At 49.5% G+C, this 68,428-nt stretch overlaps 7 protein-coding genes, 1 long non-coding RNA gene and 1 pseudogene across 27 annotated transcripts; 4 read left to right on the forward strand and 5 right to left on the reverse strand.

Annotated features, from left to right (window-relative positions):
- Positions 1 to 5,183: 5,183 nt before the first annotated feature.
- LOC120677433 lies at positions 5,184 to 6,587 on the forward strand. 2 transcript variants are annotated; one of them, XR_005676327.1, is made up of 3 exons: positions 5,187 to 5,534; positions 5,900 to 6,012; positions 6,321 to 6,587. It is a non-coding gene; the product is annotated as an uncharacterized LOC120677433 (long non-coding RNA). The 2 variants fall into 2 exon arrangements; XR_005676326.1 differs by having other exon boundaries at positions 5,184 to 5,534; positions 5,900 to 6,587.
- Positions 6,588 to 17,957: 11,370 nt separating this feature from the next.
- LOC120677432 lies at positions 17,958 to 19,688 on the forward strand. The gene is made up of 4 exons (XM_039958589.1): positions 17,958 to 18,062; positions 18,363 to 18,447; positions 18,545 to 18,634; positions 18,727 to 19,688. The coding sequence occupies exon 4, from the start codon at positions 18,907 to 18,909 to the stop codon at positions 19,480 to 19,482; it is 576 nt and encodes a 191-aa protein (XP_039814523.1). The 5' UTR covers positions 17,958 to 18,062; positions 18,363 to 18,447; positions 18,545 to 18,634; positions 18,727 to 18,906; the 3' UTR covers positions 19,483 to 19,688.
- Positions 19,689 to 19,914: 226 nt separating this feature from the next.
- LOC120677431 lies at positions 19,915 to 22,693 on the reverse strand (annotated as a pseudogene).
- Positions 22,694 to 25,670: 2,977 nt separating this feature from the next.
- LOC120678276 (CBS domain-containing protein CBSX6-like) lies at positions 25,671 to 27,232 on the forward strand. Its single transcript, XM_039959412.1, has 3 exons — positions 25,671 to 25,808; positions 25,859 to 26,061; positions 26,377 to 27,232. Exons 1-3 carry the CDS (start codon positions 25,671 to 25,673, stop codon positions 27,230 to 27,232), a joined length of 1,197 nt encoding a protein of 398 aa, XP_039815346.1.
- A 343-nt stretch (positions 27,233 to 27,575) lies between these two features.
- On the reverse strand, positions 27,576 to 30,179 carry LOC120680007 (proteasome subunit beta type-1-like). The gene is made up of 6 exons (XM_039961658.1): positions 29,827 to 30,179; positions 28,912 to 28,993; positions 28,413 to 28,542; positions 28,182 to 28,324; positions 27,916 to 28,002; positions 27,576 to 27,819 (listed from the first exon to the last, which is right to left on the reverse strand). Exons 1-6 carry the CDS (start codon positions 29,967 to 29,969, stop codon positions 27,745 to 27,747), a joined length of 660 nt encoding a protein of 219 aa, XP_039817592.1. The 5' UTR covers positions 29,970 to 30,179; the 3' UTR covers positions 27,576 to 27,744.
- An 8,455-nt stretch (positions 30,180 to 38,634) lies between these two features.
- On the reverse strand, positions 38,635 to 45,979 carry LOC120678650. 13 transcript variants are annotated; one of them, XR_005676673.1, is made up of 6 exons: positions 45,653 to 45,974; positions 45,442 to 45,554; positions 44,870 to 45,180; positions 44,178 to 44,309; positions 39,241 to 39,343; positions 38,635 to 39,149 (listed from the first exon to the last, which is right to left on the reverse strand). XR_005676673.1 is itself a non-coding variant. In XM_039959905.1 (5 exons), the coding sequence occupies exons 1-4, from the start codon at positions 45,780 to 45,782 to the stop codon at positions 44,192 to 44,194; spliced, it is 672 nt and encodes a 223-aa protein (XP_039815839.1). In that variant the 5' UTR covers positions 45,783 to 45,974; the 3' UTR covers positions 38,635 to 39,343; positions 44,178 to 44,191. The 13 variants fall into 13 exon arrangements, 4 of the variants coding, with proteins under 4 accessions (XP_039815839.1, XP_039815838.1, XP_039815842.1 ...); XR_005676681.1 differs by lacking the exon at positions 39,241 to 39,343 and adding an exon at positions 39,866 to 40,029 and having other exon boundaries at positions 44,178 to 44,266; positions 45,653 to 45,971; XR_005676679.1 differs by lacking the exon at positions 39,241 to 39,343 and adding an exon at positions 39,866 to 40,029 and having other exon boundaries at positions 44,178 to 45,180; positions 45,653 to 45,979.
- Positions 45,980 to 46,084: 105 nt separating this feature from the next.
- Positions 46,085 to 49,166, forward strand: LOC120678648. 7 transcript variants are annotated; one of them, XM_039959900.1, is made up of 7 exons: positions 46,089 to 46,953; positions 47,159 to 47,343; positions 47,480 to 47,543; positions 47,998 to 48,148; positions 48,221 to 48,439; positions 48,724 to 48,770; positions 48,919 to 49,166. In XM_039959900.1, exons 1-4 carry the CDS (start codon positions 46,344 to 46,346, stop codon positions 48,126 to 48,128), a joined length of 990 nt encoding a protein of 329 aa, XP_039815834.1. In that variant the 5' UTR covers positions 46,089 to 46,343; the 3' UTR covers positions 48,129 to 48,148; positions 48,221 to 48,439; positions 48,724 to 48,770; positions 48,919 to 49,166. The 7 variants fall into 7 exon arrangements, 5 of the variants coding, with proteins under 5 accessions (XP_039815837.1, XP_039815834.1, XP_039815833.1 ...); XM_039959902.1 differs by having other exon boundaries at positions 46,091 to 46,953; positions 47,998 to 48,050; XM_039959903.1 differs by lacking the exon at positions 47,998 to 48,148 and having other exon boundaries at positions 46,085 to 46,953.
- A 2,755-nt stretch (positions 49,167 to 51,921) lies between these two features.
- LOC120678277 lies at positions 51,922 to 52,921 on the reverse strand. The gene is made up of 2 exons (XM_039959413.1): positions 52,294 to 52,921; positions 51,922 to 52,220 (listed from the first exon to the last, which is right to left on the reverse strand). The coding sequence occupies exons 1-2, from the start codon at positions 52,544 to 52,546 to the stop codon at positions 51,922 to 51,924; spliced, it is 552 nt and encodes a 183-aa protein (XP_039815347.1). The 5' UTR covers positions 52,547 to 52,921.
- A 2,440-nt stretch (positions 52,922 to 55,361) lies between these two features.
- On the reverse strand, positions 55,362 to 56,033 carry LOC120678278 (translation initiation factor IF-2-like). Its single transcript, XM_039959414.1, has one exon. The coding sequence runs from the start codon at positions 56,031 to 56,033 to the stop codon at positions 55,362 to 55,364; it is 672 nt and encodes a 223-aa protein (XP_039815348.1).
- Positions 56,034 to 68,428: the final 12,395 nt, after the last annotated feature.

The raw sequence follows: 68,428 nt of genomic DNA on the forward strand, positions 1-68,428 counted from the left end.
TCCAACCCATCTGGTTCCAAAACCTTTGTGTCGTAGAATTTGGAGTATTGCTGGATGCTCTATCATGTCGAAGGCCTTCTCAAAGTCAAGTTTGAGGATGATCAATTTCTTCTTGGAAGTTTTACAGATGTGCAAATATTCAAAGGCCCAGACAAGACAGTCTTGAATAGTTCTAGTTTTAATAAAGCCATATTGGTTTCTATGTACTAATCTCATGATGACCTTCTGCAATCTTTCTGCCAGAACTTTGGTGATCAGTTTAATGGAGGAGTTCAAAAGTGAGATGGGTCTGAATTCTCCTACTAAGATTGGGCAGTCTTTTTTGGGAATCAAAGTGATGTATGATCCATTAATGCTTTGGAGACATATTTCTCTGTCAAAGAAGCCAGCACACAATTCATAAAAATCTTCTGAGATCAGTGACCAGCATTTTTTCATAAATTCCCCATTGAATCCGTCAGGTCCAGGAGATTTGTTGTTGGGTAGGTTAGCAATGATTGAATCAATTTCTTCTTTAGTGAAAGGGCTTTCAAGCCAATCTAGTTCTGAGGAGGCAGAGAGCAAAGCATTCAAATCTAGATACATATGGCTGAAGTGCAATGTGCCCAGTCTTTCTTTAAAGAATTCCCAAAGCAAGTTGGCCTTATCTTCCTGTTCCAACATCTCCTGCCCATTTGTGTTTCTGAGTAAAGCACGTTATCCCAGTGGCATGATAGAAGATTTATTTAGATCAAAACAGTGGATGTTTGATGAGCAGTTGCTGAGTTGTTCCTGAATTTATTTGATCCTGAGGCCATCCAGTTGTTTTCAGTATACATAATCGGATTGAAGACTGTTGCATATATTGGTCTGTCCTGTAAAGGAAAAAGATCAACATAATTACAAAAAACAATGTACTGATCAACATTATAAATGGCATAATTTATACCTTCGTTACTGCAGTAGTGCATATGAACATGACAGTTAAATGTATATTCGGGTGTTTGATATGTAAATTATATTAATTTTAGGATTAAACTTGCTAAAATTTGTTAGCTATGTACTACAATCAGTACATATTGGGGCTGTTGTCAGTAAGGATGATACGACTGCATTAATTGTGGCAATTAAAAATTCTGCTTAAAAATCTATTAATTTCAGAGCTATTGCTATCAATTCGACCTCTCATGGATTGAGACAGCTATGGTCAATTTCTGTTGCCATGTTCAATTATAGTAACAAAGGGATGGTTATTTGATGATTACCACAACAACATTGCGGAGGTACTCTTGGGAGTTGGGACCCGTTGCGGACGCTGGATGGGGTGCGGCCCTTCGACACTGGAATCATGTCGCAGCCGAGGGAGAGGGGCTCAAGTGGCCAGAGCTGTCCATGTAAACAGCATCCTAATTGCAAAATATATTAACTTAGTGAAGCATAATCTGGTGTTGGTTAACAATGTATGAGAAATTTGAGGCAACTTACAAGATTAAGAATTAATCAGGCATAATGTTCCCTTCAATTTCTGTGATAGGGAATGCCTTTGTTCTCTTCTCTTGCTATCAGTATCACTAACACCTTCTAGCTGGAAGGTAAGGCTTTGATCAATGGACTTAACAATTCTTGTGGAGCTATATGAACATGATCTGGCATAAGCTTCATTGTTGACTTACACTTGGAACAAGTTGCATAAACATACATTAGATGAATTACAAAGAAGAATAGAATAAATACCTGACTATGGCTCACCCCAACAAGCACGAAGCTGTTTTCCTGCTGCCTATTGTTTACCCGTACAAGCACAGAGCTGTTGATTGCTAGTCTGGTGCAGTGCGCTTGCGCATGCTGCTTCTGCTATGCGGTGGCCTTCTCCTCCCGATCAGGTGATGCGCTGCTCGCGCAGGTGCTCTCGCCGCCGCACAATTATGCTCCCGAGGAGACCAGCACAAACGATGAGTCTCTAGCAAAATATGCAAGCCATCTGCTCTATTGCCACTTTGCCACTTTGCCAGATTGGAAATCCTTTATCTAAAAAATCTGCTCTATTGCCACTTTGCCAGAGAGAAGGTCACCGCAGGCAAAAAGGGCGCGTGCAGTATGAAGGACGCGGGGCCATTGCGCTGCAGCGGGAGTTTGCGTGGGGTCGATATGCTTGTAGCGGAGGCAGCCCGCATCGACTCATCCTACAGCTAGGACGTCGTTAGCGGGGATTAGATTTCATTACGAGGAGATTTTGTATTCCAGTCTTTTGAATATTGTCACTATTTTATATTTTTTTATTCTATTTGACCCTTGGTTTCCTTTTTATCTTCATCGTCCCTTGTCTAGATCTAATCATCCGTCGGGTTGGGTCGGGTTCGGATCAGGTCACTTCGAGTTTTAGGTCAAAAAAATGTTGATCCACGCTCGACCCATGACATGGTCGGGTCAGGTCGGGTTCGGGTGGGGTCGGATTGGCCCGTATTTTTTTGTGTATTTTTTGGGTTGGATCGAATATTTTTTTAATTTTAGTACAAATATTTCGGCGGGTACCTGACTCGTCACTTAGCAGGGTCGGTTTTATTTCGGTTTGATTGGATCGGATTTATGGGGTCGGGTGGCTCGTGATCAGGTAAGCTCCCCCTGGCCGCAATGAGATCCTCAGCAGTCGGTCTCCGTGACTGCTCTCGGCAGTCGCCGTTCACTGCCATCCAATGGAGCATAGCGTCATAGCCCAGGCACTCTATCTCGTTCACATGCTGTGCGGCCCAACAACACGGCTTGCTAAGCGCCGCCGCCGTCTTCTGCTCAAGCGCCACGCCGTCACCAACTCACCATCTTACGCTCGAGCGCCGCGGATGAAGAGCCACGCCGTTGCCTTCCCCTCGCCCAGAGCCCCCATCGCCATCCGCTCGCCCAAAGCCACCCCGCTGCTGTCCCTTTGCTACGAGCTGCATCGTCGCCGCTCCCATGCCGAGCATCTCGCCGTCGCCGTCCCTTCGCTGCGGGCTGCATCGTCGCGTATGAAAAGGCCGTGCTGGTGTTAGGATTAGTGCTCCAGCTAGTACTCTTGGGCTAATGGCGGCGACTTTCAGTTGGTGACACGCATCGTGGAGGCCTCCACGCCATGTAAGCACACATCCAAGCATAGTGCGGCAACGACAAGGTAAGGGAAGCAGAAGAACCAGAACGAGATTGGGTCGCCCATGGATTGGATTGGAGTTGAGCTGCAATTCGAGGACACCGCTGAACTTAACTGAACTGAACGAATGAATAATCTGACTTATGAATCATTATTAACACAAATTTCACAAATGGAGGTTTTGGTCTTATTTCTGAATGCATTGTGCTCTGTTTTCGCATTGAGATGGACAAAGGAAGAGGAACTCTAGCTACCTATGCGAGCTGGTCGGGGATTTCTGCTCGGTCGGGTCACCCGGCGTCGCTGCCGGTGCTGCTGAACCCGATGTCGTGGCCGCGCCGTAGGCATGAACAGCGGGTCCGCCTCGCCGCTCAGCATCTGCGCAACTACGTGCGTCCCGAGCAGCAGCGCCGGCATGCAGCCCGCTCTGGGGGGGGCTCTGGGCGAGGGGATGGCGACGGCGTCGCTCTCTATCCGCGTCACTCGAGCATCAGTTGGTGACGGCGCGGTGCTTGAGCAGAAGACGGTGGCGGCGCTTAGCAGGCCGTGTTGTTGGGCCGCACAGCGTGCGAACGAGGTAGAGTGCCTGGACTCAACTGCTCCGTTGGATGACAGTGAACGGTAGCGATGCAGCGACTGCCGAGAGCAGTCACGGAGACCGACTGCAGAGGATCTCGTTCCTGGCCCCATGGCCTCGTATTATTAGACATAGGTGCATTCTCGTGTGATTTTATTTTTATTCTTCGCCATTACATCATATTACTTTTCTGGTTGAAAATTGTATCTGTATCACTCTGTTTTTCTTTTATTTTTTCTTTTTTTTGAGATTACATAGTACAATTTAGACACTCACAACGCACGCCCACTCACCTCTATAACACACGCGTAAGCAAATTTTAACATCGCCTACCATTTAATGCACAAATATCGTTAAATCCTAGAATATTCGCTCCCACATGAAGTCGAACCCAGAACTTGAGGTTAGAGCTGGGACTTGGGTCATGCCCTGCCGGCCGAGTCCAGCTCTGTCGTGCCTCATGTCGTGTCAGCTTTAGATTTTTAGGCACGGTCGGCACATCGTGCCGTGTTGTCCTGGCACGACAAGTCTTTTACCAAGGCCAAACACGGCCCATGGCACACTGCCACGTCTTCGTACCGCGCCGGTCCAAGTACAGCCCTCCAGATGCTTGCAATTGGATTTTGTCTGCATCATCGATGGAGGAATGTTATTATTGCAGTTAGGAAATAAATAAACTATGATGATAGGAAAAATATGTAATTTTTTTGAATGAATATTTTCTTCCATGATTACTATCTCTTTTCTTTTCAATCTCTACCAGTATCTCTATCTCTTATACTACTAATAAAAAGAAGTAAGGGTTACTTTTCTTTGGTTCGTCTACACGTGGTGCGACGAGAGACGCCTCCCCCGTCGTTCGTCCTCTGGAAAATCTCGAGCGTCCGTTGTTTGATCTCTGTGCGATGTGCGATCTGAGCCTGACACTCACACCTAATGATGAAAACGGACAGAAAAAAATCCCGTTCCGCCCCGCTCGTATTTCTATATTTATCCCGACTATTTTCATATTTACGGAAAAATATGGAAATGGGACGGGAAGCGGGAGAGGGTGTATCCTGTCCGTATTTGCAGGATCCCGTTTTTAACCGGGATAATCTCGTATTTTTCCATATTTATAAAATCCGGAAAAAAATAAATTGACACACCATATATCCTCTCAAGTTTCTCAACATCAATACATATTTCTCAACATCAATATATATATTTTACCGTTTAATAGTAGGAAACAATAAATATTGATCATATTTTTGAAAAATAGCTTGTGTAAAGAAGTGTCTAGTGTTATATAAATACAAAACGAGTGGTGATTAAATAATAATACATTCCGGTAGATTTTTTGGTTCCCGTCCATTTTCGTGTCCGTTATATCCGTTTCCGCTCTCGTATCCGGCTATTCCGCTCCGCTCCTGTTTTTCAATATAAAAAACAGAAACAAAAATGATTGAGGGATTTTCCCGTCTTCCGTCCGTTTTCATCTACTCACACCCGCTCCCCACATCCCGCACGGAGACCTGCGACCAGCCGACCAGCCCCCTCGTCGTCTCCCTCGCTGCACAGCCCCCGCCACCAGCCCCCTCGTCCCTCGATCCCCCTCGCGCAACTGCAACCTGCGAGCCGGTCCGCCACCGCCAGATCCTCCCAAACTCGACCCCCGGTGTGCACAGGCTCCTCCGACCTCCCCCACTCCTCGCCGTCCCCGTCCCCGATGCGCCGCTCCCGCGCTCCACGCCGTCCCCATCCACGACGCGCCACTCCCCTGCTCCGGATCATCGGTCGCCCTCCCCCGCCGTCGTCGCCCTCCCCCGCTGCCTTCTCCTCGACCGGGGTGCCCCTCTCCGCGCGCCACCGCTTCAGGTTCGTTTGCCCCTTCCCCACTCCGTCCCCTCCTCGGTCTACTCCGTCCCCACCCACGTTCTGTTGTAAGCTACATCTAGGGATTTGGTCGACTCTTCGAGATGCAGCCGTGTAGGCAGTGAGCTATTCTCCAATGGTGCGGGGTTTGTTCGCCGCAGGTTAATTGGCGTCTCTTTCCTGATCGAGGGAGGAGGAGGAAGTAGAAAGATTAGACTTTATTTGATTAGTGCGAAAGTAACTCAGTAAAAAAATTGCTACACAATCTTGAAGATATCAAGGCGTTTAGGTTTTCTTATAGTCTTCTTTGTCTACTTGCATTCGATATTTTTTGTCCTAGCACTGATTAATTTGCATTCTTGCTTCAGCTTTCCTAGGTTTAATGTTGCTCATTGCGATGCTGGTGCAACTGCTGAATGGAACGAATGCTCCTGAACTTATTAATGACCTGCATACCAATATCCTTGACTCCATCAAACAAGTAAGAACAGAGGAGAAAAAAGGACCAGAGAATTAATATGAGTCTAGCTAGGACCTAAGAACGATTCCTGTATATTCAAGAAAGATAGTCCTACAACTGAGAACGAATTATTCTCCATTTTGACTTGCACCTATTCTGCCCACATGTATTTGATTAAAAATTAACCTTATTCTCAAAACGTCTAGAAAGAGTCATTTGACAAGGAAACAGATAATGATCATGCCTAGGAACCCCTTCATGAAGCAAGTTTTTTAGGTGGTAACTGCGCTTGCTGACCTTAATTGTCTCATTCCTTTTCATTGTTTCAGGTGCACACAAATAATCTGGAAAGAGTGTGTTAAGTATCGATGCCATCTGCTATGCGTGATTTGTGGCATAGCTTGGGCCTGACCAAAGGATGACACTTCTCCTGAAACATCTTTGCAACCTTAATATGAAACTTATAATCATAATCAGTGCTATATAAATTATTTTCTTGTTCAAAGGTTTACAGCAAAATAAACAGAGAGATATGGGGAAATCACTTTTGTGAACCATAATTATTAACTTATAAATATAATCTCAATTTGTCTACACGTGCAAAGTAGTTTCAGGCTAATAGCATTTATGTTTCATTGCTGTGTACATTAAGGATATGTACAAGGATGCGACGACGTTTGTCCGCACATGTGATGGCAACACCACTGACTTTCTTATTAACATAGGCCTACACCAGGGGGTCAGCATTGAGCCCTTATTTATTTGTTTTAGTGATGGATGAGGTCACAAGGGATATACAAGGTGAGATCCCTTGGTGTATGCTCTTTGCTGATGATGTGGTGCTAGTTGACGAGAGTAGGGCAGGGGTTAATAGGAAGTTAGAGCTGTGGAGACGCACGTTAGAGTCGAAAGGGTTCAGACTTAGTAGGACCAAGACCGAGTACATGATGTGCGATTTCAGCGCGACTAGGCATGAGGAGGGAGACGTTAGTCTAGATGGGCAAGTGGTGATCCAGAAGGATACTTTTCGGTATTTAGGATCGGTGCTACAAAAGGATGGCGACATTGATGAAGATGTTAGGCATAGAATTTCAGCTGGCTGGTTGAAATAGCGGCAAGCTTCTGGCATTCTTTGTGACAAGAGGGTGCCACAAAAGCTAAAAGGCAAATTCTATAGGATAACAATTCGTCCGGCGATGTTATATGGTGCTGAATGTTGGCCTACAAAAAGGCGACATGTCCAGCAACTGAGTGTAGCAGAGATGCGGATGTTGCGGTGGTTTTGCGGGCACACAAGGAGGGATAGAGTCCGGAACGAAGTTATTCGGGATAGGGTCGGGGTAGCACCAATTGAGGAGAAACTTACCCAGCATTGGCTGAGATGGTTTGGACATGTCCAATGAAGGCCTCCTGAGGCGCCGGTGCGTAATGAGGTTCTTGAGCGGGTCGATAATGTAAAGAGGGGTAGAGGTAGACCTAAACTGACGTGGTATGAGTCGGTTAAGAGAGACCTTAAGGATTGGAATATCTCTAAAGAGATAGCTTTGGATAGGAGCGCTTGGAGACTAGCTATCAATGTGGCTGAACCTTGAACTTATTTCTTTCGGGTTTCATCTCTAGCCTACCCCAACTTGCTTGGGAAAAAAGACTATGTTGTTGTTGTTGTTGTTGCTGTGACTGATCCATCAATCTTGAATAATTTTATGTGCATCTGCATTCAGTTAGATTCCTTGTTATAATATAATCTGATCCATTTAGGTTTCCCCACTCAAGATCTGGGAGAGCCAGTTTTGGAACCTGAAAAGCAGCAGCAACAACAACAACAACATAGCCTTTTTTCCCAAGCAAGTTGGGGCAGGCAAGATCTGAAAAGCCCTTTGTAGAATTTTAATTTTTGCATAAAATTACAGAGAAGATTGAGCTAAGCCTTTGACTACTTGAGCCTTGCAATATGGCCTTGCATATAGCTGTTTGTCCGAAGCTAAGCCTTTGACGGATTGAGCCTTGCAATACGGACTTGGTGTAGGAGGGGAATAATCCACTGTATTCCTTCAAACCCTAGATGGGTGGATATATATAGACCTATACATGGGCCTCTATACATGGGCTCAATATACTCCAACACCCCCCCCGCAGTCTGAACTACCGGCGCAGCGGTGTTCAAGACTGGACAACAAGAAAGCTAACACCCCCCCCCCGCAGTATGAACTACCGACGTAGCGGTGTTCAAGACTGGACAAGAAGATAGTACAAATAGAGTACAAAGGGCAAATACCCCCCGCAGCCACAACTAGCCACCGGCTACGTTGAGGCTGGATCGAAACTCCGAGAAGGTCGAGGAGGGTAGCCCCTTGGTGAAGATGTCAGCAAACTGGGAGGTAGTCGGGACATGGAGTACCCGAACATCGCCGATTGCGACTCTGTCGCGCACGAAGTGTAGGTCGATCTCCACGTGCTTCGTCCGCTGATGTTGGATGGGGTTGGTGGAGAGATACACGGCGCTGACGTTGTCGCAGTAGACGAGCGTACTCTTGGCGAGCGGGTTGTGGAGCTCCGCCAAGAGCTGTCGTAGCCAGGACGCCTCCGCCACGCCGTTAGCGACAGCCCGGTACTCCGCCTCGGCACTGGAGCGGGAGACAACCGGCTGCCGCTTGGACGACCAGGAGACCAGGTTGCCGCCCAGGAAGACGGCGTAGCCGGAGGTGGAGCGACGAGTGTCCGGGCAGCCAGCCCAGTCAGCGTCGGTGTAGACCACCAGCTCAGCAGAGGACGAGCGGTGAAGCACCAGGCCGAGGTCCACAGTGCCACGGACGTACCGGAGGAGACGCTTCAGCGCAGCAAGGTGTGACTCCCTGGGATCATGCATATGGAGACAGAGCTGCTGAACAGCGTAGGTGAGGTCCGGCCTGGTGAAGGTGAGATACTGCAAAGCGCCGGCCAAACTCCGGTAGGCCGTAGGATCAGTCACCGGATCACCCAGATCAGCAGACAGCTTCGCCTGAGTGTCAACTGGAGTGGAGCAGGGCTTGCAATCAGTCATCCCAGCCCGCTCCAGAATATCGAGGGCGTACTGCCGCTGGTGAAGGAGAAGACCAGACGGGCGAGGCTCATCAGTGACGCCCAAGAAGTGGTGGAGCTGACCGAGATCCCGAACTCCTGCTGTAGAGAGGAGATGACACTCTGAAGCAACTGCTGACTGGAATCTGTGAGCACAATGTCATCGACATATAGCAGCAGATATGCAGTCTCATCCCCACGGCGGTAGATGAAGAGAGACGTGTCAAACTTGGCCTCGGTGAACCCCAGTGTCAGCAAGAATGCGGCGAACCGAGAGTACCAAGCCCGTGGAGCCTGCTTCAGTCCGTAGAGAGACTTGTTGAGCCGGCAGACCATATCCGGACGACTCGAGTCCACAAATCCCGCAGGCTGAGAGCAGTAAACAGTCTCTGACAAGGTGCCGTGAAGAAACGCATTCTTCACGTCCAGCTGGTGCACAGGCCAAGTGCGCGAGAGCGCAAGCGAGAGGACCGTGCGCACCGTAGCGGGCTTCACAACAGGGCTGAAGGTCTCATCATAGTCCACACCAGGCCACTGAGTGAACCCCCGGAGAACCCAGCGAGCCTTGTAGCGCTCCAGTGTGCCGTCAGCCCGACGCTTGTCCTTCCAGATCCACTTGCCAGTCACCACATTGCAACCAGACGGACGCGGCACGAGGTCCCACGTCTGGTTGGCAAGAAGAGCCGCGTACTCCTCTTCCATCGCGCGACGCCAGTGAGGATCCACCAAGGCGTCGCGGACAGAGGAGGGTACCGGAGACCCGCGGCTCTCCCTCGGTGGCAGAGAGAGTCGCGGCCTAGGACGCCATCCGCCGAGTCACCATGGGATGGATATGTCGAGGATCCCGATGGATGACCGGCGGGTGGTACACCTCCGGCTCGGCTCGAGAGGGATCCGGAGGAGGCGTCGACGGTTCCGGTGTCGGCGTCGCAGGAGCCTCCGGAGCAGGAGGCGTCGACGGCGCCGGTGTCGACGCCAATCGACGCCGGTACACCTGCACCGGCTCAGCGTACCGCTGCGGTGCCGGGTTCGGCGCCGATCGACGCCGGTACAGCTGCACTGGCTGAGCGTACCGCTCTGGTGCAGGGGAAGGCACCGGGGCCGCGCGTGGCGCAGCTGGAGACACCGGGTCCGTGCGCGGCACGACCGGAGGTCCGGGGGCCGCGCGTGGCGCGACCGTGGGCACCGGGGCCGCGCGCGGTGCAGCAGGAGACACCGGGGCCGCGCGTGGCGCGACTGCGGGCACCGGGGCCGCGCTGGGTGCAGCAGGGATCACCGGGAACGGTCCCGGTGTACCGGGAAAACCTGCAGGGAAAGGACAGACAGTAAAAGGTGGCTGAACCACCGGGTCAGTCGGAAATATAGACTCCAGCTCAGGGTCAGAAGAAGGTGTGGAGGAGGTGGAGTAGGCGAAATCCAACTCGTCAAAGACGACGTGTCGGGAGATCAGGACGCGGCGAGAGGTGAGGTCAAAACATCGGTACCCCTTGTGGTCAGGGGAGTAACCAAGGAACACACAACGAGTCGAGCGGGGCGCCAGCTTGTGAGGAGCAGTGGCGGAGGTGTTAGGGTAACACGCAAACCCGAAAACTCGAAGGTGGTCGTAGCGAGGAGGGGTACCGAAAAGAGCGTGGTGTGGAGTGGGAGCAGGAGAAGCAGTGGACGGAAGACGGTTGAGCAAATAGGTGGCGGTGTGGAGGCTCTCAGCCCAGAAGCGTGGGGGCAGAGAAGCCTGTGTAACACCCCAGTGTTACTGAGCGCTAATCATGAGCTTAGATTCGCTAATTAGGAGTTAATCTTGTCGTTAGCGTAAATCGTGTTCGCGCGGTAAACATCGATTTAGCAGTGTTCGATCGCGTTTTTGTCTCTGATCCGAGCTTCAATTCAACTTTCGCCCAAAAGCAAAGTTGTAGATTTTCTCGTCCTCTACAACTTTTATTTTGGCCAAATTTCATGTTCCAATGTAAAATTTGGAGCTTTGGACGGTCAAAGTCGGCTAAAATCACACAAATTCGGTTACTGTGCCCTCGTTTGGTCAGTGCCTCGCCGGCCTCGACGTTGGGGTCGCCACGCGTCGCGCCGACGAACCTCGCCCATCGTGCACACACTCCCGTCCTTATCCGCACGGAGTCGTGCTCGTTTTCGCCTCCCCGTTCCCCTTCCTCGCGTCGCACGGAGTGCACAGCAGAGCCGAGCAACCCTAGCTACCGCTCGCCGCGCCGGTGCCGATTCCGGCCACCTCTCGCCGCCGTGCCTCGATTCCTCGCGTTGCAAGCCGCGCAACCTCGCCCTACACCTTCTTTGCTCCATCTCGTGCTTGATTGAGCCATCCGCCGGCCGGAATCGAAGCTGCAGACCGCGGCCGCCATTGAAGCTTCGTCGAGCTCTGCCCCTCTCGTCGAGTTCCACTTTCCGGCCTCCCTCCGCTCAAATCGAGTCGCCGGTGAGCTTCTCTGCGCCTCCCTCTTCCTTCCCGGCCATTTCCCTGCATGAATTAGGCGCCGCCGACGCCGGAATGCTGCTGCCCCGCCGTGGCCGCCGCTTGCCGTCGCCGCGCCCGCCGCGGGCTGCCTCCGCGCGGGTCCCAGCCGCGCGGCCGCGCGCCCCCGCTCCGCCGGACCCTCCTGGCCGCGCGCCCCGCCCCCCCCCCCCCCCCCCCCGCCGGTCTGCGCCGCCGCCGGCGAGAACGCCGCGCGCCGCCGCAGCAAGCCGCCGCCGCCCCGCGCGCTTCCCGCCCCGCCGCGCGTGCGCCCTGGGCTGGCCGCCCCCTCTCGCGCCCTGCTCGGCCGCGGGCCCCGCGCTGGCTCCGCGCGCGAACCGCTGCGCTGCCCCGCTGGCCGGGCACGCGGGCAGAGCAGGGGAGCTCGCTCCCCCTCCCTCTCTTTATTTCGCTGACGGGTGGGCCCCGTGGCTCTAGTTTTTGTTTTTCTTTTTGTTGATTTGAGTGAAAGTTTGATAATTGGTAGAGAAATGCATGAAAATGCTAAAAATGCAAACCAAAATTTGATAGTCTTCTTAAATCAAGATCTTCAGAGGAAAAATACTTGTGCTGGTGAGATGTCACTTTTGCCCCTGCTAAATTTATGGTTTGCGTTTAAGCTAGATTATTTTGTATGGGTTGTTCTGTTTGTCTAAAAATCTTGAAAATTTTATGGTAGCCTATTCTTTGCACGTGTAGTCCCCTGAAAAAGTTTCAGGTGCATAGCCTATGTGCGTATGTGTGGATCTATTAGTGCTTGATTCTTTTCATTTCGATAAATTCTTGTTGCTAGTTAATGATTCCATGCTTGTGTAATCTCAATCAAGCAAGCTCCTGTTTTGATCCATGCTGCTCTAGAGTTATGTTGATCCTTCGAAGCGAGTTCGTAACTTTTGCTTGATAGGAAACACTTCAGGCTAAAAGGGCTTAGAACCAAAAGCTGCACATCCGTTCTAAACCATTGCTATCGTAACCCTAGTTGTAAGGTTGCTCTGTAGACGCTTTTGGGGTTTGGTCCATGTCTTTCGTTGTGAGTAGTGCTTTGCATCATTTCTTGAGTCTCATGCATGGCATTTTTTTTTCCCTCATGTAGCCGCCGACACCGAAGTCGCCTACGAGCTGATCGCTGAGCCGGTCCAGGAGCCGCAAGCAGAAGAGCAGCAGGAGGAAGCCGTTGAGCACGCCCCCGAAGAAGCCGCTAACCCCACTGACTTGCAAGGCAAGCCCCGGAGCATATCCCTTATTTTAATTACTCCATGTTATAATTAAAGTATTGTGCATATACGTTCAAGGATTTGATTGGAACCATAGATGCATAATCTTGATTACCCAGTGTCATTACTAGTGTAGGTATCGCTAGCACTGCTAGGCTTAAGTAAACCGGTAGAAGACGGGTGATTTCCTGTCACCCGCGAGATATAGGGTTGTTACTTCAGGCAGTGTTATGAGAAATAATGCAATGAGAAGGGAAATTGGAGACCGGGCGGAGGTAAAGTTGGACATGATTATTGATTAAGGAAAGTTGAGTCTCCGCCTGCGTCGATTGAGGACCGTTCCGTTGTTGGCCCTTTGACTGAGGATTGAACAGTACTAACCACATGCCGGAAGTAGGAGGTAGTCGAAACCGGTAAGCTAATTACCTTAATTGCGTCGGAATCTGGGTCTCGACCTGCGGTGCTGGGTAGGGTTGACGGATGGTAAAGTAGCCCACGGGTTCACTGGGTGTTCGCACGTGCGGGGCTCATCATCCGGGTGCTTGCGGGCTTGATTCAGACTTCGGGGTAATTATGGGAACAGTTGACGTGTGTGGCCCGACGGGGTTTTCACGTGTCGTGTGAGTTAGGTCCACCTTGCAAGGTTAAATCGGATCGATTCGCCGTGACTCGCGGATATGAGAGCCTTGGTCAATGCGTCGCATCGTAGTAAGGATTGAAAGGCAGAAAGAGTAAAGTTGGACTTTTGTTGATATTCTTGAAAAGATAATATGTTTAACCATGTGTGCTCTAGAGAATTAGGCAAACCTAGTTTCTAGCTATCAACACAATTGGAGTTAAAATATTGAAAGTAAGGATCTAGTTTTAGTAGCTTTTCAGCAAAATAACCCAGAGCCAAGAGCTGTGCATGTCTAGGTAATGGGCTAAGTATATCCATAGACGGGTAAGCCTTGCTGAGTATTAGAATACTCAGGGTTTGGTTGTAACCCTTCTGAGCAGGTTGTATTCCGGAAGACTTCGAGGAAATCGGTGCGTCCTGGAGTGGTCAGCCTCTTCCTCCAGGTTGGACGTTCGAGTGGGTTCCGCCTTCTCCGTGAAGTGCAGGCAGGTGAGCCTCACATCAGTGGGCAAGATGTGAAGCTTGTCTTTTGTCATCGACGTTATCTACCGTGCGGTATTTCGAACTTGTTTTAATCTGTTTTGTATTTTCCGCTGCGTTTGAACTCTGTATTCGAAATGTAACTCTGGCTCGTAAAACTTTATTGTAAATTAATTTGGAGACTTTGGTTTAACTCTGGCTGTAAGTTAAGTTTGAAAACTTTTGTTGCTTGTAATCACCTGTGCTCGTCTTTTGGCGAGAGTTCCGGTGCAACCGATCCTGGTTAAAGCAGGCAGTCTGAGTGTACTGGTGAAGTGCATTATTGGAGGATTAAGTTAAATGGTTAATTAGTGCACTTGATCGGTATTATTTGGACTGCTCTGTGACAGCCTGGATCAGAAGGGTGCGCACGACGTTGTTCGTCGTGCGAATCATCCGCTCAGCCTTGCCGTTCTGAGGAGAGGTATACGGACAAGACATACGCAGCTGAACACCCCGAGAGAGGAAGAAAGAACGGGACAAGACATACGCGTTGTCGCACTGGACGGCCTTAACGGTGAGGCCGAACTGAGTGGACACCCAGGCAAAGAAGTGGAGAAGGGTGGGGAAGGTCTCAGACTTGGCGCGCAAAGGAAACGTCCAAGAGTAGTGCGAGAAGTCATCGACCACCACCAAATAGTACTTATAACCAGAAAGGCTAAGTACAGGAGAGGTCCACAGGTCACAGTGAACAATGTCAAATGCATGCGTCGCATGCGAAGAAGAAGAAAAAGGGAGCCGAACATGACCGAGCTGGCACGCATGGCAGAGGGGCTCAGCAGGAGCCCTAGTACCAGGAACAGCGGCACTACGACTGAGCTGAGCCAGAACGTCGCGGCCAGGGTGACCAAGACGGCGGTGCCAGGTGGTGGAAGACGGCGTCGCGGCAAAAGCAGCAGACCAAGACGGCCAGGGCGAAGAAGAAGGCGAGATTGGTGCAGCGGAAGAAGGAAGGCGAAGGGTGTAAAGGGGCCCCGTGCTGTCACACCGGAGTAGCGGACGCCGGGAGGCCGAATCCTTTATAGTGAGGCCAGAAGAATCAAACTCGATGGAACAAGAATTGGCAGCTGTAAACTGACGAATGGAAAGAAGGTTATGAACCATCTGATGAGCAACAAGAACATTAGGAAGACGAAAAGAGCCAGGAGCAGAACCCACGGCGGTGACTGGAAGGCAAGACTCGTCACCAACCATGATGGAAGAAGGACAAGAGGGGTGTGGGGGTTGGACAGAAGAGAGGATACCGGCATGTGGGGTAGTGTGGAAGGAGGCACCCGAGTCGGCGATCCACTCGGTGCTGACCGGCGCCGTCCGCCCCATGGCGCTGAAGGACTGCGCCAGTGCGCACCCCCCAGGCCAGGTCGGCTGCTGGCTGGGTGGAGCGGGCGGGGTCCAGAACGGCGCGAACAGGGGAGCAGCAGCGGCGAGCATGGCCGCCGGCTGGGGTTGAGGACGAGATGCACCCCCCCTGCGGCAGGCGCGACGACCTGGGCCTGTGCGGCGTGCGCGGCGGGCGCGACAGCCTACGCAGTGGCGAGGGAGGAGGGGGAGGGCCCGGTGCCGGGCGGCGGCCGGCGCGCCATGGCGAGGGAGGCAGCGGCCCGCACAAGGTTCTTGGGCGCGACGGCGTGCGCGGCAGCGAGGGAGGCGGCGGCCCGCGCGGCCTGCGCGGCGTGCGTGGCCACAAAGGCTGCGGCGGCGGCCAGAACAGGGGATGGCGCGGCGGCAGCGCCCAGAACAGAGGAGGGTGCGGCAGCGGCGGTAGCCGGGGTCCCAGCGCCCGCAGGGGCCGCGGCCACGGCGGCGGTGGCGGTAGCCTGGGCCAGGCCCTGCGTCAGGTGTGCAGCGGCGGCGGCCTCCAGGTGCGTCGGCGGCGGCTGCACCCAGGGCCCACGCACTATGGGGGCCTGCTGCGCCGCGCCGGGCAGCGCACCCAGGGCCGTCCAGGTGGCGGCGTCCAGGTGGTGGCCTCCCTAGGCAGCAGCAACGACGCCCAGGGAGCCGTAGTCGGCGGTGGCGGCGTTGAGCTGCCCGCCACTAGCAGGGAGGGCGGGCGGCGGCGGCGGCAGAAGGACCCCTGCAGGCTCAGGCGGCGGCGGAGCCCAGTGGTCACCCACCATGGAGGGCGCGGCGCGCGTGACGCCCGCGGCGTCCGCGGCCACGGCGTGCGCAGCGCCCGCGTCGGTCGCGCCCACGGCGCCCGCACCCAAGGTGCCCGCGGCACCCGCGGCGTACGCGGCGCCCGCGGCGCCTGAAGAGCCCGCGTCCGCGGCGGTGAAGTAGGCGGCGTCCGCGGCGGCGTTGGCAGGGGCGTGCAGGGGAGGTAAAATAGAGAAAGAGAGGAAGGAGGAGGGGGAGGGCCCGGCGCCGGGCGGCGGTGGCCATGGGAGGCTGCGGCGGCGGCGCAGCAGAGGAGAGATCCCAGGAGGAGGTGAAGGCAGGCGGCGGCGGCTGCGGCCCAGCAGAGGAAGGAGCCATGGAGGTGGCGCGGCGGCGTCCTGCAGGGGAAGGAGCAGAGGAGAGGGGAGGGAAGGAGGAGGAAGAGGGGGCGGGCGGCGGGCGGCGCGCCATGGCGGCGCAGCTACGGCGGCGGCGGTGCTCAGAGCAGAGCAGCCAGCGGCAGTGCCCAGAGAGATGGCTGTGATACCATGTAGGAGGGGAATAATCCACTGTATTCCTCCAAACCCTAGATGGGTGGATATATATAGACCTATACATGGGCCTCTTAATGGGCCTCTATACATGGGCTCAATATACTCCAACACTTGGACATAGCTGTTTGGCCTGCTGTGTTTGCAGTACAAATCATACATTTTGTTCATGGCTTCCATTTCTTTGTGAAGAATTTTGGAAAGGAGAAGAATAAAGAACTTGGCAAAGAGAGTGGGAAATTGTTGAAACCACTAAGCATTGGTGAGCCAAGTTTCCTTTCAGAATTTTCCTTTTACCATTGGTTTCATTTGGGAGTCTTCTTTTTCTGTAATCAGCCCGTTCATAGGAGTCAACATGCAGGAATGCTTTGTCTGCATTATTTCAGGGTTTAGCACTGCCGGTAGTATTGTGCTTCTGAATGTAGTTGTCTGAATGGAGCCATGTCTATGCGTGCCTTTCACTGTTGATATGTGGTATTGCAGAACAATTTTTTTAGGAATATACTACTACCCTTTGCTGATCTAAATATCTGATATAACTAATTTCTTGATTGCTTGCCATGTCATGGGTTATAGTTAAAACAGTAACCAACAATTGTTTACATTTGGTGTAATGAAGGTTTGTCCATGGAAGTGCTCAGCTATCTATAAAGTGAAATTGATGACCTGGTGTTGGCTGGATCCTCTCATTGCCCTCCATGCATCAGATTGATCCCATCTCACATGATGAGGATACTATCGAGATGGAATTATTTCTTTTCGCATTGTTTTGCTTGTCAGTTTTGCATCTCCTATATGATTTACAACAAGACCTACATATGTGCAAATACTTCTGTTGTAGTGCTTGTATATTACTTGATGTCAAGTTTTACTAATGGGATATTGATTTACTAATGGGATCCTCACCATGTGCTGAAGAATAGTAGTTATAGATACTCTTACCTTTGTCATTTATTTACAAAGAATGGTGTTCTTTGTACAGAATTTTGAAAAAGAGAAGCACCTAGCTGAGAATGGGAGATTGCTTCAATTACAGATTGCAGACTTTCATGCGGATTGCAGGGAGGTGGTTCTTCAATTGCAAAAAGGAGAAGTGGCATCCTTTTGGATGGAAGCTGCGGCCTCTTCTCTCTGAAGTTTTAGATCTCCAAGATAGCTGTATTTTCAAGGTCATTAATATCAATAGCCTAGGGAATTGGTATGCACACTGCCTTGCTATATGCAGGCAAAGACTATTTTATTAGTTCTGTTATTTTCTCTTGCTCTTCAGAGGATTACTGATCCAGTTGTACAATTTTCACAGTTATGTTATTTTCTCTTGTTCTTCAGAGGATCACCGATCTAATTCTACTATTTTATCAGCACTACTGAATGTAACTTGGGGTCAGTTTGACCTCATTGATGTACACTGTGCTGAATAAATAAAGTTGGTTAAAAAAGTGCAGTTTAATTTTTAATTTGAAATCTCTCTCATATGCTTTGCAGGTCAGGGGAGACAAAGACCTAATTAGCTCAAACTTGTCCCCACTCAGGTTCATCCCCATATCAAAATTTGTCCAACATATACCATCGAACTTGAGAAACAGACAAAATTTCAGGGTGAAGTGAAAAGTTGAATATTTTTAAGTTGTTTATTTCTAAACTGCTGCCGCAAGCTATAACTTAAGATTTTTTTAAAAAACAAAAAACTTCAGAGAGGCCTTCTTCATTCCTTTTAAAATATTTTGTTAGACATGGTTCTTTCTTTGATTGTATATAATAGCCATATCATATTATTGCTCTGGTGTGAGACTTTGCTTGTATAATAACCATATCATATTATTGCTCTATAGTGAGATCTTGTATGTATATCTTGTGAATGAATTTGATTTTTTCTCTTGGTGTGGCGCTGCGGAGATCGTCTTCCTCCTCCTCGAGGTAAAATCCGCGTGTGGCGATGTGAGCTCGTTCCCGAGTTTCTTGGGTTCTTGGTATTGAAACAATGGGGGTTTGGTTCCGTTCCCGCTTCTTGTAGGGTGGCGATTGTGCGCGCCGTGATGAGAGCACCGCTGTCCGCCGACGACGAACTGATTTTCTTGGCGGCCGGGATGCGTTCCCCCTCGAGGTAAGCCTGAGCGGCCATGCCCGTTCTTGGGTGATTTCTCATGGCGTTCTTGAATCACGGTGAGCACGGATGACCAATATGCTGTTTTGCAGGGTGGGGATGTTCTCGAACGCGAAGAAGCGGTCCCCCACGACGCTCCTTCCTCGTGCAGCGACGACGGCGAGGGCACCGCCGTCCGCCGCGAACCCGCCCGTTCTGCCGGCGTCTCTGCTCGTGCTTCCGCCGCGGCAGCGAAGGACAACCCGCCGCCGCCGACTGTCCCCGCAGCGACGATGGCGAGGGCACCGCCGTCCGCCGCGAAGCCGCCCGTTCTTGCTTCTGCCGGCGTCTCTGCTCCTGCTTCCGCCGCGGCAGCGAAGGCCAACCCGTCGCGACCAACTGTCCCCGCAGCGGCTTCCGCTTCTACGTCAGCATTGGGCGGGCCTCCAGTTAGCTCCTCCTCCAGGAAGAGGAAGGCTACCTCGTCCTCCTCGCCGGCGGGCGCACCAGCTGCTCCATCTCCGGCAGCGGCGGGGGTTCCGTACAGGAGACGGCTGAACACTGAATGCGACCGCATTCGTGCACACCTGCGGGGCCCCTTGGGGTTCGGGAAAGACAAACTGATGAGGGCGGCCGCAGGCAAGATACAGCGCCAGACGAAGGCGATCGTGGCCTGGGACGGGATGAACGGCGAGCAACAGCTCCGCCACGTCGTTCCAGGCATCGACTCATTGGCCTCCTCCACTCCACCGCAAATTTCATGGACACATTACCACCTGATGAGGATCCACAGGCCAGTGCACAGGGCCCTCCAGCTGGACCGGAGCCTGATGCGCAGACCTGAGCCTGATACTCTTGAGTTCTCTTAGATTAGGTTCCAAAATCCAAGCAGTAGTGTTTTTTGTAATATTTTGCAGCATCAATTTGATGCACAGTGGCCACAGTTTAGTAATCCCTTCAAACAGTTTTCATCATTGTTTGACACAACAACAGCTTTCATCATTGTTTGACACAACAATGCCAAAGCGTGTGATAATATATTTGTGCCGTCAGGCATCAAACTGATACATCAATATTCAGCAAAGCCCCAATGCACTACTTTAAATACATCAGAGAAATATTTTAGCTACAGAGAAGTACTACATATTAGATACAATTTTGTCAGTTTCTTTGGAAACAGCAGCAGCCTAATGTTGGACGACCAGATTCCTCCTCTATTAAACACAACTGATTGGTTTTGTACCACAGATCAGTATCTCGATGATCAACTGCAACACCAGAACCATGCCATCCTACAAAAATCCATATGTCAAATGTGAACAGAAAATTCAAAGGCACCTAAACATTGCTTCTAGGGCCAGTATCATGGTGGAACAACATATAACCAATGACCTCCATCACCCTAGAAAAATACCCACCTTTAAGGAAATCCAGAACCAAGCAATCAAGCAAGTCCCTATCCACATCTAGCTCTCCATATTCAAGTCTGCGCTTTATTTCTCCCCAGAGCATGGTAATCTCCCTATGCATGTCCATTGAAGAATAACCGCACAATATGTGGCAAAATGTATAAGAAGTGGGCCTGATATTTTGTTCTCTCATACGCTTATATGTGCAGAGTGCATCTTCAATCATTTTTGCCTTGCAGAAGAAAAGAATGGAATTATTGAACTCCAATGTCAAGTGCTCTCCAGGGTTGTAATGTTTCATTTCTTCAGCCAAAGCAGCAAACAAAGATGAATGAGTGAGAGGTATTTCATCCTTCACTATTTTGGCAATATTCTTGATGGTAAATGGTGAATTAGTACGAATATCATCCATTGTAGATGAAATCTTTTGTATCTGCTGGAGGAGCCCATTGAATTCTTCTGACTTATTCTCCTTCTCATATGCTCTCAAAAGAGAAATGTAACTAGCAATCCCAACTTGGATTCCAGCTGACTCTTAAATCATCTAGGATATTGAGCAGCATGCAACCATCCCATTTGAATGCATGCATTAACCACATCTTGAAGAGAAATTACATCTATATCTTCTTTATGTAACATGATAAAAAGGTTAGATAGTGTATGCATATTCCTTGATTTCACACAGCCTACAATAAGTTTAGCAAGAGCCTTTTCAGTATGAAGAAGATTTCCATCAGTAAGGACAACAAGCCCAAATTGGCTTTCTGTACCCAAAATGAAACCTCTGTCAACTTTCCCAGGATCAAACATTATTTTATATCCGGTTTTCAGATTTCCAGAACCAATTTGTATGGCACCTTGTTTCTGTAAGCCATTGCAAAAGAAAACACTAGGTTTTCGTTGCTGATGCAGATTGATTAAAAATTTTGCAGCAGCATCCATGTCATTATATTTGAAATGCAGGCTCAATAGACTGTCATAAAAATGCTGATAATACTGAAGAAATGGCAAAGATGTTAAAGAGTCAATACTTCTTTTCATTTGTATCAACTCATCTCGTTGCCCAACCATCTCGAAGACATGGCTAGCGATCACCACTGTATTTACATCGGCCACAACTCCGACCAATGACATCAGTTCCATTATTCTCTGGGCTTTGATAATGCATTTAAAGTTCACACATGACTCTAAAACCATATTGAACAAGGTGGCACTGTTCTTTATTGGATCCAGTTTTTTCATTTCCCGTCTATCTGCAACTTGGTCCAAGAAACTCTCACAAGTCTCAATCAGAACATCACTGACAAGATAGGATCCAACCTGTGACTTCAACATATGCAGAAACACCATGCTCAGCAAATCAACATCAGGAAGCTTTCCACTCTCAAGTATGATCCTCAGGACTGTGGAGGCTGGAACAGGCATCTGATCTCTTGCAAGTGCCAACGCTAGCTTCATCAGGGAGTCACAGTTAAGAAGGTTGCTGTTAATTTGATGAACTGAGAGAACCATGTCAAATGCCCTCTGAAGCCACCTCCGACTAGACATGTAGGACAGCGACACGATCATGCTATTCAGTACCTGTGGTTCAGGAAGACCGTGCAGCTTCTTGTAGTTTCCAAATGATTGCAGTGCCTCTTCGACATTGCCATCCTTCATACCACTGTCTATCTTTCTCAACAGCGTTTCACGGGATGACGCCTCCCATGGTAGAACCTTACTGGTGCTAGTGGAAATATACCTCCTCCATGGCTCATAGCCATTGGCCTGAACAACACATGCATGCATCTTATTAGTCACAAAAGCAAGCAAACTATGCACAACAGCACAAGCATAGCTCAAATTGTTTCCAGCAGTATGCTCTTACAGGTGAGGCAGCTTTGGCAGCGCAAGGGAAGGACGCGAGGCGTCGGTAGTGGTAGCACGCCTGAAACAAGCTCCTCATCGCGGGATCCCCCTCATTGCCAATGCCAAGAGTGTCTTACTCTAGCTGAGTGTTAATGCTGGACATAAAGGTTCAGCTGAAAACAAGCCCAATTCTAGGGACAAAGAAGAATAACAATGGAAAAATTGGCTAGAGGACATCATTCAAACTTGTTTTTTGCTCGTAACCACTAAAAAATATCTCTTTGCTATAGGAAACACTCTTCAACCATACTAATTTTCCGCAGGACACTATAATCCATTAATAGTATTTTCAACTCAAAAGAGTCACAGAACACATAATCTGGACAAGTTTACCCATACCCTTCAAACACGACATACGTTGGCTAGGATAATTTGGTTCTTCTATCAATAGGGGGAAAAACTCTAAACCAAGCCAAAAAAACAATTTACTCTGCCTTCATCCATTCGCCATGTGCCAGATTTGATTCTAATTAATAAGTTCTAGCTGGCGGTGCCAACCATCCCACAAAGACATTCCCTGCTCTGAACGACTGAATTGTATAAAAAAGTAGCTTTCCTATCTAGCTTATCTCTTGGATCATATGCTGCCCATGCCTGAACCAAAAAGCTTAGTCTCTGTTTTGGCAATTATGCATACCAGTTCTCTACCACAGATTATTCATCCAGTACATAGCAATAGAGGGAGGGAACTTACTCCGGTCGGGGGAAGGACGGTGGCAGCGGGGTTACTCCGGTTCGTGGGGGAGGGCAGGGCCGGCGGTGCTGCTCTGTCGGTGGGGGGGGGGGGGGTCCAATGGCGTCTCGGGCGTGGTTCCTGAGGAGTGGGAGAGGAGAGATACCCGCGTGAGGGCAGGCCCGTGGCCGGCCGCTCCTCTGCTCGCGGTGGCAGGGCCACCGCGGCCACTTCCACGAGCGCAGCGGCGTCCCAGCGGCGGATTCCAGCGCCGGCGGCCCCGGCGGACTCCCGCGGCGGCGGCGGCTCCCCTCCTAGCGGCTGCGGCTGTAGGGGGGTGGGGAGCGGTGCGCGGACGCGCTCTGGCCGGACGTCCTCGGCGGCGCAGTTGAAAACGGGAGGAGGCGCTCGCGAGTCGCGACGGGAGGAAAACGGAGTCTGGGGGTGAAAACGGAGGTGTAGGGGTGGGCCTAGTTGAATTCAGGGCATGTTTAGTTCCCAAAAATTTTTCCGCCGCATTAAATTTTTGAAAACATGCATGGAATATTAAATATAATTTAAAAAATAATTAATTACATAATTTAGTTGTAAATGATGAGATGGATCGTTTGAGCCTAATTAGTCCATGATGGACACTAATTACCAACAGGGGCGGAGCTAGAGCAAAGTTGAGGGGGTGTGAGTGCGACATTTCATATCAATTAAAGTTCGACTAATAAGCGTGAAAAATTATAAATGTTCAAGCAACATATTGCAAATTAACAATGTGTCATGTACAGCAGCAAGTAATGGTGATAGGAGTTATCTTATCATTTATCAAAATCAAATATAGCGAGAGATAGCGTACCACAATTGTCAAAAATACTCAAGATCCTTCTGCTTAAAGAAAAAGAGAAGGAACAAGTCAATTTCAAGCAAAGAAATGATAAAATCATTCATTCCAAAAAGAAAAGGAAAACTGATTGTCTTAATTTTAGAGGTTATATTTCCGTCCTTTTCCTTCTATTTTCATGAAACTACGAACCACTGCAGTGCTCATCACCAATTTTGTTGGACAGATATGTCTTCACAAGCTTCATGGCCGAAAAGCATCTTTCTACTGTTGCAGTGGCCACAGGCAGCACTAGTACAAGCTTCAAAAGTTGATAAACCAATGCATAACGATGAGTTTTTCCTGTCTCCACCATTTTTTGTGCAAGCTCACTAATGGTGTTTAAGTTGAAGAATCTGTTGTCTTCTCGCACATCAGCAATGTACATGTTAAGTTGGGCCCTAAGATCCCTCAAATTCGTAGAGCCAAAATCATCAAGATATAACTTTGCTAGGCTTATCAAACTCTCCACATTAAAATCACGAAATGATTCTCTTGGACTGAATGCAACTGAACAAATAAGCAACTGAGAGTTTGTCTCATTAAAGAGGCTATCAAGTTCTTGAAGCAACCAATCAATAATGTTATTAAAACAATCCACTTGATAGTAATGCTTGTTTGTGATTCCAAATTTTTTCCTTTGTTGTTGGGGATTAACATATGCATCCTCCATTTCCAACTTACTAATATCATGACCGTCACAAGACTCATTCACTTCATCCAATAAATTTGTTCATCCATCTTTTCTAAGACCATCCAAATTGATTCTAGCGCTCGTGGGAAGAGAGGAGAATGGAGGAGAGACAGAGGCCGAGGGAGGAGGGAGGAGCCGGGTGGAGGGGGCGTCGGCAATGGGAGCCCACCGCGCCCGGAGCTCGCGCCGGCTGCAACTCGCCTGGCCGGAGCCCGCGCCGTCCGGAGCTTGGCCGCCGCACCTGGCCGGAGCCCGCACCGGCGCTTGAGGAAAAGGGGCGTGCGGAGGAGCAGAGGAGGTAGGGAAGGCAGAGAGAGACGGGGAGAGAGGGCGCTCGGAAATAAATTAAAGAAAAAGGAGGCTGACATGTGGGCCCATACTTCGGTAGTTGGTATAGAAGATGAAATTTAGAGTACGACGGATGTGGGAGAAACTGATATAGAGTACATAATTTTGATGACCAGACATAAATATTTCTTTTGAATGGTGAATATAGAATATGATGAATGTAGACAGCATCAGTGGGGAAGAAAGAGCCGGCGGCTGGGCCCCCTTTATCACCCACACCAGGGAGGAGGGAACGGGAGGGGCACGGAGGTCTTTTCATTCGAAGAGAGGTAGCAAAAATGAGAATTGAGCAGATGTCGTCCATGAAAATGATAAATAGTTAAATAACTCATTTAATCACATATTTGAATACCAATTAGGAGTATTAGTATTAGCTAATTATAAAATAAATTACATCATTAATATATGTTTAATCTTAATTAATCTATCATTAGTACATGTTTACTATACTAAAATATGATCAAATCATATACTAATTAGACTTGATAGATTTTTCTTGTGAATTACTCTCAATATTTAGTTCCCAAAATATTTTTGCTAAATATTTAGACTGTGTTTAGTTCCCAAAATATTTTTACCAAAAACGATATCGAATCTTTGGACACATGCATGGAATATTAAATATGGACAAAAATTGCACAATTTGCGTGTAAATTGCGAGACGAACCTTTTGAGCCTAATTACGCCATGATTTGATAATATGGTGCTACAGTAAATATTTGCTAATGACAAATTAATTAGACTTAATAAATTTATCTTGCAGTTTACAGGTGAAATCTGTAATTTGTTTGGTATTAGTTTACATTTAATACTTCAAATGTGTCCTTGTACTTCAAAACCTTTACATCTCCAGAACTAACAACACCCGTAGTACTTCTAATTGGTGACTAAATATCTGATGTGACGGGAATTAAAGTTTAATCCCCTTCATCCAAACAGATATGATCGAAGGATTCGAGGGCTCACGGCCGTCAATGGTGGAGAGGTCGGATTCATGGCTATATCGGGTTTCAGCTGGAACACGTGGACATTTTCGCAGGTGGTGTCGTCGTCAGGGACTGGAGGGCAGATTTGGTTTGGTCAAACGCGAGGCTCACCCAATCAGAGGCCAGCGTCTCACGTCGCGCCACGCGTGAGCCCGCACCGGCAGGCGAATGGCCCACATCGTGTTCCTCCGCGCTTCCGCCGCCGACCTCACCGCCGGCAAGCCGCCGCTGCGGGGCGTCCCGGCCTCGGCGCCGCTCTCCGCGGCGGCCGCGGCCATCCCGGCGTCGCAGGAGGCCGACGTGGCCGTCTGGCGCGACGGCGCCTCGCCCCTGCCGCGGCCATCCCGGCGTCGCAGGAGGCCGACGTGGCCGTCTGGCGCGACGGCGCCTCGCCCCTGGCACCCGCCGCGGCCACCGTGATCGGCCTGATCAGCTCGTTCGACGTCGTCGCTTTCCTGGCCTCCCACGTGGGCGGCACCGCCGCGGCGCTGAGGACGCCCGCCGGCGACGTGGTGGCGCACCAGCCGGCGCTCGTGCGGGAGGTCGAGCCCCACACGAGGTGATGCGCGCGCCACATTTTGGAACTTTGTTGTTTCGTCCTTGATCCATGCCATTTCTTGCCTGAATGGTAGTCCATGCGCCCGATCATCTTCTCCGCATCGCATTTCTACAGAATGGAGAAGCTTTTGTCGATTGAGCATTGTTCATTCTAGCATCATAGAGGCACTCTGCATTCAGATTTCAGACACCCTTTGTTTAACTGAACATCTCTCATGGTATGTAGAGCCAGGAAAATGCCATGCCATTGCCATGTGTAAGTGAGGAGGTTGGTGTCGTTCATAATGTGATCCAGCTTTCAATTCGTGCGTGCAAGGTTGATAGAAATCGTGGAGCTGATGAAGCAAGGAGCAAGGCGCGTCCTGGTGCGCAAGAACATCACGGAGGCGTGCACCGTGGACAAGAAGCCGTTCGCGCCATTCTACAAGGCCGCGCTGAAGATCACCGGGACGCCGCGGGCGGCAGCGGCGGCTGGCAAGCAGGCCGTCAACCGGTCATCGTCCTCGCCGCCGGCGACGTTCGGCTGCGACAGGTACTGTTGCCTGACGCGGGAAGACATCGTCCGCTTCCTCATCAATTGCCTCGGCGCGCTGGCGCCGACCCCGCTGCAGTCCATCTCCTCCCTCGGCGCCGTCAACCGCGGCTACGCCCACGTGGAGGCCTCCTCGCCGGCCATCGAGGCCTCGTGGATGGTCCCCGCCGAGCCCCGCGCCGTCGCCGTCGTGCAGACGAACCGCGACGGGACGCACAAGGTCCTGGCCGACGTGTCCGCGCACAGGCTGTGGCGGCGCGACTACGTGGCCGCAGCGGACGCCATGGCGAGCCTGTCGTCCCTCAACTTCGCCGCGGGAGTCGAGGCGCGCGGGATGTCGGCGCCAGATGGCGACGCTGAGGCTGCTGACGTTGCCGCGCCATTGTCGAGGCTCGGCAGCAGGAGGGTTGGGTTCGAGGACAGCCTCGTCGAGCAGATGATGATGGCGAGCCACGGTGGGAACGCGGCACTGAGGTGCCGGAGCACGAGCTCGCTCGCCGCCGTCATAGCGCAGATGCTGTCGTACAGGACCACGCACATCTGGGTCACCCACGGCGAAGATGACGTCTTGGTTGGCGTCGTTGGGTACATGGAGATCTTCAATGCGGTCACTAGGGATGTTGTTGCTCCTCCAGCTTGAGCTGCGTTCAGGATTTGTTTTGGAGGGAATTGCTCCTCCAGCTCGAGTCAGTCTGCGTTCAGGATTTTTTTAAGGCAATTCGATGGGTTTTTGCTTGCTTAATTTGCTGCTTTCCAAATCAGGTGATAGTTTTTGCAAGTTCCAACTTCTAACGATTTTCGTGTTGGTAACTAGGTGAGTAGGTGAGTGAGCGATCATGTGCTTTGGGTCCAGAACATCATGCCCAAATGAAAGACCTTTCTCCATTTTTTTTATCAGAGGAAGTTCATTTCTGCTATTCCCACGCTCAGGCAATAGAGTATTTCAGTAAGCAATTCAAAGGTTTCAAATGCTGCCGTCTAAGTATAACAGATAAAATGATGAATTGTAATCACTTCGTGCTAGAAATAGAATAATCAACAAAATGGAAATTCAAAAATATCTTTCTTTTCAGAGGAAATTCAAACATCTGACAACAGAAACAAATGTCCTTATGCTTAACAATGGTAGTGCCATTTCACAGGAACAATGCACTAGTCCTTCCTAAGTTCAATGTACTCTCGGTGTGTGCCGGAGCTGTTGATGACCACAAATTCCAATCTATCTCCCTGCAAATTTCATGGAACGACAACATTGGATTTAGAAATTTTGGTCAATCATACCTAGTAATCTCTGGAAATCTAAAGTGAAGGAAAACATCATACAGTGTATATGTCTCGTTCTGTAGCTGATGCGAAAACGTCCTTCACCAGATCAACCGCCTCAGATTCAGACAAGGGCGTCACTGCATCCTGAATGATAAACAGCATTGTGTTAAAAGTTCTGTTCAGTAAGAATGATACATTGCAACCGATACATGGTTTCTTTGCTTTTGAGCTTATCAGTGGCTCCTATTGGGACCATTGCAAAGCTGATAAAATGCCCCCATAAGTGGATTAATCATATGAAAGATAAGAGAAGTAGAACTCACCCTAGCTGGCAGTAGTAGAGGACTAGGAGATTTCAACTGATTGTCAAGAACAGGCATCATCAATGCTGCACCCGTTCCCTGAGCACTATAACCTGTCCTCTCATAAGACCCAACAGCATCGTATGTAAAGACACATCCTTTACCTGTCGAAAGAGAAAGAGATGCTCAGAGTTACAATCACACCGAGTGATCTATGTAAAACAGTACTCAAATGCTAAAATCATACTCTACCTTGGCTGTCCAGTCCACCCAATACATTGAACACGTAGTATGGGAAGAATCTCTTGTAGTAGAGCGTGTTCGACAGCAGTTGCGCCATTGCAGGGCAGCTCATCTCCTTGTTATGATTGTGCTCATAAACCTAAAAAGGCAGAAATGTGAAAGCATCAGAAGCCTATAGCAGTATGGTTCAGGATGACACAATATTTACCTACTCAAATAGAGGTTGTTAATTGCAGACCTATTAAGTTCTTTCATAGAAATAGTACTTTGTAGAACCTGACATAGTGATAATCCTCTTTTTCAGAAAATCTGTACCTCATCAACATTGGTTTTTCAATTTAACAGAAAATGGAATACTAGACAATGGGTGGCAGTAATACGTATCAGTACTGGAATATTGCACTATTAGGATTGATGATTTGATGAAAGAGAGGTTAACGGAAAAAATATATAATCTTAACAGATGTCTGACAAATAGTTCAACAGCTCAACTATAAGCCACACTAACCAATTCCTTGGCAGCCAGATTCTTCTGCAAAGCTTTGATATCACCTTGGAAGCCAGATGAGGCCAAAACACATTTGTCTGCCCTGTTTGAAGGGAAGTAGAGAGAAAAATAGCAATTCAGCAACAAAAAAAGATAGATTTTTCATGCTATTAAAAAAATACGAAAGCTTCACTTTGTGGAAGACAATTGATCAGAGAATGTGAGGTCCAAAATAAATATTATATAATGGTTACTTGTTTAATTGATACAGTGATAGATGGTTTTGGATTAAACATCCTTTTCCATTTAATCTCATTTAGGCCTTGTCACCTAAAGCGTGTTCTGCTTTCTGCAATTTGGTTAAGAAATAGATCATGGACGAAAATTTGTACATAGTCACGTAGTGTTACTCCGACAAGGCCATCAGTGAAAAGTAGTAAGTGCCACCGTAGAACCCATGGGAGATCACTAGTCTAACTTTGATAAACAATATACGAATATTTAATCATTCATGTACAAATAATAGTGCGGGTAGCATTGTCTCCAAAGTGTTGTGCCAAGTTTTACAAGTATCTTCTCAAATTCGAATTCAAAGTTATGTTTTGAAGACCATTTGCATATCCAATTGCACTCAAATTTGTGATCGTATTAGTAGCACTAAAGTTCAGCCTAAACAGTTTCAAATTCTCAACTAACTGAATCCTAACACCAAATTTCAGAACACAACTACTTATTTCAGATCAGACGTGACGAAATCATGATAGAGGCGGCGCACATCATAATTTCAAAGACACGCGACGCCTTACAGGGCTAACGGAATCCAGCACGCCGTTACTACCGCAAACCCTTGGAGCGGGATCTGAATTCAGAACTATCGCAATCCAGAACGCCGGTACTGACGACACATGGGACGGCAAAAGAGGTTCAGAAACGTACAGCTGGGCGATCTTGGAGTGGTCGCGGGACAAGATGCTGTATCCGACGGAGAGGCGGGTGTCGGCGGCGACCACGCAGTAGTCGGCGCCGGCGACGGCCACGCACGTGCCGCCGTTGTTCTCGTATGGGTCGAACCTGGCCATCGCCTCTGCTCCGAGATTCACTCGTCTCCTCCCCCGCTTGCGGCGCTGTTTGTTTGCTTCGCTCTCGGATCGATCCCAGATGAACTGATGCGAATTTGCGAAGCGCGGTTGGGGAAGGGGGAGGGCTCGCTTTGCTTAAAGGCAGCTCCGGCCGAGGCACGCCGCGGGAGTCGAGTTCTCCTCTCCTCCGTATCTTCGTGTGCTGCAAGAAGAGAGTCCGGCTCGGTCGCTTTCTTCCTTCGGAAGCACGAGTACTCTGTGGGTCAGTATGGGCCGAATTGGTGAAAAGCCAAGCCCATCCAGAACAAAGTGGATAATGATATGGGCTGCGGTTGAAAGTCCGACGAGGATAACTAGCCCATCAAGAAGTGCTCTGTTTCTTTATTTAGGAGGCACATTGGTATTCCATAATTTACTAGAAACATAGGCACGGCATTGCCGCGCCCACCCATGCTATCTCATGATGGAGTTAGCCAGTTTGTAATCAATGTTGACAACATGTTGGCAAATTTATATTTCATTTTGTGTTTATAATTTAAGTAGATAGAACCATTACATTTACAGCAGCAACTACATTGAGAAATCATATGAGGATCTGTTACAACATTATTGCTTTTAACAGTCTGCAAAATGTGACCTTTGCTGCAATATGTATTTCAATGATATGTGATGTCGTGCATCATGCGAGCTTTTTCTCTAAAGTTCGGTTCATAGCACTTTGTCATCTGCTATGAAGACAAGGAAAAAAAGAGCAGCACATTAGCTTCTCTTTTTTTAAGAACAACTATGGAACGAGCTGTTGAAAATCATTTACGTCGTTGAATGGGGCTCTAAACCATAGCTGATTATGCTATCAAAGAAAAATATATTCCAAGATAAATACCATCCCTTGTTTAATTTTCTGTTGTTTCTGAAGCTTTGTTCTCTGTAAGCTTGGCCCTGTCATCTTTTTTTTGGTAAACTCTATTCCAGCCATGAACGGAACGTGCACCATTCAAATGCTGGTGTGCGCAGAGCAGCAATAAGCGTTTACAGCAGCCATCCAAAGATTGCAGGTGCGGAAAAAGCACCTCAAGAGGCAAAGGAAATAAGGCGGCGGCGTCGTGGACCACGACTGTGTGCACTCGAAGATTCCAGATATCGGCCAAAGGAAAAGGCACAAACTGTAGAGAGATCGCACTCTCCTTGCTCGTCTGTTTCAAAGCTGCGCTCACTCCCAGTCCCAAGTCCCCATGGGATCCTTACCACTACGGCTCCACCTCTCAATTCGTTTTCGCCGCCGTCGATTCCAACCGCAAGCCGGCCCACGAGCCCAAGGCCACCGAGGAAATCCCCATCACGTCTCCATCGGAGGAGGGGGCTCGAGAGGAGGGGCCGCCGCCTGACACGGCGGCGGCTGCCAAGAAACCAGGCAGCCTTCTCGGTTCTGCGGGCACCAGGTCCGGCGGGGCGTCGCGGCCGTGCGCGTTGCCGACGCCGAGGCGACGCGCTGGAGTGGCTGCTCCGGCGGCAGGAGTACGAGCGCGAGCGGGCATGGTTCTCGGAGGCTATTGCCCTCCTTGGGGTTGAAGAAGGTGGCGGCGGCGGCGGCTGCCCTCTCTTCAGGGGCTCGTACACCGGCACAGCGGCAGAGACAGCCGTGCGGAACAGACCGCAGAAGAATGAACAGACAGAAGAAAAAGCTCACCACCTTGCACGCTGCTCTGGCGATAGACGCCCATAGCGCGGACGCGGCGTCACATACGGCCTTCACGGCCGCATCAGCGATGGTGCGAACCTTACTCAGGAAGCATCCCATTACTGACGAATGGCCAATTGGGCACCGCGCAAATGGTCGAGAATTCGCGATGGGATTATGGGATGGTGGAGGCCGCTGATCTTTGATGTGATTTATAAAGGGCAAGCCTGATGCTTCGCATGCTCCTTCTCGACCAACTCTTGGGAATGCATGAAGGCGGGTCATAATTGCATCGATGCAGGCCTCCCGGTCTCGAGGCACTGCTGGAGAATGTCATATTGGTACCAGCATGTTAGTGCCGGTCAAATAGGAGCCGGCACTAACGTGCCTGTACAGTACAAGGCAGGCACGTTAGTGCCGGTTAGCAACACCAGCCGGCACTAACGTGCCATCCCCCAACGGTCCGCGCGCATGCCACAACGGTCATAAGACACGTTAGTGCAGGCTGGAAAGTCTAGCCGGCACTAAAAGTCCACACTTAGTGCCGACTAGAGCCACCAGCCGACACTAAATTGCCCCGTATATCAGGCACTCCTTCTTTCCCAGTCTGACCATTTCATTTGGCCGAGATCCTCCTCTCTCTCATGGCGTGTTAGAGGGGAGGTGCTGCTCATTTTCCCCCAAATTTGTTAGGATTTCACCCATCCAAGTGCACTAAAGGTTAGTAGCTTCTTTCACTCTTCTTTCACGGTGTTTATTCTTTGTTTCATGCTTTCTAGATAAAGAAAATAGTGATTTTAATGTTGAGAAAAAATGAGCATAATTTTCTGATTTGTTCATTAATTTGAGCAAAATAGAATCAATTTGTTACTTTTTAGAGAAGGTTTTCTAGATAGTTTGACTATGACACATTTAGAGTAATTTTTTTGAATTATTTCACGGGAACATGTGTATATGCTATTATGCAAAATTTTAAGGATTTTAAGGATGAGGAAAAATGGGCATGATTTATTAATTTGAGCAAGATAGAATTGATTTGTTGCTTTTTAGAGAATGATTACTATATAGTTTGACTATCACATATTTAGAATGATTTTTTTGAATTATTTCATGGCGACATGTGTATATGTTATTGTGCCAATTTATTTTGCTATTTAGTTTAAATTTACTAGATAGGTGGCCTATGACACATTTACATTTTTTTTGAGTTACTTCATAGTAACATGTTTTTAGGGATAATGAGCATGATTTTTTTTAATTTGTACAGATGGACCGGTAATGGATACACGGAAGCCAGAGCACCTCAGTATGGATTCAAGATTTAGATTCTTTTCCCAAGGCGGCAATGGCAAATAGGTCGCCAAAGGGTTTAATGTGTTGTACATGCAGTGTTTGCGAAAATAAAAAGGAATTCCGAAAAAAAGATACTCTATGGAATCACCTGGCCTTGAATGGTTTCCTGAGTAACTATAGCCTTTGGACTAAACACGGCGAAGTTGGAGTTATGATGAAAGATAATGAAGAAGATGACGATGGTGATAACAATCTTCCAGATTGGGCATGGGTTCATGAAGCAGGTGGCTTTCAAGATGAACCAATGGACGAGGGTGAAGCAAATATTGCACAAGAGGAGCCACATGACAAGCTAGGTCAGGCGTTGCTTGATGCACAGAAAGACGGTGAAACTGTAAAGGAGGCATTAAAGTTAGAGAAGATATTGGAGGATCACAAAAGGCCGTTGTTCCCTAGTTGCAAACCGGAGCAGAAGAAGTTGGGTACCACGCTAGAGATGCTGAAATGGAAGGCAACTAATGGTGTCACCGATAAGGGAGTTGGTGAGCTATTAAAGATTGTAAAGAACATGCTTCCTGAGGGTAATGAACTGCCGTCAACAACATACGAAGCTAAAAAGATGGTTTGCCCTCTTGGATTGGACGTGCAGAAGATTCACGCATGTCCTAACGACTGCATCCTGTATCGCGGCGAATACGAGAACTTGGAAGCTTGTCCTGTTTGTAGCGCATTGCGGTATAAGATCAGGCGAGATGATCCAGGTGATGTTGATGGGCAGCCGGTAAAGAAGAGAGTTCCCGCAAAGTTGGTGTGGTACTTCCCTATAATACCACGTATGAAGTGCTTTTTCAAAAACAAGGATAACGCTAAGTTGATACGGTGGCACAAAGAAGACCGTAAGGAGGATCACATGATCAGACACCCAGCAGATGGGTCCCAGTAGAGAAACCTTAACCGAGAGTATCCTCAATTTGACAACGACCCAAGGAATATAAGATTTGCTCTAAGTGCGGATGGAATGAATCCGTACGGTGAGTTTGGCAGCGCTCATAGTACATGGCCCGTGACCCTATGTATGTTCAACCTTCCTCCTTGGTTGTACATGAAGCGTAAGTTCATCATGATGCCGGTGCTTATAGAAGGGCCAAAAGAACCTGCCAACGATATTAATGTGTTCTTGCAACCCTTGATGGATGGTCTCTTACTGCTCTGGAAAGAAGAATGTGTACATTTGTGGGATGAGTATAAACAGGAGTCTTTCAACCTCCGAGCTTTGCTTTTTGTATGCATCAATAATTGGCCTGCACTTGCAAAACTTTCTGGACAGTCGAACATAGGATACATGGCTTGCACCCACTGTTATGATGAAACTGATAGCATTTATTTGAAACACTGTAAGAAGTGCGTATACATGGGTCATCGCGATTCCTTCCTACCGATCACCCCCTAAGAACCGAAGGGAAGCATTTCAAAGGAGAGCCCGAAACTCGTCCTAAGCCTCTGTTCTGTAATGGAAAGCGTGTGTTCTCGATGATCAAGGATGTGAAGGTAGTATTTGGAAAGGGTCCCGGTAGCCAACCTGTTCCGAAGGATGACCAGGGACATGTTCCAATGTGGAAGAAGAAGTCTATAATGTGGAACCTACCTTATTGGTAAGTCTTACAGGTTCGCAACGCAATTGATGTGATGCATCTGTTGAAGAATCTTTGCGTCGACCTACTAGGCTTTCTGGGAGTGTATGGTAAGTCAAAAGACACATTGGAAGTAAGGCGCGACATGTGGATGCTAGCTGGACGACAAGACTTGCAACCCGAGAAGAGAGACAAAGGACGCCACTATTTAAAACCTGCCAGCTATAATCTGAGCAAAGAGGAGAAGGAAAGTATGTTCGATTGCTTGAAAAGTATCAAGATCCCGTCTGGGTACTCCTCAAATATACAGGGCATAATAAATGTGAAAGAGAAGAAAATCCAAAACTTGAAGTCCCATGACTGCCATGTTCTGATGACACAATTACTTCCGGTTATACAGAGGGGTGTTCTACCGGAAAATGTGAGATTGGCAGTTGTAAAGCTTTGTGCGTTCATGAATGAAATTTCACAGAAAGCAATTAATCCAAATAATCTAGAAAGCAATTAATCCAAATAATCTAATAAAGCTGCAGAAAGACATTGTCAAATGTCTTGTCAGCTTCGAGATGGTCTTCCCACCTTCCTTCTTCAATATTATGACACACCTTCTAGTTCATATTGCGACAGAAATAACTATCCGGGGTCCTGTTTTTCTACACAATATGTTCCCTTTCGAGAGGTTCATGGCAGTATTGAAGAAGTACGTGCGTAAACGTTCTCGCCCAGAAGGATGCATTGCTAAGGGCTATGGAACAGAGGAGGTCATTGAGTTTTGCGTTGACTATCTTCCTGATCTCAATCCGATTGGGCTCCCCGTGTCACACCATGAGGGGCGACTAAAGGGAAAAGGCACACTAGAAAAGAAATGTAATGTGAACATCCCTTGTAGTGAATTCAGCCAAGCAAACTTCACGGTTCTTCAGAATTCATCCAAGGCGGCTCCATATATTGATGAGCACATGAATATTATACAGTCTGAAAATCCACAGAAGAATCTTTCTTGGATTACACGCCAACATATAAAAACTTTTGACGGCTGGTTCAGACGAAAATTATTGGGCAACAATACAGTTGATCAAGAACTTCAATGGCTGGCTAGGGGACCATCAATCACTGTCCAGCAATACCAAGGGTACGAAATCAATGGGTATACATTTTATACGAGAGCTCAAGATAAAAAAAGCACCAACCAAAACAGTGGTGTCCGTATGTGTATAGTAAACAGTAATAGAGAAAAGAACAACTACTATGGTGTCATAGAGGAGATATGAGAATTTGAATATGGACCCATAGTTGTCCCTTTATTTCATTGCGAATGGGTGGCTGGAGGAGGCGTAACGAAGGACCGGTATGGGATGACCATAGTTGACTTTAAAAAGATTGGATATAAAGATGAACCATTCGTTCTAGCCAAGGATGTGACACAAGTGTTCTATGTGAAGGACATGTCGAGCAAACCGAAGAAGTCGGATAAGCTGAAGCAGATAAGCCTGGATATGAGCCGAAACGACACATAGTTCTTCCCGGAAAAAGAAAAGTAGTTGGAGTTGAGGATATTTCGGACAATTCGGAAGATTATGACCAGATTGATAACTTTCCTCCATTCTCAGTTGACGTTGACCCTAGCATCCTCTTATCCAAAGAGGACACACCTTACTTACGTTGTGATCACGCTCAAGGCACTTTCGTCAAAAGAAAGATTATCAATGTTCCAGTAGATAATAATAATGAGTAGTAGTTTTATATAATTTATATATTGAATCCTCTCAATCAGCGATGTAATGTAACGCACCGCATCATATTTATCTCAATTCTTGATAGTATTTGTTCAATTATGACATAATATCATCTTCAGATAATATTATATTTTTGCATGATATACATATTATTTACATTCACTATTTTTGCATTAGTAGAAGCATTGAAACATTAAATTATAAATAAATAATCAAGTAATATGCGAATTGATTACATCATTGTATAGGCTACTATTGAAAAGTTTTTTGAATATTTTTGCATGGATCAAAATGAAATGTTTTCGATTTATTATGAATAACAGAAACATATACACATATAAACCCTATACGCTACACATAATTGATAATGGTTGCATATTCGTTAATTTACTTAAATTACTATTATTATTATGTAGATATAATTACTATAATTATTGTGTAGCTAAAAAATAAGATATAAATTTTTGTTATATTATTCTAATTATTAAGCCTATTATGAATAAATTTATGAATATTAAAAATTTAGTGTAATTGGGAACTGGCGTGGCCAATTCTCAATTCCCGCCAGATGGTACACGTTAGTGTCGGCTGGTAATCCCAGCCGGCACTAACTTGCGCAAGTTAGTGCCGGCTGGCCTTACCAGCCGGCACTAACGTGTCCATCTGACGTCACGTGGGCACGTTAGTGCCGGCTGGTAAGGCCAGCCGGCACTAACCGAGCCATCTCCAAACATATTACCCCCTTCGCCAAATTCAGATCGATGTCGTCCCCAACCCGCCACCTCGACGTCGCCCCTGCTCGCTCGCTCGCCCGCCTGCGCCCCCTGCTCGCTCGCCCGCACTCGTGCGCCACCGCACCGCCCTCGCCCCCTGCTCCGACCGCAGCGCCGGCACGACGTCCTCCGGCGCCTCGTCCCCGGTGCCGCCCTGCCCCCGCCGCCCCGACCTCGTCGTCCTCGGCACCCCGACGCCGCCCTACCCCGGCCCGGTGCGCGTGCCGCCACCTCATCTTCGACGCGGCGCCCCCGAAGCCGCCCTGCCCCCGCCCCGGCCCCGCGGCCGCGCATGGTTCCCCGGCCAACCCTCGCCTGTGTGCGCCGGCGCGGGTCCCCGTCGACCTCCCCGGCCCGGCGCGCCGTGCCGGCGCGACCTCCGGCTCGTCCCCGACGCCGCCCTGCCCCCGCTGTCCAAGGCCGCGCCCCAACCTCGTCGTCCTCGGCACCCCGACGCCGCCCTGCCCCCCGGCCCCGTGCGCCGCCACGACCTCTAGGTGTTTTGATCCGAACTGATTCTTGCCCTCACTAATCCATGGTTTTGGGAGCAAATTGATACAATTCTTGTATGTTTACAATTAATCTTCAATTTTGATAGACTACAATTCTGAACCAAACAATAAGCAAATGCATGTAACTACAATTCTGAATTAAATGTTCTTGGAGCATGTAATGCCATCAAATTTTGATCTCATTCGATTCACTTGCTATTTTCAGTTAGAAAAAAACAAAACATTTGGGAGTGACAATTTAGCCCAAGAAATTGCATGGGTTTTGCAGCTTACACAACACTTTTCCACATCCTAAATGATTACTGTTGGTTTTGGAGCTCTGGTTCATCCAAACATTGTGAATATGAGAGGGAGAAAGAAGAATTACATTTGATCTGCATAGTAGGGTCATCTGTAATCACTGGAGCTAAGTGGATGAAATCTAGTTAATATGCAATCATATTGGTCAAAAGTTTGAATCCGACCTGAACCAAATTCGTTACCAATACGACTTAAAATTATACTGAGTTGGTTGTAGGTGTTCACCTCCCGGGAAAATTCCCTTCACTACCTGGAAAGTGAAAAGGGAATGGTGCTCACGGGGCGCAAGCCTCTGAAAAATACTGGACTTATACCTTGTGTCTCTGGGGAGCATTCATCCCTGAAAAGAAAAATACTCAAGCACCCTTTCTTAATTATCTGCACTCATGACTTCATTTATGCATTATAGGTGGTGGTGCACTAAGTAGTACTTGCAATGATCTAAGGGCTTGGGCGTCTCCCACAATAAAAAAAGCATAAACAAAAGGTAAATCAGCACGTCAACTGCATGCTTCGGTGATCCATCAGACTAGTCCACTCGCTGCTGCTGATTTTGCTGCCTCATCTGCGTCAGGTTTGTTGTGCTCCGGCTGCTCATCTTGTGCACCATCGATCGTATTCGTGTCGCTGCACGATGCAAACTCACTCTCCTTGCTTTTACCCCACAACACGCTGTAAAGTCCTCCAATCAGCAGGATCCCACCCAAAATTCTGCCCTCAGGAAAAAAAATAGAAAGGAAGAAGAAATAAAAGAATTACTATCTTTCCACGATTTATGATCACCAGAAAACCCTGTTCCGTTGATTTATCCATACATGCACCATCAAGCAGCTCATGCATTAGCTATCGGCACTGCAACTTAATTAAAATAGAGCTGCTAGATATCCTTGGAAACGACACTAAAACACCATAGTAGGCACAGCAATCATCATTAAATTACATTGTAGGCGATGGCGACCAAGCTGACATCCAGCCGGAGCTTCCACCTAGAGAAGTCCCTCTCAGTTCATCCAAATTTGTTTTCATATGCCAGATTTCATTCTCGATACCTTGGATTTTCTTGCTTACATGAAAGCTTGATACACTAACAGTTGAGGGAGCAGCTTGATACACTAACAGTTGAGGGAGCAGCTTGATACACTAAGAACAATAACTGGGTACCGCCCTGCGGCATCTTTGACTCTGGAAGCCGAGCTTGCCGGGCTATACATATTCGTCGGCGTGGAACCCCCTGTCAACTCAAGGGACACTTCGGACCTGGTAGAGATCAACATGAAACTCCAGTTACTGAAATCGATCATAGGAGTGGAGTGAACATCTGAGAGAGAATGGGTGTCCCAACCGTTACCTATTGGGCGGAAAGCTTCGCTCTTTGCGACTGTTTCAAATTCAACTTGTGATTGTTTCTCTGTATGATTGCTATGATTGCCTTGGTGTTTTGATTTCTGAATCTAAATAACATGTGTACAATATTTTTGCAAATATGTACATTTTATTAGTATTAGAAAATACTAAATGTTTTTTATTGTTTCAGGTAGTGGAAATGGATCCTACGGACAACCAAGACGAGTTAATGCACGAGCTCATTCGTGATAGTACTGGGCACATAGCTCCAGAGTTTGATGAGGACGAGAACGATGGCAGCCAATTTTTAAACTTGCATTATCATGGCGACGAGGAGCAAGATATTAGTGGGGAGGAAGAAGAAAATGTCGAGGAAGCCGAAGTATAAAAGTTTAGTGATTCTTTCAGGCATCAGGATAAACGTTTTGTCAATATATATGTTAGGAGCAAGATATTGTTTGTGACACAAGCGGCCCAGCTGCGAACTATTTGTGTTATGTTGCTAGCTTTGTTGATGATTTCAGTCCTTGTGTAAGCAGTCGTGCTCCAGCTAAAAATTCTTATGAATGTTTCAGTCAATAATTATCGATCTGGAACCCTTGCTTGCGGGTTATGAAGGTTACGCATACCTGCCGCGACGTCCACTAGTTGCTAGCAACCCGCTTGATAAATTTGTGATTCTTTCAGGCATCAGGATCAACGAAGCATAAACGGAAACGTGGCTCCAAGAGGAAGATGGTAGGATATACGACCATCACGGAGATCAACGAAGCAACCGGCGAGCCACTAGCCCCTGGTCAAATTAAGACAACATTTGTAAATCAATTGGGATATCTTGTTAGGGAAAGCATCCCCATAAAGTACAAACTTTGGAAGAGAAATAAAGTCTCTGATCGACCTGAAGATATCGTGCCAGATTCAGAGAAAGATTTGTTATGGAAAGAGGTGTCGTTGCAATTCAACTTTCCCCCAGGCAAAGCTGACAAAGTAAAGGGATGGGCATTTAAGAAGATGGCAATTCAGTTCGGCTCGTTCAAGAAAAAATTGGTGGCAAGCTTTGTCAACAAGGGCCTCACACCAGATTTTGATAAAGTCTGGAAGAAGCAACGAGAGTGGTGGAATAAATTCGTGAATTACAAGCACAGTGCTGACAGCATGGCAACCTCGATTCAAGGCAAAATGAATGCTAGCAAAAAGACAAACTTCCATAGACTTGGGCCTGGAGGTTATAAGGTTGCTGTTCCTAAATGGGAAAAGATGGAAAATAATTTAATTGCAAAAGGAATCGTACCGCAGACCTTGAGTTGGCCCAAACGAGCAAGGTATTACTTCTATGCTCATGGAGGCACACTAGACACCGACACTGAAATGTTTGTGACTAGCGACGTACTAAGAAAGGCTGCCCAAAGACTCGACGACACAATAAGGCGTACGGAAGAAGGAACCTTCCAGCCCAACAGAGAGAATGACGAGCTGACTTACGCTCTTGGGAATGCGGAACACACTGGACGGACCCGAGGCGTGGGCGTAGTTCCATGGAAATATGGCTTTTTCGGAGATCTCGAAACCTACCGAAGCCGATGCAGAAGCAAGGCAGTAGTGGCTGAGAAGATCTGTAGCCTAGAAAACCGGAAAATGTCACTTGAGGCAGCAGTTGGGCAACGCTCGGACCAACCAGCTGCCAATGTCGAGATCAGCCCCTCTTCTCAGCGTCGTAGTAGTGTTGCTTCCACAGAGCACCCTAATTTGGGTGCCGACAGGCCGAGGGACCCCATTGATGACATCACCGTTAGGACCCAATGTGAGCTTCTGGTTCTTTATGGGAAAAAGCTCAAAGTTTGTGCTGAGGGTTATGCGGAAGTCCAAGAAGAAGGCGGGACAATACATTGCCAGCCGATTCCTGAAGGATTCGCCAGAGTGTTTGTTGACCGAATTATTGAAGAACGCTGGGAAGATTTGGACCTCCCGATCCCTATAGGTCCTGAAGAAACAGAACTACAACATGCCGTACACACATGGATCGCGTGGCCAAAGCGCGACATAAGATTGGTGCAAGCAGCCACAGATTCTGCTCGGTGCTCAAGGCAAAGATCACCAACGCCAGCTGACAGGAATCCTAGTGTTGGCCCACCTTCTCCACCGCCTGCACGGGACCCCAGCATGGATCCGCCATCACCAGCCGCACAGGATCCGCCATCACCAGCCGCACAAAGCGAGCCAATTCCGGCATCATCACCAGCCGCACAGCAGAAACAGAGTCAGCGACAGAAGGCATACACGGTACCTTCGGTCTAACCATCTCATAAGCAGCAAAGAAAGAAGAAAGCGAAGGCTCCAGAAGAGGAAGAGGCAGAAGAATCGTTTCAAACCTTCTTGCTGAAGCGCAAGCTACTGAGGGAGGCTGCGAACAAGAAGCCAGAAATAGATCCGGGTGCAAAGGCACACTTCATTAAACACTTCATTAAAGATCCCACCAAGGAGAAAGAAAGGGAGTCGGATTATGATCGTCGGATCAGAAAGTGCTACAGCAACCCCAAGAATCGGCGGCTTAATGCAAAGACCGTTCCCCAGCTCGGAGAGCAGTCCAAACAATCGATCCCTCCGTTGATAGTGCCGCGTGAAGAATGTCCCGATGAATCAAGAGATCCGTTGACTATGGCTGGGATGATATTGCAAACTGATCTAACAAGGGCTCAATTGCTTGGGGAGGCCCTATAGAATGCACGCGGCAAGAAAAAGTTTGTACTTGGTGAACCTTTGATATGGCCAGAGTTGCTACCATTCCTACCAACGAGAATGACCGAGTTACACAAATGGTATGCCGTGCAATCTAAAGCTAATGAATTAGAGATGTTACCAGCTCGGATTAAAGATGAGCATTTCTGGCGGGGGGCAGATGATGTATATATCGAGTTTCCAGCACTTTACGATTTATACCATCAAGATGCCCTTCACAAGTCCCTCATGAGTGTATGGTGCATGTAAGTATTGTCTCTCGTTTCATTATTTTTAGCCTTGTGTGTTGACTGATCCTCGTTTTTCTTGTGTCCCGTAGGTCAAAAATTCAAATTTGCCGAAAGAAGAACTTCCATAACGTCGGGTTCTTCGACCCCGATATTATACACGAGAAATCGTTAGCGCAAAATCCTAGAGACATAGTCAATGTTATATAAAGGGGGTTGCGTAAAAATAGCATGTGTCCCTTCATTCTCTTGCCATACAACCATCAGTGAGTCGTTCTTTGTTAGCCTCTTTTTTTCAATCCCTTCATATTAATAATACTATTTAATAACTATTATAATCAACATTAATTGGTTATGCGTATGTATATGCACAACTTTCATTGGATATTGCTTTGTATTCGGATTGAGGAGCACAATGTCTTGGTGTACGACTCGTTAAGGCAAGATATATCAAAGTACCAAGATATCATCGAGGTGGTAAATACTGCATGGAGTCGCTACCTCCACAAACACATAGGCTTGCCCATAGGTGAAATCGAGCCTCTTCATTGGGTGACTGATTTTCCGGTATGAATATACTCTCGCTACTAATGTCATTCGCAATAAACATCAGAAAAATTCTATATCGTAACCCACATTTGTCCATAGTGTTGGAGACAGGGCCAAGGAAACAACTTATGTGGATACTACATATGCGAGTGGATCAACTCTTTTGCAAATGAAAAAGGGCAAATGACAGTGGAGGCATTCAATGTACGTGAGCACAATCACATCTGCTCATTATTTTAATTCATTATTTTTTATTCTCATGTTTTTATCGAAAAATGTGACAGCGTTGGTGGATGAAAGAAGAACTCATTGAAATCGCTCGGATCAGGGCAATTCAAGAAGCTATATGCGGATTTCTACTCGATGAAGTCATAAATCATAAGGGCGAATTTCATGGCGATCTCCGTATAAGCGTCGCCCAAGAAGATCCGACGACGAGGAAGTTGATACGTTACTATAGTTGATGTGCTTATATATATATATATATATATATATATAATGTTAGTGTAATATGTTGTTCTAATAATACTGTGCAATGCAAAGAGTACGACTATGTAGTCACATACGGTAGAAATACGCATAGCCATACATATAAAAAACGAAAAGAAAAGAAACATAAAGAAGAAAAAACATTTAGTGCCGGCTAGTTATATCAGCCGGCACTAACCTTACTGTGAGGACTCAGGCGGTGTCGGGCACATTAGTGCCGGCTGGTATTACGGACCGGCACTAACATACGAACGTTAGTGCCGGTCAGAGTAGCCGGCACTAACATCTGTCACGTTAGTGCCGGCCATTTAGTGTCAGCCACAGGGACCGGCACTAATACGCCATGTGACCGGCACTAATAAGCCGTTCTCCAACAGTGAGGATAGCAATTTGGAAGCCCAAGAAACGATCAACAAAGACGGTCCACCCTGCTAGCAATAGGCTGGCCCGATGAACTTCCAATATATTGAATACTAGTTTCAGTTTGGTACTCATGATGGCACGGTGGACAAATTGCAGATGATGGGTTGTATGCAAGACAGTTGGTATTCCGAAACGGATGGTGAGGATGTAGTTTGTACCTAAGATCGAAAGGCTGAAACAAAAGAGGTGACGTGGCTTAATGTGGTTTTAGAGAAATAGCAATCAATGATCGGAAGTTGAGAGCTTTTTTATAAGAGATATAGATGAGGCGCGCACGTGCATTAAACGTATAAGTCGCGTGATTTGTTTGAGCTGAAGAAAGTGACGCTGCTTTAATGCAGCAGCATACAATCATGGCGCCATGGTCATTGTATCGCCTGAATGGGAGGATGCAAGTATATTCTTATGTTCGTTATATTTCTTTTTCTGCGTCAAAGGATATATGTAAAACCAAAAATTTTGTGCGGGGTGGTCCAATTACATACAAATAATAATTATCTGCAGAGAACAGTATTACCGTTTGACGCGCTATTAGCGCACCTTTAAGCTCCTCAGATAGTTGGTTGCAGCGATGAGGATGTATGTATTCAAGGAGCCACCATGCACCTTCGAGCATGTTAACGACTGTGAGCAGAAATGGTGGAACCAACTGAAACAGAAGGTGAATTAAAAAGCAAATATGCAATTATATCAGATGGCATGAAGGTCGTCATTTCACAGTTGTAATATTGCTTAGGAGCTACCTGTTCTAAGTGAAATAATCCAATCAAGCGGGAATCGAGAATAAAGGAGTAATGAGTTTTGTTTTGATTTTGACACTAAAATCTTCAGAGATGCACACCTGTGTCCACAATTTGAGAGCTCGTGCATGTTCAAGGTTAGTGAAAGGAGTATGGGTACTTGTGCTACATGTTCCCAAAATATGATTGCTAAGTTAGTAGTGCACTGTGCAGACCAGTGTAATTTGAAGAAACAGAACAGCATGTTCAGGTATTAGCAGAGGTGCTGATTTTGGTGGAAGTGTGCTAGTGCAACGCATCATAATCAATAATCAATGACAGTTAACTGAAAGAGCCCTAAACAGAACCCTAGGTTTTAGTCTGATGTCATGTCGTTAGTAACACTTGTCTGTATTGAACAACCCCAAGGGAAATATGTATAAGTACATGAGCTTAATACGATGTGTAGAAAAGGAGTAGCCAACAATACCTCAGCTTAGCATAAGCTGCAGAGAAACATGCCTTCTTCACATATGTTCTGTTCTGAAGGTTGATTATTGGAATGGAGGCATCGCTTGCAAAGGCAAGAGAATGGGAAACAAACCAAGCAAAATATTCCAGAAAATCTGGGGCAAGAAGGTGAATCCTTCCTCTCAGCTTCTCATTACTATCATCAGTAGCCTCACCTAATGGCCTTCCTCTATGACTATCTAACTTCAAATGCTTTGCTGAACTGAAAATGCAAGGGTCTCCAGGATTTGTTGCAGCAAACCATATGTGTAACACAACAACACATGTAATCTGCAGGAGAAAACATTAATGACTCTACATGTCAAATTGTTCAATCACTCAGTGAGTAATTATATAGCATAGCCGACGTCATATCTTCATTCCTTTACTGCAGGTATATGCAAAACATGCAAAGCGGATGATGTTGGCAATCCCTGGTGGGCTGAGCACCCAGAACAGTAAACCGCGCGAGTCCAACCAGAGGAACAAATCACAATGCCAGATTTATGCGTAATTGTGAGTTTAACCTCTCAAAAAGGACAGGGACCTCACCAAGGGAGCGTAAATAGCCATGGCCACAATCTGAAAATGCTTTGCCCCCACGAACGGTACGAAGAAGACATAGAAGGCGAAACCCAGTGCCGAGAATACAGCAATTCCCACACCTGCAGTTAATCAGTTTCAGAGCAAAGTAATAGAATGCGTTAGTGGCAAGAACAACAAGAGCATCGCAAGGGAAATGGAAGCAGCAGAAAGTACAAACCCACGCGGAGTGGACTATAACTGGAGAGGGTGGTAGGGCAGCTGCCACCCGTGCTCCCTCGTGGCCGGATTAACCCAAGCCTGCACTCCAATTTTTTTCCCCTTTGTAAGCGGCCACAGGGGTCAAGCATGTGGGGCGTCAAATTTCTAGATATATGAAAGTTCTGGCGCTACTCGCGCAGCCAGGCTATCCACGTCGGCGTTTTTTTCTCAGCGGTCCGATTCTCCATCGAATGGTCCATACAGCGCGCGATTTGCTCCACTGTGCTTCTGGCGTCCGTCCCCGTCGTCAACGCATGTGGTCTTCGTTTCCCACTGCGTCCTTAGTCGTCCCAGCGTTCACATGCTGCTGCACGGCTCCTCATTGCACGCCGTCCAAACCTTGTTGTTGTCCCCGTCCAGACGTTCAGACCTTGTTGTTGTCTCCGTCAAGGCGTGAATGCCTGACACTTTCAAACCTGCGATAGGCTCCCTCTCCCCTGTCCTGCCCCCTCCACTCCCTCCTCTCTCCGCGGCCGCCCCTCCTCCTCCCTCCTCCCTCCCCTGCTCTCTTCTCTCCCTCTCCACCCGGCGGCGGACCTCCGCGCGCGTGGCCACGCGACGGCGGGAGCGGCCTGCGCGCGGCGGGGCTCCTGCGCGCCGGCGGCGGGGCGGCCTGTAACGCGACCTGCGCGGCTCGGCGGTCCTCCTCCATGGTCCCTCCCTTGGCGCCCATGGCGGGTCCCTCCTCCATGCGGGACGCGGCGAGCGCGTGCGCGGCGCGCGCGCTCGATCGCGGCGGCGAGCAGCGGGGTTTGCTGGCGCGGAGCAGGAGCCATAGCGCGGGGCGGACCTCGAGCGCGGCGGACACGGCGGCCATGGCCGGCTCGGGACGGCGCGTCCCTCGTGGTCGGGCCCCCTCCCCGCACCATCCCTCTCCCCGGTGGCCGGCCACTGCAGGACGGCGCAAGGCGAGGCGGGCGTCCTCCTTCCTCCCAACATGGCAGTGGCGCGCGGGGCCATGGCGGTGGATGGCCAGATCTGCACGGCGGCGACCCTCCAAGGTCCAGCGGCGGCCGGATCCGCGCGGGTCTGGCGGTGCTCCGAGCTCCGTGGCCGGAGTTCTGCAGCTCGCCAGGTGGAGCTCGCCGGCCATGTGCGTCGCCCGCGCGGTCACGATGGAAGGTTGCAGCCCCCACACGCGCCGCGGCGACGTTGCTCGCCAGAGTTGTGGCCCCCATCATTTCAGATCTGCGGCCTTCTTCCTTACCCAGGAAGCCAAGCTTCTTCCTCACCGGGATCCACACGCCCTCGTCCTGCTAGGTTCCATCCTCCGTCCCCTATCCTCCTTCTCTGCTGTAGTGGTCGTTGCCTGGTTGCCATTCTGTTGATTGGGTCTTTGGGTGTTGCCTCTCGTCGTCCCAAGGTCCGCTTTGTTCCCCTTGCAGTTCTCCTGGTCCTCCCCGTTTTCCTTTGATCCGTTAATGGTTACCTTCTACTTCGAATCTCTGATGGTTTGACATTGCAGGTTTCATTCACGGTGCTTCTCTGCTCCTGCTTGGTCCCCAGGTGCTTGCCTTCTTCAAAAAAAAAATTTTACAACGAAGGAAGCGACCATGTCTGATCCCCTCCATGCATCTTAATCCTTCTGCTAAAGAGAGGGTTTGCTGCCCGGTCGGGGATCTCAACAAAAGAAACAAAACCAGAAATAAGGTATACTAACCGCACGTGATCTCGTCCCTATCCTCCTATTTGTTCTGTTAGACACCTGCTTCTGTTTTCCTAGCAGTATAAGCCCGTGTTTATCCTGAAACTGCCAACAAAAATGACCATTCAATCGTTTTTTTAGGCCTATGAAATTTCTTCCCTGCCTACTGCCGCCCTAATTGGAGGTCCTTCACCGAATGCAACAGGTACAAACCCCACTTCCTTCCTGTGGTAGGAATAGAATTAATAAACAATCAGCTCCTCCAGTATCATATTGTTTCCTCTGCCTTGACAGAACAGAGATCAGTATATTTTGTATTCTTTTCTATATTGGATTAACTTACTAAGTCACTATGACCTTTCCTCCGTTGGATATGCCAAGGATCTCCTAACCTATATCTCTAGCTTTTAAAAAGGTTCAAGAACTTAAATGAGTTTGAATGTATTGACAGAACAACTCTTAGCTACAATATGCTTTTCAGTGTGGCATGCTGCGTTATCACATCGACCAAATCAATTGATTAAATATCTGGCTTATCATGTTTGAGAAAATGAAACACCATTCTGGTTTTCTCTTAGATTGCTGCTCAGATTCATTCGTCATGTCTTTGATCCACTAAAAAAAATCTAATATTTAATTTATTATGTGAACTATCTCAGAGAGTTTTGCCCAGGAGCTTGTTGAGATGTCTGTTTCAGACCTAAAGTTTAAGGTACATCATCCCTCTTTGTATGGTGATGCTTGCCACAAGAAATTTTTGAATTCAGTTTTCAGTCATCCAGTATTTTAGGTTGTTCTGTTTGTAATCAGGTTAGTTTTTACTTGCCTGCTTCTTTTTTTTGGGGAATGTCTCCTGACAATGGAAATCATTTGCATTTTTAGAGACTGCCAGCCTTGGAACTTTTCTCAGTTACTTTCAAGGAAGGTGTAGAGCATGAGGCATTATTAGATTGAGATGATGAACTATATGATGGTGAATCAAGCGAACTTCATAGTATTGGCCTTCAGTCAGGTGGGACTTGCCCACTGCCTGAAAATAGACATGTCGATGTTTCAGGAAGTCGACAACCTGTCAATCCCCCTTCATACGAAGTTTTACAGGTATTATAGTTTGCAAAATTCATATGAATTTGTTCTGAGGATCTTGCAATTCATCTAGATGCCTACATGTACATACAAACAATTCCTCTCCTGGTTGATGCATCGTTTTTTTTTCCGGTAGCCTTACTAAGTGTTAGGACATACATAGTGAAATGGAGTACAAAGCTGTCAAGTTGAAAGCAAAGGATTTATGGAAGTAACATCTTTGGATTAGATCAAATTTAGCTACCTTAAGCTGTCATACTTCCCAAACAAGGGTTACACCTCGTTTACTTCTTTTACAGGTTTATTTAACTGCTTGTCTTGCAAATGTGAACATCAACAACAGTATGTAAGTAATGTTGTATCTTCTAACTTCTGTGTTGTACATACTACCAATATCAGAATTTACAACTTGAATCTGGAAAACCTAATGTGATAACAATGATTACTCCTTTCGTTATCTCAGAATTGATGAAATACTTGACCTTGTTGAGCAGGAGATGAAAATCAAAGTTTCTTGAAGATTTTGGTGTATCTTGTTGGAGCTTTTTCAAGTAAGATGGAAAAAGAAAAGTGCAGCCTACTGCATCTGCGGGCTGCGTGATCTTTGCCTTCCACTACCGCCGCTACCCGATTAGCCGGCATTTTCTGGTGCCACCACCGTATCATCTGTCAAAGGACCATCCAGATGTCCATTAGACACATTACTACCAGCCTAATGTGCTAAGCTAGATGCTTTGTTCCACTCAGGGTTTCCATTCCCGACCGGACCGGCCTAACCGCCGGGCTCCGGTACCGGTTTACCGGTCCGGTTAGGCCGGATACCGGTCGGAACCGGACAAAAGGAAGTTTGAATTTGTTTGAATTCAAATCTCGGTGTTCAAACGGTACGGACCGGTATACCGACCGGACGGTCCGGTTAACCGGCCGGTTTGACCGGTATACCGGTGATGTGGGAGGGGCAGCCCGAACCGGTAAACCGGTCGGTTATACCGGTAAACCGGTCGGTTATACCGGTATACCGGCCGGTTGGACCGGTATACCGGTTAGTTTTCCGCCGCTTCAAAAATAGATCCCGGTGTAAAATAAAAGAAAATTTCGGCATGAGCTATGCACATTTTAATGTAAATGACCATACCAAAGCAACGAGTTATAATCATACATACAAATACAATAGTAATAAGTGTGCATACAAATACAGAGTCATACACCTAGACACATGAAACGAAAGTTCAACGTAGAAATGGGAAGACCCCCATTTGGGACGCGGTTTGGTATTCGGCGTTGGACATCAAAGCGATACCTCGCACTCTAAGCAGCTCAGCCTTGTAGTGTTGCCAAGTTTGGCCCGTCCACGCCGATGTTGTCTGCCATTCCTGAACTAACATAGTGTAAAAATGGGGGTCTTCCCATTCGTACACCCATCTCGTCGGTGGCTGCATGCTGATGTCAGGAATGGGATAGTGAAAAGAGTGCCTCGAATCGCTGTAGGAGGAAGAAGAGTGCTGTGGACTATCATAGTCCGTTGGTCCACCTGTTCTCCTCTGCGATTGCGGTGCTCCATGGTCGGTGTCCTGAGTAGCATGTGTGAACTGAGTCTCCCCTGCAATCAACCATATTTCATAATTAGTAGTCAATAGTCAGAAATATGTGTCTATTTGTATGTGCAATGTATACCTGTGAAACGAACACTACGAGCACGACCACTACCACCAGCAGCAGCATCAGCACCACTACCACCACCACCAGCATCAGGCCCAGCACCGTCACCATCATCACCATCATCACCATCATCGGCCGAGCTGCTATCCTCGGACTCCTGATATGGAGGACTACGCTCACCTTTGCCATCATCAGTCTCGGTGTCGCTGCTCACTGGTTTTGCTGTTCCTTTGCCTTTTCGACGCTTCGGGTCACCCTTCTTAGGTCCCTTCTGCAACTTTCTCTTCCCTAGGTGAGTGTCACCTATATTTGTACGTGCCCAATCGCTGATGGAATCATTCCCCGTAGCCTCACGTAGATCTGACTCGTTTATTTGATCTCTGACAATATGGGACGGGAGAGGGATGTCGCCGTCATCATCATCCTCGTCCAGAACTGGAGCCCGGTTAGATCTACCATATTCCATCCATTCCCGCACTGGATTTTTCTCATCATAGAAAGAAAGATGGGCTAGCTGGTCAATGAAATCACCTTCTTCACGCATCAGTGGCCCGGAGACCTCCTCAAGTCGGAGACGAAGATTGTAGTTGACATAAACAAGCTTATTAAGTTTCTTGTGCGATAACCGATTGCGAACCTTTGTATGCAGCAAGGCAAAAGTACTCCAGTTCCGCTCGCATCCACTGGACGAACAACATTGTGAAACAAGCCTCATGGCAAGGTACTGCAGTTTTGGAGTACTTGATCCGAACATCATCCACCAGGACGCTGCATGTGCAACCGAGTATGTAAGCAATATTTTCGAATAGAGAAAATAACAATTTCATACGGAATAACTCTTACATGGGGATGTCTTTGTGTCCATCGCCATCCGCATTGCCATATCACTGCTATACTCGCCAATTTTCTGCCGAAACACGTCAAACTCCTGCAATGCCTGGACGACGCTCTGGAGATCCGTCATGCGCTGAAATGTATCCTTAAGTCCACGAAACATTTGTTGAGTTGGATCCATCGTATATGCATACCTCAGATTTAGGACAGCAGCTGCAAAATATAAATCACTTCAAATAAGCATTATTTCAATAGAGTTTAAAAATAGACGACTGATGTGTGCTTACCTGGACCCACATACGTGCCTATGAACACATCACGCAACCTCTCGTCCACCACCTCAACATACTCTTTCAGTGTGGAAACATTTGTTCCAAAGAAAGACTTCAGCTCCTGTTTCATAGTCTGGTAGGCCATCACGACTTCGCACATGTTCGGCTTCTTGTCCTGATCAGCGAAGCGAAGGAACTTGTATATTGGTTGAACCGTGTCGATGATATATTTCAATGCATCCCACCACTCCATACTTGAAAAACTTGCATGAGTAAATCTACCATCTTTGGTATTCGCCCATTTGCTGTGTTGGAACTCAGTAGATGCCATCCACTGCATGAAACGATCACGTTTCCGATAGATGCTCTCTAGGAACATGTAGTTGGTTCCAAATCGAGTGGCATTCCACTTGACCAACTCACCACCGATTGCGTTCCTCATCATTGTATTTAACTGACCATGATTGTGTAACCAATTTGAAATTCGCTTGCACTGCTTGATGATAACACCATGTTCAGGCCTTCGAGCTATATCCTTCAACATCAAATTGACGGTGTGTGCTAGACACGGTGTCCAAACTATGTGGTCATACACGTCACTTAGTAGTTCGTTGCATGCTTTTTTGTAATTCGAGCCGTTGTCGGTGACTACGTGCACGACATTCTCCGGTCCAATCTCTTCCACCACCTTTTGAATCTCCTGCAATGGAAGACAGATTGTTTAGTAACATGTCAAAACATACACCATGCGAATGAAACATGTTTAGGGACTATCTTGAACAAATATGCAGCATCTTGAGTTCTTCCGGTCGCATCAATAGACTTATGGAACCACATGACCCCATTGCAATATATCAAAAAGTTGATGACACTCATCCTCGTCGGACCAGTCCATGAATCACACATTAACGTGATGCCAAATAAGGGCCAGTCTTTCTGAAATTTTACGTACCTCGTCTTCAAGTCTTGCTCATTCTGATCAAGGTACTTGCCATCAATATCCCGTCCAGTGGGTGATGCGATACCTTCACCTGCAACCATATGAAAATCATAAGATACAAAAATGTAAGTTTATAGGTATCATTGCAATGAAAGAAAACTTACCCCACTTCTGTGTCTCTCTGACCGCGCTGATAAAGTATGGACTGTCAGCCTGTCTTCCAGGTACTCCTGCAATATGGAAAAACTTTGACCAAGCTTTACCAATAGCTTCCTTTGCGTTCTTACCCTTCTGCGTCCAGGAGCCTGTATCAATCCTTGTTTGTGTCATTCCTCTTCTCCCACCAGCTGCCAAGTTATAGTCCTCCACCACAGGACTCTCCCTCTGCGAAGTGGACTTTCGAAACATTCTCTGCATAACATTCCCCCTTGTCGAACCACTACCCCTCCACGCTCATATGCACCTCCTCTCTGTTCCACCCCCCGTCGGAACTCTGCTTCCGCTCTCGATAGATCCATGGCACGCTGCACCTGAGCCTCCTCATCTTCTTCATCACCGGGATAGTTTCCCTCTGCTGCAGCCTTCTCCCGTCTCAACCTCTCTCGGGCCCGGTCAGCAGTTGCCTTCTTTGCCCTATCCAACTCACGCTAAAAGAAGTCCTGCACATCAGGTGGCACATTCCTGCAATGGATCACCTCTGCCCCGCGCCCAGCCAAATGTTGTTTCAATCTAGTCGCACCACCTCCTCCTTTCTGCGTACGACAATAGTTACATCGCCATCCGGGATAAAGATTTTCATCGTGTTCCCATACAACATCTCTGCTTGCCATTGTCTATCTGCATACATGCACAACAAAAATATATCATCTAATATTCTTACTCCTACCTAAGTTATAGTGTCAAAAATAATCTAATACACCTAAATTAAATCTAGCTAAAACCTACTACATAGTGCAAAAAATCATGTAATATAAATAAATCTTCCCTAAATTCTAAATATACCTAAGTCATACACCTAAATCCTAAAACAAAACATCTAAATACACCTAAATCCTAGGAAAAAAAATAACTAACCTGACCGCGGCTTACCGATGCTAATCGGCGGTTTACCTCCTCCCCATACCGGTAAACCGGCCTCCCCGGGCGGAAAACCGGACGGGACCGGTAGATCTGCTACCGGTCCGGCTTACCGGTGCGGGAGACCGGTTAGCCGGGATCTGAGGGCGGCTAGCCGGTCTCGAGCGGCGGGCGGCGACTTCTGGCGGCGGACAGGAGTCAGTGAGGGGGGAGCGGATGAGGGAGGCGCTGGTCAGGCTTCGGCTGAGGGACACGCGACGTTAAATGACCTCTGCCGCGCGATGGGCCTTAATGGGCCGCGGTTTTTTTTCTTTTTCTTTTTTTATTTAACTTATAAATTCCGAAAACCATACTAAATGAACGAATTTTGGAGAAAATTTGACACCATTAGATTCATTGCACCTTGAAGTATTTTTAGAAATTTTTTGGGAATTTTTCATTTTTTTGAATTCAAATTTAAATTTTGAATTTGGACCGGTTTCATACCGGACCGGACCGGTACCGGGCCGGACCGGTTTGACCGGTAACCGGTCAAACCGGACCGGTTACCGACGGTTCGGTTAACCTTGGTTCCACTACGCCTTAATCGTATAACTATGTACCTATTCACCTTCCCTTGTAATAATTCTGTATTTGATGGTCTTATCTATTGTTAGTTGTGTTCTTCCTATTTTCTTTGTGAACCATCATTCCTCACATCCTTGTATCGTTCATCTGTATACTGTACTTGCAAAAATTAGCTTTATACCTATATTGTTACACAAACTAACACACCTTTCACGCGTCCGCGCGCGATGGCGCGCGTTATTCACTAGTGAAAACCAAAACTAAAGAGAAGAAAGTTACCTGGTAGACGGAGAGAAACCCAAACGGAGAAGAGGGGAAGCTGGCCGGCAGCAGGCCGGAGGATTCAATTGATCTGCAGCGAACAGGGCGGTCATCAGCGAGAGTAGATCTGGAGGAGAATCTGGCCGGCCCACAGGGTCAAAGGCAGCATACCTTGAATGGACTCTGGGAGGTCCGGCCGGAACCAGAAAGCCGACCGAAGGGCAGCCGAAGACTGAATCCAATGGCAATGCAAAGTTCAGAGTGAATCAACGAGAAGAAACACGCCGGCGCACTGGTGTAGGAAAACAGAAGGGAAGATGAAGTTCATGGTTACGCACGTATCATTACAAAAGTTCATGGTTATGGGTTATGCACAGTTACTTATTTGTGTACCATCACGTAAACTTTCGTTTACCTGTGTATTATTTTGGATGGAATAGAGTCTAACGGTGACTAACGGAGATGTACAAAGACCATTATACCCTTCTATTGTCTTTTGGGCTGTTAACAGGCCGAGAGATAAAGAGAGAGGCCCGTGCCAGACGCAGGACCATGACCCGTGACGGTCTGCACAACGGTGAGGACGAGCAGGAAGATGGCGGCGGCGGACATGCTAGTCCACGGGTTGCTGTAGTAGTGCACCAGCACGGCGTGGTGCTGGTTCCAGCTGCGGCCGCAGTGCTCCCGGACGTAGCGGGACCAGGTTTAAGTAAACCGACCGGTCCGGTCAAACCGGCGCGGTTCGGTAGTGGTTTACCTGACCAGTTTGACTGAAAATCGGTGGAAACCGGTCAAATTTAAAATTAAATTCAAAATTGTATGTTCAACTGGTTCCGAACGGCTTACTGGTCGGTTTGACCGGTTTACCGGCCGGTTTGACCGGTAACCGGTCAAATTCAATTTTTTTTGTTTAAATTCAAATGCCCGCAAAGTATACTAAATAAATATTTGTATAACATATTTTAGCTTAAATGAACCCTTCAACTCTTTTTTTACTACTTTTACATTGTATTTGTATATTTTTGTATGCACGTTTTTTTGTTTAACTTCAAATCCCCGCAAACTATACTAAATGAACGAATTTTTGAGAAAATTTAATACCATTAGATTCGTCGCATCTTAAAGTATTTTTAGGAATTTTTTGATATTTTTTTTAGAATTTTGAATTTAGACTGGTTCGACACCGGCCCAAACCAAAACCGGACCGATTCCCACCGGTTTGGTGAACCTGAGCGGGACAGGTCGGCATAGCAGTTCTCCACGAACTCCGGCGGCGGGCACAGCTCCCCGAGGTGCGCGTAGAACGCCGCCGTCTCGTCGTCGCCCTTCACGAACACCCCCGCACCACGTCGCGCCGCGCGTTCACCACCAACGCCATCAGCAGCACGTAGCTCACCAATCGCTGCAGCTCCCACCGCCCCCGGCACTGCTCGTACGCCAGCAGGTTCGCGAAGATGGCGTGGTTTCTGTAGCTCTCCACCGTCGGGATCTCCAGCACGCCGCCGCGCCGGTCGAAGGTCATGTCCACAAGGCTCCGGGGCGACTTCTTGGCGCTGAACGTCACGCCGACATCCTTGAGCTCCGACGCCCGCGGTGGCAGCTGCCTGGGCCCGCGGGGGCACACTGCGCAGGTGCCGGCTGCGCCTTGGGCCCGCAGGGGTGCCCTGCGCCCGCAGGGGCACGCGGAGGGGCCGGCCTCCGCCCCGCGGCGACGGCCTGCGCCCGGAGAGGCCGACCTCGGCCACGCGCCGGCGACCTGCGACCACGGGGCCACGCGCAGGCCCTGCCCTGCGCCCGCGGGGGCACGCGCCAGGGCTGCCTCGGCCGGCGGAAGCGCACTGCTCGGGCGGGGCGCGAGCGGATCCAGCTGAGGCGCTCGAGCGGGAGCGCACTGCTTGGGCGGCGATCGGCCTGGAGGCGGGGCGGCGCGAGGGTTGCAGGGGAGAGAGGAAGCGCTCGGGAGAGAGAGGGGCAGGGGCAAGATGGTCATTTCATACATGGGTCCCATCTGTCAGAACAAATGAATCGTTAAGTTCTGACGGAAGATGAGCGGAATGGTATACAGTTAAACAAAAATTTGCACGAGGATATACAAGTAACTTCGAATTTTTTAATAGTATGTGCGGGACCATAGACTTTTGTAATAGTACGGACGTAGGGGATTCTTTTTTAGTCTCTGGAACTGTTTTAGTATTTAGAAGTATTAAATAAAGATTAATTATAAAACTAACTGCAGAATCCTGGGGCTAAACTGCGAGATGAATCTAATGAGTTATATTAATTTATGATTAGCGGATGGTTATTGTAGCATCACTGTAGTAAATTATGAATTAATTAGACTCATTAGATTCGTCTCGCGAATTAGCACTCAGATGTCAAAAAATATTTATAAACAGATTTTATTTAATACTATAAAATAGTAAGATTCCTTTTGATGTGATAGACTTATGAAAAAAGTCCTGGAACCAAACAAGGTCGTAAAAGACTTAAGAATCTGTAGACGAACCCCTGCTACGAAGCGGATGCCGCCTGAGAACGCACACCTCGGCGCCCGCTCGCTGCCGCCGGCCGACCGCTCGCGCGCGCTCGCCGAGCCCCGCCACCGCAAGCCGTGGAGCAGATCCACCTGCCGCTGGTCCTTCGCGGCCGCTGTCTTGCCGCGCGCCCGCCCAGCTGCGCCCGCACGTGCACGCGGCCGCTGCTGCGCTAGCCCGCCCGCCCCCCGCGAGGCTCGAGCATGGTCCCCTACGCCTAGGAGGGAGGCCCGCTCGCCCTGGGCACGAAAAACCGAGAACTGAGGACCGAACCAAAAAAACCGAGAACCGGAGCCGAACCGAACCGAAACCGAGAATTTCGGTTCCATTTCGATTCCTGGTTCTCAGGAACCGAAAATACTCGGTTCGGTTTCGGTTCCAAAATCGGTTAACCGAAGAACCGAGCACATCACACATTCAGCCCATAAACCTATTAGATGGCCCAAGCCCCAAACACAACCCTACCTCCACTACCCACCAGCCCACCACCGCCCCACCAGCCCCCAACAGCCCCCATTCCCCCCCCCCACCCCACCCCCACGGCCGCCGCCTGCCAGGCGCCGCCGCGCAGGGCCCTCCCCGCCCTCCCCGACCTCCACCGAGGCCCTTTCTCGGCTTCCGCCACGTCCCCTCTCCGCCCCGGGCCTCCACCTCGCCTGCTCGCCCTCCCCGGCCACCGCCGCTGCCCGCCTGCCCCTCCTCGTCCCCGGCCTGCAGCCTCCGCCTCGCCCTCCCCGCCCGTTGCCGCGGCACCTCACGGCCCCGGCCTCCGCCTCGTCCTCCCCGCCCGCCGCTGCGGCACCTTCCCGGGGTGCAGTCTCCGCTACGGCGGCGGTCCCCTCGGCGACTGCAGGAGCTGCCTCTTCTTTCTTCTCCTCGACGGCTGCCGGAGCCTCTTCCTTCTTCTCGCCGGCCGGCGCTTCAGCAGCGGCGGCGACGACGACTGGATCCCTCCTCGCCCTCCCCGCCCGCCGCCGCGGCACCTCCCTGACCACCGCCGCGGCCCCGCCCTCCCCAGTGGCCTCCAGCGGAGCATGCGGCCAGCCGGCGCGCGGGTCGCGACGGCGTTGCGCCTTCCCGGCAGGCCAGGCGCACGACGGCCGGGTAGCCGTGGTCCTCGCCCATCGACAGTCCAGGCGGCGGTGGTGGCGCGCCCGTCCCCTGCAGGGAAGCCGCCGACGGCGAGCGGCGGTGCGCGTTCCTGGGTCCTCAACATAGTTCGGTTCCATCGGTTTTAACCAAAACCGAACCCGAAATTTCTCAGTTCCTAGTCTTGAAAAGAACCGAATGGTTCCTGTTTTTGAGGAACCGAATTTCTTCAAGAACCGAAGAACCGAACCGATCGGTTCGGTTAGAACCGAATGCCCAGGCCTAAGGCCCGCCGCGGAGGAAGGCCACCGGTGAGAGGAGAGCCGGAGAGGGAGGCCACCGACCTCGGCCGATGGCGTGCAGATCTGAGGCCGAGCTCGGCCATGGCCTCCGCCGCACGCCAAGAGCGGCGGCCGAGCTCGCTCCGATGCACCTCTGCGCGCCCAAGCATCATCCCGCCTCGTGGGCGGCGGAGGAAGGACGCACCGTCCCGGCCCGCGGCCGGCGGAGGAAGGCCGCGCGGCTGGCCGGCGCGGGGACGGGGGCGGCGAGGACGGCAGGCGCCGGGGCCGGCGAAGAAGAGGACGGTAGGCGCCGAGGCCATGGACTCCGCCACGCGGGGGGAATCAGTCGCGCGCCATGCACTCCGCCGCGCCTGTAACACCCGGTTTATAAAAGGACATAAACCGAGCAATCATATACGTGCCGGGATCAAGTCACACATATATACAACAGAATGAACAATATATCACAGCACATATCACGTAAAAAGATATAATAAAGTGAATACGAATGTTATTTATTACATTAATAACAAAATATCTGATACAGAGTATGCGGAAGCGTAAAACATATACGAAGTCTCTCGGAAGCTAAGCAGGGCGCCACAGGGACGTCGACTGGGAGACGAACGCCTATAAGTCCTCGTACTCCTGGTAGCTCCGGGTGAACTCCCTCGCGTCGGCAGGAACTGAGCAGCAGTAGAGTATCCCCAAAAAAGACAAGAGGAAAAAGAGTAGAGAAGGCAAGTGTGAGTACACAACTTGTACTCAATAAGTATAACACAAACTATGAGGCTCTAAGGTTGGCTGACTCGACTGCATTAGCTTTTAATCTTGGCAAAATTTTATTAAAGCTAATTACTACAAGTTGATGATTTACCATAAACCCAGTTATATAGTAATTAATCAGAATTAATTATGATACTACTGAGAACCAAACCAAACCAACCACCCGGGGAAACCCTCCTAATCAAAGGAAGATAACCCCACTAATCAAAAGGAGGATCTGGGCCGCTTATGACCGTGAGCACAGCTAGTATACCAGTTTCACACTCTGCAGAGGTTACACATCTTTACCCACAAGTCGTGAGCTACGCTAATTGTTCATCACACTTCCTTATGTGAGATGACTAGCAAACTCACTACGAGGCCGTTACAAAGGATCACGTTGGTAAGGTGTAACCGCTAAGGATTCATGCAATGCAACGATGGGGCCCACCTTGAGGGAGTACAAGATAACACAGACCAAGCCTCGTAGCGCAGGGACCATTGAAGCTCGACCCCCCCTCTTGCCCCGTCGGTAAGTTACTCCCGAACCAAAATGACCTAATTAGTAAGCCAAGACCGTCCCATTCCAGTCTTGTGGTAGCGCTGTTGTCCCAGGTTGTCGCTCTATGAACCGGTCCTATTGGAGAGTGGCCAACCCAGCACTAAGCACCGTGCTGTTCCCCTAAACCATGTTTCTAGAAAAATCAATTTTAAATGAGACGTGAGCCCCTCAAACGGGCCACTTCCCAGAATTAAGTTGCATATATCATTAATCAAATTAATTAAAAAAGACCAAGTGTGTTATAGCGCGGCACCTAGCACAGCTAACCAAAATGCAACCCAAGGGATATATATATATAAAGGATATAAAGTGGCTAGAAAAGTCCTTATAGGCATACAATATTAAAATGCGGTATGAAATTGTATTTAAAAGTGATAGGTATTGTTCATGTTATACTTGCCTTCCTCAAACTGTTCCTGCTGCTCAGACTGCTCAGAAGATGGTGGCTGCTCCGGGTACTGGTATTGGGTCTCCTCCGGTAGCTCAACGTCTACTCATGAACACATGGCCAAAACAAGGCAATAACATAAACATACAAGCAAACAAGTGCAAACACTAAGAAACAATACAACAATAGATAAAAATAGCAAACAAAACTAAGCTAGAACTATTCTACGCGTTACAATGATCGCGTGGACATAAAAGAACACCTAAAACGGAGCTAGAACACGAAAACTAGGCCTAAAACAAGATCCAGGGACCAAACTGCGAGAAAAACTGAGCTACAGGGGGGTCTGGTAAAAAACCAGGGACTTATAAGTAATTTAAGGGTAGATCTAGGGTCTAACTCGCAAAACTACAAGGGCTGGATGGCGGGTTCCATTTCTGGAAAGCTCAGAGTCCTAATCGTTAAATATCGGACCTAACTGGAATTATTTTTGAACTATGCTAAGGGGGTCTCAGTAGTATCATAATTAATTCTGATTAATTATTATGTAACTGGGTTTATGGTAAATCATCAACTTGTAGTAATTAGCTTAAATAAAATTTTGCCAAGATTAAAAGCTAATGCAGTCGAGTCAGCCAACTTTAGAGCCTCATAGTTTGTGTTATACTTGTTGAATACAAGTTGTGTACTCACACTTGCCTTCTCTACTCTTTTTCCTCTTGTCCTTTTTGGGTATACTCTACAGCTGCTCAGTTCCTGCCGACGCGAGGGAGTTCACCCAGAGCTACCAGGAGTACGAGGACTTCAAGTCGTTCGTCTCCCAGTCGACGTCCCTGTGGTGCCCAGCTTCCGAGAGACTTCGTATATGTTTTTACGCTTCCGCATACTCTGTATCAGACATTTTGTCATTAATGTAATAAATAACATTCGTACTCGCTTTATTATATTTTTTACGTGATATGTGCTGTTATATATTGTTCATTCTGTCGTATATACGTGTGACTTGATCCTAACACGTATATGATTGCTCGGTTTATGTCTTTTTATAAACCGGATGTTACAGCGCCGGGCTTTGGTCGCCACCCGCCGCGCCGCGCCTCCGGACGGGAGCTGTCCATCGACCGGTGAAGAAAAGCTATCGGGAGGCATCAGTGAAGAAAAGCTGTCGGGAGGCAACTGAAGATGGTCAGGAGGACGCACCTGTTGAGATAGCGAAGGCCAACTGAGCACGAAGATCCGAGCTCGCGTCAATGGAGGATCTAGAGCAGCACCCCATATGAACGAACGAGTGAAGGTGGGAAGGCACAGTAGGCAGGGTAAGAGGAAGAAGGATGGACTGTACGTTCACGCGGGCACAGTTCCGTGTGAAAGGCTTCCTGCGAAAGGTGTTTTCAGCTTGGGTTGGGACTGGTGGGAACGGTCGACTTTGGGGCTACAGGGCGTGCGGTTTCGGCTTGTGCTCAGGCAGCGAAGGAATGACCGCAGAGTTGACCCCTGTTCGCGTCACGAGAGAGGGATCCACGCCGTAAAACTGAGATCGGACACTGTAATTTTTTTTTTCTATCGTGGATGCCCTGGTTGCACGCCTCGCTCCCTCGCTTTCATCTAGAGAGAAGATTCGAAAAAAGCATTGGGGAGCTTAAGAGAACATCACCGGAATTTGAAACTGCTAGGGTCTTGTTTAGTTTGCGAAATTTTTTGGGTTTGGTACTGTAGCATTTTCATTGTTATTCGATAATTAATGTCTAATTATGGACTAATTAGACTTAAAAAATTTATCTCCTCATTTATGGTTAAACTATGTAATTATATATTTTTAAACTGTATTTAATGCTCCATGCATGTGTTTGAAGATTCGATGTGATGGATACTCTAGGAAAATTTATGAAAACCAAACATGGCCCTAGATCTTAATGGCAGCAAAATTTGGGGCAAAATTGTGAGGCTTTTTTTTGCCTTCTCATTGCTCGCTTTATTTAAGCATACCCAAGATCAGCGTTGTCGGTACCTCTGAATTAGGGTACCCCCTCTTGCTGTGTCAAGACTCGCGTAGTTATCCGTAACTACGCCCTAAGGAGCTGAGCAGCCGGACCCCAGGGGTCCGACTCCATCTCACCGGACCAACGGTCCTGGACCCGCTTCCTGCTCGGGGACGAGTCCGGTGTCACCATGTGTCCCAGAGGTGGTGCTATGTCTAGGTGAGAGTCTCGTAGCTATCCTTGAACTACGTGCTGACGGCCTGAGCAGCCGGACCCCCGCGGTCCGAAGCCCTTCTCACCCGATCAGTAGCCCCAGACCCGTTCCTTGCTAGGGGAGGGTTCGGTAACGCCGCGTGTCTCGGAGAAGGGAGCGCTCAGACAAAACAGCCGGGGGCCCGGGACCTCCCACGGGGTCTCGGACCCCCATATACTATCCGGACCCCTTAGCGAGGAGGGAACAGACACCCCGCCTAGGGTGTCCGGAGCCGCCATGTGTCCACAAGAGTAGGTATGCGCGCGGCTGCGAAGCTTCCTCGGGAAGATTCGCCCACCTACCGCATTCAATACGGTAGAAGTAAGTGCGCTCTGCCACAGCAGAGCCTGAGACGACTTTTTGCCAGGCTGCACTATTGATCGCGCGTTACCAAGGCACACAGTGCAGCCGCTGGCGCCGCCTACGCCACGCATGTCAGTCTGCTACGCCAGTTAGACACGACAGCTCGGCTTTGCCCATCATAACGAAAGGTTCTCAACCACTGTAGCACCATTAATGTCTTTTTCGTGGTAATCTATATATCTTTGTTGGACCCGCCTGTCGGCGTCCAACGCCTGTGTACGCGTCCTCCTTGCGCTATAAAAGGGAGACGCCCGTTAGAGAAGGACTCAAGTCTGAAAGGGGGACTTAGAGGCAAAGGATAGACTCATCCACAGACACAAGAGCAATACAATTCTCAGTGGACGTAGGGTATTACGCTCCGGCGGCCCGAACCATTCTAAATCTCCGAGTGTTCTGGTGTTCTTGCTTCATGAGTAGATCTACCGAATCGCTTGTGCTTCTCCGAGTAACCACCCTCTGGTATTAGGCGGGTGCACTACGCCACCCGGCTGTGGCCCTCCTTCTAGAGCTACGACATCTGGCGCCGTCCGTGGGGAACGCGCAAGCATTGGCCAGATCTCCACTCACCTCCTGGTTTCTAAGGTTGAGCTCATCCTCTGCAACGACGACGAGAAAATGAAGAGAGGCACGGCGTCACCTACGCCGCATGCCTCGACACCGAGGCGGCAGTGCCCTCGGTGCAGTGGCGCACGGCAGCGGCGTCTGCTGTGCGTTGGCACTGCGACACCTCAGAGCCGGCACGGTGGCGCGCAGGGGCGACGCCTGCTGCGCGTCACCCTGCGACACGCCAGCGTCGGTTCAATGTTTCCTCTCAAGCAACCACCAGGGTCCCCCTGCGGCGGCATGGTGTCGGCTCAATGCTTCCTCTCAAGATGGAGCCTGGAGCCGATGGCCATGGCTCGGGGGAAGTTGACGGTCGCCTTCTCTCCCGTCTGGCTCAGGCCTCTCTCGGTGCTGCTGCAAACAGACCTTGACCTCCGTCGCGAGCCGCGGGGGCCCTGTGCCAGCGCCGAGGAGGAGCCGATGAACGACCGCCCTTCCCCACGCTCCGTGCTCATCCAAACGAGCACCCGTCCTTCCGTTGCGCCAGGGTGGCAAGCCGGCTTCAGCACATTGAGAGCTGCCATCGGGCTGGCTTCCGTCGGCAGTTGGCAACGGCTGGACCACTCCCATTCAAAGCCAAAGAATTTGTTCACATGCTATCTTAGCGTGGGACAGTTCTTGTGCTGGGAAGTAGGGCTAGAAACGAGCCGAGCCAGGCTCGGCTCGTCTCGGTGCGGCTCGGTGGGTGGACGAGCCGAGCCTGGCTCGGCTCGGTCATTTGGCGAGCTCGTTCAATAGGCTCGGCTCGGCTCGGCTCGAAGGAGGCTCGCGAGCCCGCTCGAGCCGGCTCGCGAGCCGGCACACAGCAGTACATCGCCCGTCTTTCCCTTCCCCCTGATGCTACTACTACTACCACTGGAGGGGCGGCCGACAGTGCCGGCGGGAGGCGGGTCCGGGCGCCCGGCTGATGGCGGCGGCCGGCGGGCGCGGCTGATGGCGGGTGGCGTCGTGGTGGGCAGCGGGCTGGCGGCCGCCGGCCGGGAGGGCCGGAGTGGGGGTGAGGGCGGCGGGAGGCGGGTCCGGGCGCCCGGCTGATGGCGGCGGCCGGCGGGCGCGGCTGATGGCGGGTGGCGCCGTGGCGGGGAGGGCCGGAGTGGGGGCGAGGGCGGCGGGAGGTGGGTACGGGCGCCCGGCTGATGGCGGCGGCCGGCGGGCGCGGCTGATGGCTGGTGGCGCCGTGGCAGGCAGCGGGCTGGCAGCCGCCGGCCGGGAGGGCCGGAGTGGGGGCGAGGGCGGCGGCAGGCGGGGACTAGCACTCTGGAGTCCGGCAGGGCGGCAGCTGGCAGGGGACGGCGGGCTGGTGGCGGCGGCGGCGCGGCGCGTCCTGCCTCCTGGCTCTTGCTTTGTGATTTCCAATTTTGTGATTTTCCTAAGAGGCCGGTTGGCTTGGCCGCTGGGTGGATGGGCCGGCCTTCTACTGGGTTGGCCCAGCTCGCGAGCCGGCTCGCGAGCTGAAGCGAGCCGGCTCGGCTCGGCTTGCTGTTTGGACGAGCCTAATATCTGGGCTCGGCTCGGCTCGTTCAAGGCTCGCGAGCCGCTCCGAGCTGAGCCGAGCTGCACCGAGCCCGAGCCGGCTTGCGAGCCTCGAGCTTTTTTTCCAGCCCTACTGGGAAGAGCCCTGCAAGCTCCCGAGGTGATGCTGGATGATGCTGTACAAGCACATCCAGGACACCTTCGCCGCCGACGACCGAGAAGAACCCCTAAGGTGGTAGTTCCACTCCGGCCGGGAAGTGCATGCCTTACGAATGGTAGCTGTAGGTTACTCCTAGATAGGATTGGGAGAGTTCCTCCTTTGTAATAACGCGGTGCCTACGTGCGGTCCAGAGCGGTAAAGGTCCGCCCTTGTAAACCCGACCTCTGACTTCATCGCACAAACAGGCGACACCAGCAAGTGGTCCAGAGCGGTAGAGGTCCGACCTCGTAATCTCGATCTCTGTGGTACACCACATATGAATCAAGTGATAAAGGGGATTTGCTTTCTCAGTCTTATCTTTACCTTAACTTAATTGCGCTCATCCGTTTCGGCTTGACTATTTCCTTCTCCCGTACGGAGTTTTTTCTTTTGCTGCTAACGATCCAAATTGAGTTGCTGGCTTGTGGTTAGGTTGGGACACCCCTTCTAGCTGGAAGGCGGTCTGAACTCCTAGGGACCTGTCCCGGAGAAGTGGTGCTTGTATCCTGGGGTGGAGGAGTTCTGCGTAGCCGCTTAGCCTGGTAATGTACCCTAAGCCTACGCACTTCACTACCCTATTACGAGTACCCTAGTATCCGAGGCTGCCGTGTCTAGAGGTCCGGACTCCTTTCTAGTATAAGGCGTCATTTCCTATGCCCCATCGCGAGGTCCGGTAACGTATCTCGGTGGATCGATGGCAACAGCTCAAGTCCACTCTGGTGGCCCGCTCCGGCGGAGACCGCTCGCCACGGTCGCTCAATTCCACTCCGGTGGCCCGCTTCGGCGGAGACCGCTCGCCACGCTCGCTCAAGTCCACTCCGGTGGCCCGCTCCGGCGGAGACCGCTCCCCACGGTCGTTCAAGTCCACTCCAGTGGCCCGCTCCTGCGGAGACCGCTCGCCACGGTCGCTCAAGTCCACTCCGGTGGCACGCTCCGCGCGGAGACCGCTTGCCACGGTCGCCGGGAGCCGGGTCCGGGGAAGTGGTGCTCACTCCCTGGGCGGTTCGAGGTCCGTGCAGCCGCTTAGCTTGGTCCGTACCCTAAGCCTGCACCTTCGCCGCCCTGCGGAGAGCGCTCTAGTACCTGAACCTGGTAACAAGTGCTCCGGCCTTTAGGGGGTACGGAGCACCCGCTCGCGACATGAGCACGCCAACACAGCCAAGTTGCGCTAGAACACATCACGATAATGGCCCCACCTGCGGGTTCGTACCTCCCCCGAGGTGGGCCCGGGGGCCACTGTCGGTACCTCTGGACTAGGGTACCCCGTCTTGCTGTGTCAAGACTCGCGTAGTTATCCGTAACTACGCCCTAAGGAGCTGAGCAGCCGGACCCCTGGGGTCCCACTCCATCTCACCGGACCAACGGTACTGGATCCGCTTCCCGCTCGGGGACGGGTCCGGTGTCACCATGTGTCTCAGACGTGTTGCTATGTCTAGGCGAGAGCCTCGTAGCTATCCTTGAACTACGCGCTGATGGCCTGAGCAGCCGGACCCCCGCGGTCCGAAGCCCTTCTCACCCGGTCAGCAGCCCCAGACCCGTTCCTTGCTAGGGGAGGGTCCGGTGACGCCGCATGTCCCGGAGAAGGGAGCGCTCAGACAAAACAGCCGGGGGGCCGAGACCTCCCACGGGGTCCCGGACCCCTTAGCAGGGAGGGAACAGACACCCCGCCTGGGGGGTCCGGAGCCGCCACGTGTCCGTAGGCGCAGGTACGCGCGCGGGCGCAAGCCTTCCGCTGGAAGCTCCCTCACCCACCCGCATTAAGTGCGAGTGGTTGAGGCGGGCTCTGCTGCCTCTGGGCACGGGGCAGCTTTTGTCAGTCCACACTGTGGATCGCCAGTTACCGAGGCGGCTCGTCAGTTACCAAGGCAAGCATTAAAGACTCAGCGTCGCGCGCATGGGCAACGAGTCATGATGACCAGCTACTGACTGAAGCAACAGTGCACGCTGCTACAGTGACTGAGCCAGTAGTTCGGCGCTTCATCTTGACCTCGACGCGCGGCTGCAAAGGCTAGACTCTACTCTGACAGGACAGCTCAGGACCATCCCTGGTCAGAAGTTACGCACGGAAGCCGACGACAAGATCTCCGGATCTGTGGCATTGAAGGCCAAAGTGTAGTTTATAATACATCGCCGGGTCCACATGTCGGGGCTCGCTCAGTGTACGTGCTCCCCTTGGACATATAAAAGGGAGAGCACGCCCGCTAGAACACACATACACTCAGACTCACGCTGGACTCAGCACTAGGCTCTCTCACACTCTCCAGACTCTCTCGAGACTAAGGAAGCACACACAGACTCACGCTAGACTCAGCACCAGAGACGCCAAGACTCTCTTGAGACTAAGGCAATACAACACACAGACACACAGTGTTCATCGTGTTCTTCCAGCGAGATCGAACTAGTCCTAGCTAACCCCCGAGTACTCACCCTCTGGACTTAGATGGGTGCATTCCGCCACCCGGCTGTGGTTTGCCACACCACGACAAGCGTGATCGCGATCCATCAGAGTTGAAACAAAGTCTGGGAGGGGATCGTCCCAAACACCTGGGCGATCCGGTTCTCGTACAAGGCCCAAGCGTGCAAGCTCGTGAGCACACCTATTACAGTTTTCTAGGGATAGCTGAAATAGAAACAGGAATAAAATGCTGCGCCAACAGATAGCGAGCTTCACAGAAAATTGCACCTCCTGGCGCTCGATCGAAGACACTGCCACACAAGGCTGAGACCAAGTTCGTGGAATCGCTCTCAATGATCACGCGAGAAATTCCTCTGGCCATGGCTGCATGGAGGGCTGCCAAACATGCTTCTCCTTCAGCCGACAGAGCATCCGCGACTGCGGACAAATGGCCGGAACCTACCACAACACCCTGCCCATCACTGTCCCTGATAATGAACCCCACGCTCCCTCCTCCGCCGCTCTGAAGGCACCATCAAAATTGATCTTTAGGACATCGACAGGTGGAGGCTGCCATGAGATTGTGCCACCCGTTTCAGACTGAGTGTGAGTGGCCTCTGATTCCCCGCCTTGAGAACTCAACCTCATGTGCTCTAAAGGAGATAGCTGCTACTTTCATCAAAGGTTCCCCGACATTGCAACGACGATTTCTGTCATTCCACCAAGCCCATAGCAGGCCAATAACAGATAGTATGCGTTTCTCTTCCATGGACAGAATATGGTTGACAATTTCTTTAGCATTGTTCAGGGCCAAAAGCTGAGCTCGAGTGTCCTCCAAATTCATGTCCCTCCACACCCTTTTCACCTTCTTACATTTCAAAAAACAGTGACCACCATCTTCATCAAGGCGCCAACACACAAGACATCTAGTGTCTATCTCCATGCCTCTTCTCATTATATTCATGCGTAAAGGGAGACCACAGCTTCTGTATGCATCCACCACTTCTCATATCCACTGCTGGTAGAAGGAAGAATCAGAGGTCCAAAGGGAGTAGTGAAGGAGGGAGTACAACACGCATCAGAGGTTCAAAGGGAGTAGTGAAGGAGGGAGTACAACACGCAGAAAGGGGCATCATAGATGTGATGTCCGTGGTGGATATGGACACCGTTGGTACACATGCAAAGATAGTAACCCAGAAGACAAAGCTGTCTTGCTAGCTGAAAGGTACTGTCTTGCTTTCATAATTGTACTATTATGTCATTTTTTCCTGTATGTGGCAATAATCATTTGTTTCTCATACAGTTGGCCACCCAAGAAGAAAAAGAAGAAAACAAATGAAGCCACTAATGAAAGCACTGAAATTGTTGCTATTTCAGGCCGCCCTACACCCATGTATTTTCCTCCTAGGTGAGTTCAAACCACCAAGTACCTCTAAATTATGTTAAAATACTGACAACTTTGTCTCTAATGCAGTCAAGGATGCCCCACTAACATAATCTTAAGCAA

Source organism: Panicum virgatum, chromosome 6N, assembly GCF_016808335.1.
Source record: "Panicum virgatum strain AP13 chromosome 6N, P.virgatum_v5, whole genome shotgun sequence".
NCBI classification, from domain to species: Eukaryota; Viridiplantae; Streptophyta; class Magnoliopsida; order Poales; family Poaceae; genus Panicum; species Panicum virgatum.

Coding starts and splice junctions, on each gene's coding strand:
- LOC120677432 (XM_039958589.1), top strand. CDS start 18,907: ATGGCGAGGGCACCGCCGTCCGCCGCGAAGCCGCCCGTTCTTGCTTCT.
- LOC120678276 (XM_039959412.1), top strand. CDS start 25,671: ATGGCCCACATCGTGTTCCTCCGCGCTTCCGCCGCCGACCTCACCGCC. Junction 25,809..25,858: donor CGCAGGAGGCCGACGTGGCC/GTCTGGCGCGAC, acceptor CCGGCGTCGCAG/GAGGCCGACGTGGCCGTCTG. Junction 26,062..26,376: donor GAGGTCGAGCCCCACACGAG/GTGATGCGCGCG, acceptor CGTGCGTGCAAG/GTTGATAGAAATCGTGGAGC.
- LOC120680007 (XM_039961658.1), bottom strand. CDS start 29,969: ATGGCCAGGTTCGACCCATACGAGAACAACGGCGGCACGTGCGTGGCC. Junction 28,543..28,911: donor ATCTGGCTGCCAAGGAATTG/GTTAGTGTGGCT, acceptor CTGCCTTTTTAG/GTTTATGAGCACAATCATAA. Junction 28,325..28,412: donor GGGTGGACTGGACAGCCAAG/GTAGAGTATGAT, acceptor CTCTTTCGACAG/GTAAAGGATGTGTCTTTACA.
- LOC120678650 (XM_039959905.1), bottom strand. CDS start 45,782: ATGCTTGACCCCTGTGGCCGCTTACAAAGGGGAAAAAAATTGGAGTGC. Junction 45,181..45,441: donor TGGCTATTTACGCTCCCTTG/GTGAGGTCCCTG, acceptor TTTCTCCTGCAG/ATTACATGTGTTGTTGTGTT. Junction 44,310..44,869: donor GCAGCTTATGCTAAGCTGAG/GTATTGTTGGCT, acceptor CTTCTGTTTCAG/TTGGTTCCACCATTTCTGCT.
- LOC120678648 (XM_039959900.1), top strand. CDS start 46,344: ATGGTCCCTCCCTTGGCGCCCATGGCGGGTCCCTCCTCCATGCGGGAC. Junction 46,954..47,158: donor ACACGCCCTCGTCCTGCTAG/GTTCCATCCTCC, acceptor TTGACATTGCAG/GTTTCATTCACGGTGCTTCT. Junction 47,344..47,479: donor GAAACAAAACCAGAAATAAG/GTATACTAACCG, acceptor TCGTTTTTTTAG/GCCTATGAAATTTCTTCCCT.
- LOC120678277 (XM_039959413.1), bottom strand. CDS start 52,546: ATGCAGAGAATGTTTCGAAAGTCCACTTCGCAGAGGGAGAGTCCTGTG. Junction 52,221..52,293: donor CAGAGAGACACAGAAGTGGG/GTAAGTTTTCTT, acceptor ATATGGTTGCAG/GTGAAGGTATCGCATCACCC.
- LOC120678278 (XM_039959414.1), bottom strand. CDS start 56,033: ATGTATGAAATGACCATCTTGCCCCTGCCCCTCTCTCTCCCGAGCGCT.